At 37.5% G+C, this 72,089-nt stretch overlaps 1 protein-coding gene across 1 annotated transcript; it reads right to left on the bottom strand.

The window, feature by feature from the left end:
* Positions 1–57,638: 57,638 nt before the first annotated feature.
* Positions 57,639–71,427, bottom strand: LOC118838020 (stromelysin-1-like). Its single transcript, XM_036745221.1, has 10 exons — positions 71,326–71,427; positions 70,179–70,423; positions 69,926–70,074; positions 68,824–68,949; positions 66,252–66,416; positions 65,596–65,746; positions 63,555–63,692; positions 62,063–62,218; positions 58,830–58,933; positions 57,639–57,739 (listed from the first exon to the last, which is right to left on the bottom strand). The coding sequence occupies exons 1-10, from the start codon at positions 71,425–71,427 to the stop codon at positions 57,639–57,641; spliced, it is 1,437 nt and encodes a 478-aa protein (XP_036601116.1).
* Between the last annotated feature and the right edge of the window lie 662 nt (positions 71,428–72,089).

The raw sequence follows: 72,089 nt of genomic DNA, 5'->3' as shown, positions 1-72,089 counted from the left end.
CTTAAAGCAGTTCATCTTACTTTTGGATAGCGTGAAGTGTTAGGAAATCTTCATTACATTGAACTGAAATTTGTCTCTTGAGACCAAAAAAAAAAATAATGCATGCATTTGACTAAGGCTATCAAGTATGTCCCAAGGGTTTTCATTTCCGTGACAAACATCTTTTAGTTCCTTTAGCAATAACATAGCCATAGCTTCCAAAGGCATGGCTTCTGGTGCTCTCACCATTCTATTTATCTATTTTTACATTCTGGTTGGTATTCTTCATAAAATGTAATGTCCATAACTGAGCACAATATTGCAGATGTCATCTGACAAGGGTAGGGTATAGCAGGACAATTATTTCATTCATTCTGGACACTCTACTTTTCTGAAAGCAGTCCAATTTACATTAACTTGTTTGGTAGCTCTGTTATGTGATGGGCTCATCTTTAGCTTGTGGTCTACTAAGGGTGGCAAATCTTTTTCGCATAAACTATTTAGCTATACTTTCCCCATCTTGTCACTGTACAATTAATTTTTGGATACCAAGTTTATGACTTCACATTTAAGCTTATTAAATATTACCTTAGTATATTTCAGCCCATCATTCAAGCCTATAAAACTCCTTGGAGATTTTGACTCTTTTCAAATGTTTTAGCTATCCTTCCCACCTTTGTGTCACTCCCAAATTTTAGAAGTATGCCATCCATGCCTCACCCAAATCATTGATAAAAATAACAAATGAGGTGATGGACAAAGTGCCATGGATTACTTTCCTAGTGACCTCATTTTAGGTTAACCTATTTGGGTCTGGCACTTCAACTAAGTCAAAATCCACATAAGAGTACTTTTAGCTAATCCACAATTTTTTATTTTGTCCCCAACAATAGTGTGAGAAACTTTGCTAAGCAAAATTACTGAAATTCAGATATCTAAGACCTTTCCTGGTCTACCAATCTAGTAACTCTGTCAAAAAGAAAATGAGGTCAATTTGTATGGCCTGTTTTCAATGAATTTGGTCATCATTGTCCTTTTCTTTTATAAATAATTTTTAAAAATTTTAATTATGTGTTAAAACAAGCATTTTTATCACATAGTTAATAAAAAAGATTACACATGAAATTATAAATCTATTATGTACAACTTGCTATTCCATTTAAATATATAATAAAGTTATGTAAATTAATTTTTTCTTCCCTTCCCCCACTGCAGAAATGGCTACCATTAGGCAGAAATGCATGTGTATATATATATATATATATATATATATATGTATGTATATATATATACACACACACACACATATATATATACACATATACATGTGTGTGTATGTATATATGTGTATGTAAATCATTCTATACATATTTCTATTTAGCAGTTCTTTCTCTGGATGCAGATAGAATCTTCCTTCATATGTCCTTTGTACTTTGTACTTAATCACTTAATTCACTCAAAGTCATTCTTAAAACAATATTCTGTTACTGTACACAGTGTTCTTTTGGTTCTGAGATCATTGAGCTCATCATTTCTTATAGCATGGTAGTATTCCATCACAATCATGTACTACAACTTGTTCATCACTATCCTTTCAAAATATTTACAAATCATGCCCTTAATAATATATTCTACAATTTTTTGAGGAGCAGATGTCAAGCTCACCACCCTACATCTTGACCTCAGAGGTCATCCAGTCTGATCTGTATTGTGAGTATGAGTGCCATAGACAACAAGCACAAGTCATTATTCTGTCTTCTTTGAAGATTTCCAGAGATTGTGGAACTTACTACCACCCAAGGGAGCCCACTCCATTTGCAAACCATTCTAACTTCTAGGAAGATTTTCCTCATGTTGAGCTAAAAATGCACCCATTCTTCCTAGTTCTGTCCTCTGTGGCCACACAGAACATGCTTCCTCCCTCTTCCGTGTGTTGGACTTTCCCTCCTCTCCTTCTGAATCAGTTCAGCTTACGTAGTTTTTACCAGCAGAGGGCTTCATTGTCAGACTGTGCCCTTGAGCTCCTCCATAGCCAGAAGTCACACAAGGACAGCTCTTCTTCTCAACTCAATCACAAGGCTCTAACTAGACTCAGCCCCTCCTTGCTAATGCCTGAATGCATAAGGTTTCTACCAAAGTGTCTTGTTCCCAGAAGAGTGGAAGAAATGAATTGCAAGATCTCAGAAAATATAAAGGAAATACAAAATTTATAAGATATAGCCCTAGCTCCCACAAAGCCTGCTCTAGGAATTATGTGCATTGCAATTATATGTAATTGTGCCCTTCTTGTAGGATATGTGTCATAACTCACAATGACTGTGACATTACAGAAAAAAGGAGAGGACTGTGAACAAGGAGTAAGTGCCAGGTGGAAGAAAAGATGATAAAATAATATAAAATCATATAAAAGGAGGTGAACAGATTAATTCTGCTTGGCCGTAGAGGGCAGAACTAGGAGCAATGGGTGCAAGCTTCAAAGATTTAAATTTATTCTTGATGTAAGAAAAAACTTATTAGCAATTAGAGCTGTCCCAAAGCACAGTGGAATGCCTCGGGGGAGGTCTCCAAGCAAAGGCTGAATGATACTTTTACAGGCATATCTTACAGAAAGGATTATTATTCAGATATGGGTTGGACCAGATGTGGGTTTCTGAAGCCCCTTCCAATTCTGAGATTGAGTAAATCTGTTAAAAGGAGGATTGGTAGAAATGTAAATTGAGTCACATTATGAGGAAAGTGGTCAAAAGTGTCAGAAACCTGATGGAACAAGGCAAGAGAGAGAGGTGAGAAGCTTCTTCAGACACTGACCTGAGCAAGAGAGATCTACAGAGAGGGACTCACTGAAGGGTTTGGGGCATGGAATCCAGGTACCAGAGCAGGCTATGAATTAGATTTCAAGTAATAACAGAAAATAGCAGAAAAAAAAACAACTAAAAACAAAGTGGAGTCTTAAACTAGAATCCATGAAGAAAGGACAGAAAATCCAAAGGACTAAAACTGAGAAGGAGCCTCCTAGCCTGGGGATAAAGTAGTTCAGAATTTTAATGTCCAGTCTTATGAGTTAAGCCCTGGAAAGACGAATCAATGCCAAAGGTGATTTCCTGAAATTTACTTATCTTTATAAAAATAGAATTTTATAGTTGGGAGGTATGTTACTGATGAGGAACCCCAGAAAAGTAGAGTGGCATATCTATACAAAGTGAAAAATTTAGTTAGTGGAAGAACTGAGTTTTTTTTTCACTTTTCGGGTAGTACCTAAAATCCAATATCGGATTTATTTTTTTAAAATTTTTATTTTGTTTTTCTTTCTTATTCTCTTTAATAGAGATAAAGCCATTTGTCCTGGGACATAAGGCTAGTAAATACCAGAATGGATCTCCCAGTTTCCTGTTAGTCACTTTTTCCACTGCAATATTCTATTTCCCTAATTACTCCTAGATGTTTTTATTTATATAAATATTGCATGATGTACATTCCATGGGGGGAAGTAATGTTGGTCAAAGACTTTTTCCTTATTGCTAGAGTCATGACTGTTAATTAGATAATGTTGCTGAAAGCCTGATTTCCATAGTTTTTCTTTCCTATGTATGTATATATATATATATATATATACATATACATATATATATGTATACTATTATGTGTGTTAATTCTAAGTATGTGAACCTGTGTATTTAAAAGGTACATAGGTATATCCATATGCATGCACCTTTTGTGTTACTTCTCTGGGTATCCTTCCTCCACAGGGACAACCAAAGTCATGCAATGGCCTCTTACCCACAGTGCAATGGGGCTACCCAATCATTGAATGAATCAATCCATTTGGAGGCTGGATATTCGAGCAGAATACTATGTTTTTATATAAAAGGTCATTTCCCCAATATAACTCAATCATTTATTATAACAGTGGGCTTCATTATGCTTTAATGATGGTTTAGAGAATGTGCGTCTCTCACCCTTATTATTGTTTGAAGAGTTTAATTACTGTTTATAATCCATGCTTGATGTTTCTGTGGTGCCTTAATATAGAATAATCTAGGGACAGTATCATATGTGGAGCTATGGACTTGGACAACTTTGATTAAAATAAGATCAACTGGGTTTATACTTTCAAGGAACATTGAAAATCAAACATCTCAAAATGTGCAATCTGGTCATTTTTGTTTCATTTTGTTTTACTTTGCTTCAGAAGTGGAAGTCGATTTCCATCCTTTTACAGGGTGTTCCTAAAGCAATTGATGGCAATGTGGAGTCATTGCATCGAGTTCACATGAATCTTGCAAAGCACATCAGCCTTTGCATCACAAATGATGGAAATCATATTGAAGATGTTATTTATTAATATTCCAATTAAATAAAATGTTGTTGAAAATTTCATTCATTTCATTTCTTGAAAATACACATTTTTGCCTATGTGTCCAGACTTTAGGAATACCCTGTATTTCCTATAGATTGATTTTTTTGGTCCTGAGCAGGAAGGGGCTGAGGGGAGTGACTGATCAAGGGCTGATGAGGTAAAGCAATACTTTGTGTCTGGATGAGATAGGGAGAGCCTGTCTTAAACCCACTTAATTCCCTCTGCTCCTTACTGGGGCTTAGTCCGTGGAGATCAACACTTTTTCCCCCATTGTCCACTCTACTTCACTCCCATTTTCCCTCTGCAAGCACTAGGAGGGGTTGTTGAGTAGGGAGGGAGAGTAAGGAAGCCTTCTCTGACTCACTCCCTTCCCCAGTGTGGCCTGCAATTGGGAGCCTTTTGCTTTAAATGAATAGTAATCTATGTTACTTAATGTTGATAGTAAAGCACAGTTATTTCATCCCTAAATGAAACAAAAGACTCTTCCCTCAGTGGGAGCTGGGGATGAAAGGTAGGGTCTGAACTAAGAGGGATAGTGCATTTGTTAAAACTAATCATTGTCCAGAGTATATATGCTGAAATATACATCCATACATGACTTCCCCTGAACCTTCTTCTTAATTTGTTGTTCAGTTGTTTCCGGCATGTTCAACTCTTTGTAACCCCATTTAGGGTTTTCTTGGCATCTTTGCTGGAGTGATTGGTCGTTTCTCTCTCAACTCATTTTACAGATAAGGAAATGGAGGCAGACAGGGTTAAATGACTTTCCCAGGGTCACATAGTTAGTGTCTGAGGCTGGATTTGAACTCAGGTCTTCCTGACTCCAGTACCAGTGCTCTATCCACCATACCACCTAGCTGCCCATTTACAAAAATTAGGTGTGATAATAACTAGCAAAGGGTAATGACCTGGAAAAAAATTCATAAAGGAGTGTGGGATTGGAGTCAAAGCTGGTGAAGCTGCTGTTAGTTTTGTGGCAGCTGCTGATTGGCTACCATTATAGCCTGAGGGTATCTAGTTTGCCAAAGCTGCACCTTCTGGAGCTGCTGTTGGCCTTGGTGGTTCTAGAGTTCCTTAGCACTTAAGTCTTACAGGCTCTTTCTTCCATATGGGACACTTCTAAATCATTGAGTTGGAACCCAGGTATACTGATGCCCATTCTACTTCCAGCAAATAAAGTCACTGGGTATTAAGTGAAATGGCAAATTGCTAGTGACCTCTATTGGGTGTGATGAAAAACAGAGGTGAACAGTTCTCAAGCTGTGTAATTTTTTATTTTATTTTTTAATTCTAAAATTAAACTCAAAAGAACATTTTATATGTATATATATATGTATGTATGTATATATATGTATATATATGTATGTATGTATATATATGTATATATATATATATAGCACACAAAAAAGATTGTGTACAAAACCATTAATTTCCACTTCATACTATTTGCTTTAAAAAGTATGTAATGAATTCCATACATTATCTTTCTACCCTTCCAATCTTCTTTATACTTTACTCCCCTCCATATGTTTTATGATCTAGTGATACTGCTATTCTTCTCATAAGACACTCCATCTCCCAGCTCTGGGCATTCTCACTGGTTGTCCTCTGTGCCTGGAATGTTCTCCCTGCTCACCTATGATGCCTGGTTTCCCTGACCTTCTTTCAAGCCTCAGCTAAAATCTCAACTTCTTTGAGAAATGTTTACTAGTCTCCCTTAATGCTGGTGCCTTCCCTCTGAGACTGTCACTCATTTTCTCTGTTTATATCTTTTATGTCTAAAATTCCTCAGTTAGAATGTGAGCTCTTTGAGGGTAGTAACTGTTTTGCCTTTCTTTTTATCTTCAGGCTTAGCACAGTGCTGGTGATTGACAACTTTCAAAGCTGTCCTGCTTGTCCGTGCTTCCTTCTGAATTTCCTTCTGTACATTTTTTAAAACGGTCAATGGTGCTCTTTTTTGAAAATCAATATTCCTAACCCTCCATTCTATCTCCCAACTCCCTTATTGAAAAAAATAAAGAAAAATATCTTCATAACAAATAAATATAGTCAAGTAAAGCAAATCCACATGGTGGCCATTTCCAAAAATATATCTTGACTCTACATATTTGAATATATACTTAAAATATACTTTGACTCTATAGCTTGAGTCAAATTCCTTTCAGTTACAAAGTCAGTAGCATGTTTCATCATTGATTCTCCTGGAGGCGTAGATGGTCATTGATCAGAGTTCTTAAATCCTTCAAAGTTGTTTTTCTTTGCAGTGCTATTATACCTGTATAGTTTTGCTCATTCTGCTCTTCATTCATTCTCAGTAATATACTGAGAGAATTCTTTTAAATATTTTCTTTCATCATTTCTAATAGTACAATAATATTCCATTACCACATGTCACAATTTGTTCAGCCATCTCCTAGTTGATAGACATTCTTCTTAAATTCTAGTTCTTTGCTTTTCTTTAGTTTATTTTAGGTAAGAGTAAGATTCACCCGATGACTCCTACTGTCCATCCCTTCCTTCATATTTGTAAATTTTTTTCACACCCCAATTATGAGAAGTAGCTAATTCTACCCCCTCCTTCATTTCTTAACTACTCTATTACTTTTACCGTCCTTTCTCCTTTCCCTCTTAAAACCCTCAGAATAGAATGAATAGAACTAATATAACATGAGGTCTTTTATATTTTTTTTAAAATTTAACTCCCTTACTACTCTTTGAAGTTACAAAGGTTCTCGAAGGATACTTGATTCTTCCATCCTATTATGTGTTCCTGACTGCAATTCCTTAGTACTTTTGGTCTTTACTATGCTTGTAATTTTTGTTCTTTGAAGTGGAAGCTCTGGATTTTGTCTATGATATTTCTGTGATTTTTCCTTTGGGAGTTTGTTTCAGGAAGTTATTGGTGCTCTTTCTGTCTTTACTTTGCCCACTAGTGTGGCAAAGTGAAAATAATTATCTTTACTCTGATCTTTGTGTGCTTTTGGGTAGAGGGACTGATCTTGCTTGGTTTTGCCCTGGGTGACCTGGGTTCCTAAAATGACTTCTACATCTCATGGATCCACTGGATCTTACAGGTTGAGAGAACTGGATCTTCAGGACTCCCTATAATATCTCATAACAGAGTGGAAGGATCTTGGAGCCCTTGGGCACTAGTCCAGTCTGTCCCAGTCTCACTACTGCCTTATTGCATTGATTGTTCTAGATCCCTAGTGTTTTCTAAGGTTCTTACCCTCAGATTTTCTCAGTACCTGGGGCTTTCTTGGGGCAGGGGGCTGCGAAGAAGATGGCTCTTGCTGCCTTCAGACACAGAGCACTGAAGACTACATATGTCTCTGACTCATCTCTGGCTTGTCCTAGGAGGTTACTGTCTTGGATGCCTGCTATGATGCCAGTCTTGCTAGAGGTCCCCTTTCTTATTGTCTGTGGGTAAAAGCTTTTTATGTATATCTGGGGTAGAAAAGGTCACTTACTGTAGTTCCTAATTTTATTTCTTTATTATGATTCAGTCATATTGATTTCATGTTTTGGCTAGAATAGGTGTGTGGGAATTGCATAGTTTGTCTTGCTTCAGGCAGCCATGTTTCCTGGAAATTCTCAAAGCCTTCTAAAGACCAAATAATTCCTAAGTATGAAGAACAAGGTAGAAAAACAGTCCCAGGACTACATTGTGTAAGAATTTTCAAAACTTTACTTGTGAAATTCAGAATCCAAATAATAAATCTCATATCATTGCATTGTCTCATACTGATGATTAGGTGGATTAAAAATGAAACTGTTTCACACCTATAATGTTTGAACTTCAATAGCCTTTGATCTTATTTCCTATATTTATGGCTGTCACAATTTAAAGTAAAGGAATAGTATGCTTTTGTTCAAGGATGGAATGCATATAAGGACCATTAAGAAAACATTTGCCTTGTGCCCTTTTCAAAATATAAGCAATTGATCATTCTTAGAACTTTTAAATTTCTCTTTCCTATGTCTTTGTGGCTCAAAAATTTTACCCAGATCTGATTTTCTCAAAAAGGCATCCCTGAAAGCCATGGATTCTACTAAAAATCGTATTTTGCCCCTACAGATAAATCTACAGTTAAGCTTTGAGGTATCACTTTTTGGGGGGTTTAGTTTTTTTTCTACTTGCTTTAGGAAGCACCATGGCACAGAGGAAAGAATACTGGATTTGAAGTCAAAGAACCTGGTTAAAATTCAAACTCTGCTAATTACTAATTTGTGACCTTGGACATATCACTTCACTAAACTTGAGTTTCCTCATCTTTAAAATAATGGAATGTGATTAAATGGTCTTTTAGATCCCTTCCAACTCCAAATCAATGATCCTATGAGCATATTCATCCTGTATGGTCCTAACTGGAATTTTTTTGTTTCATGATTTGTCTATCCCAGACTGTTTTCTGTATTTTCTTTTTTTTGACATGGAAGTTCTGGACTTTGACAATCACATTTTTGTATTTATTAAATATGGGGTGGATTTTTTTCTTGCTTTGCCCTTGGGTTAAAAAAATTCTGATCACTTTTCTTCTATCATCTCTTAAAAATGTGTTATCCAAGTTTTTTTTTGTTTGTTTCACTATGCTTTTCTCTGAGCCCATGAGTTCTTAGATCATGTCTCCTCATTCTATTTTTCATATTAGTTGTTTTTGGTAGTAATTACATCCTTCCTATTTTTCTGTGTTGACTTTGCTCTAATAATTCTTATTATATTAATGAATTTTATTTATTCTACTCTATTCTTTTAGAGCATCCATTGGTAAGGATTTTCAGCTTCTGTTCCAAGTTTATTCTTCTTCCAAATGTTTCCTCAAGAGCCTTCATTTAACATCTTTAAAAAAGGATGTTATTGATATCCATTGTTTTTACATTGCCTAGATTGTCCCTTGAATCTCTTCCTCCTTCTGGAGAGCCATCTTTTATAATAAAGAAATTTTTTTTTAAAAGTAACAAAGAAAATGGAGGAGAGGAAAAAACTAACCAAATCTGTCAACAAATTTTTTAAAAATCAGACATCAAATACAATATTCCACACCCAAATACCCCTTCTCACCTCTGCAAAAGAGAAGTTGATATCTTCTTGTGCCTCTTCTTTGGGGGCAACCTCTTTCTTTATAATTTCATAATATTAATTTTTTAAAAAATTGTGTTCATTGTTTCCATTTTCATCATTGTAGTCACTGCATATTGTTTTACATAAAAATTTTTGCAGGTACATATTGACTTTAAAAACTGTTGTTGTTGAGTCATGTTTGATTCTTCATGACCCCACTTGGGGTTTTCTTTGCAAAGATACTAGAGTCATTTACTATTTCCTTCTGCAGATCATTTTACAAATTCAGAGACTAAGATGAACAGGGTTAAGGGACTTGCCCAGGGTCACACAGCCAGTAAGTACCTGAGGCTGGATTTGAACTCACTCAGGTCTTCCTGACTCTAGGGCTGGCACTCTCTGCACAGCACCACCTAGCTGCCTAGACTATTGAAATAGCCTACTGCCTTGGGTCCATACTACACATTTCTCCTCACTCTAGTCCATCCTCCACTCAGCTGTCAAAGTGATCTCCCCAAAGCACAGGTCTGACCATGTCACTCCCTACTCAATTAACTCCAGTGGCTCCCTGTACCCTCCAGGATCATATGTTAAATTCTCTGTTGTTTAAAGCCTTTCATAACCTGTTTCTCCCCCATTTTGCAGTCTTCTTATACCTTACAGTCTCCCTTTCCCTTCCATGTACTCTGTAATTCAGTGACACTGGCCTCCTTGTTGTTCCTCAAACAAGACATCCCATTTCCCAACTCTGGGCATTTTCACCTCATGCTTGCAATTCTCTCCCTCCTCATCTTTGCCTCTTGGCTTTCTTGGCTTCTTTCAAACCCCAACTAAATCCTACCTTTTACAGGAAGCATTTCCTAATGCCTCTTAATTCTAGTGCCTTCCCTTTGTTGATTATTTTCAATTTGTCTTGTCTGTACTTTGTTTGTACATAATTCCTTGCATTTTGTCCCCTCCACTAGACTGTGAGCTCTTTGAAAGAAAGGGCTGTCCTTTACCTTTCTTTGTATCTCCAACTCTTAGCACATGCCTGGCACATAATAAATTTATTTATTTATTTAATAAATTGTTAATATTTAATAAATGTTTATTGGCTGACTAACTAGTGACTGATGAACTGATATTTACTTGTGTGACCTTGGGCACGTTACCCCCTCTCAGTTTCCTCATCTATAAAATGATAGCATTGTACCAGATGACCTTTAAGACCCTTTCTGACTCTTAATCTATGATATACATGAATAGCACAATACCATTTCTATCAACTAATCATAAAAACACATTAACTTTTAAAAATGTGAAGAAGATTATATACACCTTGTGATCCCTTTATCAAACTAAAGGGGAATGTCATTGGGATTCAACAATGGAAGAAAAAGATTGTCTGTAACCAAGACCTTTAAGTTACTGTTTTGCCACATGTATTCTCTACTTGTGTGCCTCACTACCCTTTTCCTTCAAGGTTGTGCCCACTTCCCTCACAGGCTGGCCATGTATGGATTTGTGGGGAGAATACGCTTCGGACTTTGGGAGGGATTGTTTTTGTACTAACTATTTTTACTCTATTGTTTTATTGAAATATTTTGTATAAAAGCTGAAAAAATCCGGCTGGCTAAACTGATATTGGGAAGCACACCCTTGGTGGCTTGTTGGTGACAGCAGTAGAAGTAAATCCCTTTGGGATTACCCCAGAAACCTGAGTTGTAGTAGTCAACTAATCTCTGGGAATCAAGTACAAACAACAGTTTGGGGAAGTAGCCCAAAGAACCACCACATACATATGAATTTTATTGCAAACATGAAGCATTTTTGTTAATTTTGATGAATTTCTTTGAAAGCGTAGAGATGTTTATATGAATTTAGAGTTGTATTTGAAATGAATTTCATTAGCCTTGTGAAAGTGACTCCACTGAAGAAATTGTCATTTCAAGACATTCTACATCATCATCCAACCTAACTGGTCAGAACAGAGATTTGGAGTCTGGGGTCAACAAGTATCAGTGGTCTCAGATACTGCATTAGCAGCTCTGGTGAGCTGAACTTGGTTAGAGCAAAACTGTTTGAATTTGTTATCTATTTCCTAGTTAGATAAATTGTGCTCTTGGAGAGATCCATCACATGCACTCTAGCTGTGTTTTTTTTGTTTAACCTAGACAATCAAACACCTATTAAGGCTTTACTGATAATGAGAGCTATATATGAAAACACCTTCTAGATAACTACCTGCCCTTTCATTCCATTAAACTATTCTCTGGGGAAGAAAGGGCAAGTGAAATGATTTTTTTCAAGAGAACCTACTTGTTCCCTTCCATTGAATATTGAACAGACTAAATTGAATTGAAAATATTAAGTAAAGTATATATATATATATATATATATATGTATATATATATATATAATTTCCTCTTTATGACCAAACATGTCAGCACTGTACCCATACATTGCTAGAGCATTCATTTCACTGCCTTATCTGTCTCCTTTCTAACTTTGTTTCACCTCAACCTTTATCTTGGCTGTTCTGTGCTAGGGATACAAAGACAAAAACGAAATTAAAGTGTTCTTGCCTTCAGGATAACATTATAGCTGGGAGGAGGTAATTTAACATGTACAAAAGCAAGCAAATGTATGAGAAAGCACTGACAGTTGGAGGAGGTGGGGAACTCATGGAATAGATGACCCTGAAATTCAGACTTAAGTTGAATATTCCTCCAAGGTTATTAACCTGAGTGACTGAGAGGATGGTAGGGTTATCAGCATAAAGAGGGAAATTTAGAGGAAAGGCAACTTTAGGGGAAAGTTGACAAGTTGCGGCTTGGAAATATTGTTTCTGAAGCTTCTTTACTCTACTTCCATGCTACTACCAAAGTGCGGTGGACATACAGTAGATGTTTTTTGATTGAATGATTGAATGAAAGGCAGCATCTTGCAGTAGATAGGATGGTGGATTTAGAACTAGAAGGCCCCAAGTTCAAACCCCAACTCTGCCATGTACCGTGTGTAATCACAAGTAGTTACCTCACCACTCTAGCCCTTTGTTTGCATCTTTAGTAGGGAGGTTGAACTAGATCCAGGGTGGGGAACCTGCAGACTTGAGGCCACATGTGGTCCTCTAGGTCCTCAAGTGCAGCCCTTTGACTGAATTATTCTGTAAAGTTTGGATTTGGTCAAAGGGCCACACTTGAGGACTAGAGGGACACATGTAGCCTCGAGGACACAGGTTCCCCACCCCAGACTAGATGATTTCCAAAATCCCTGCCACATCCAGATTTATGATCCTATGAATGACAGGCATGCTGTTTGCCTGCTGCTTAAATATCTGGTATATCCCTGAAGTGAGTACTTTATATCTTGCTGCCTTTTTGCCACTTAGCAGACTAGCCATGGGGTATAGACTGGAGCTAGAATGAGATTCAAGGGGATGCTCTGAACTGGAGAAGCAACATCTATAAAATCAGGATAGGACTTCGCTAAGACTCTACTGATCTCTTCCCTTCTGGGAGAGTTTACCAACCTGGTTGACGATAAAGATAGGTTGAAGGAAGAATGTTATGCAGGGGAAAGCACCTCCAATGTCTCAAGGAAAAATTAAAAAACAAAATGGCTCCACTGTTTTTTCAATTAATTACCCTCTTTTACCTTTGGTGTCATGTTTGACTTTTCCCTCATCTTTACTTCCCACATTCATCAGTTATGAAGTATTGTCAATGTTGTCTTCATTGTTGTTCACATCTATCCCTTCCTTTCCATTTCTCTGGCCATCAACTTAGTCCGTACTTTCATTACGTATCATGAACCTATCATAGTTATTACTACAATAACTTCTTAAAACATTATAACGCATAAAAGTCTCACTTCACTTAAATCCATTCTACATACAGATACCATTTTCTAGTGCATAGATCTGGTTCTGTTGTTTCTTTGCTCAGAAATCTTCAATAGTTCATTTTTGCCCCCCAAGTCCAAACACCTTACCCTATCATTAAGTGCTTTCCATAATGTGGATACATCTTCCTTTACCCCCTTATTTCATACCACTTATCTTCAGATATGATACATTTCAATCAATCTTGACTTTGTTGTTATTCTATAAATGGGTCATACTTTCTTACCCTTTTGTCTCAGTTTACGCTGTTCCTTATTCTTCAAAAGTCCTTTTTCCGTTTCCGTCTGTTGATATCCTATATCTCATTTGATATCCATCTCTGATTCCATCTTCTCTATGAAGACATCATTGACTTCTCTGTCCAAAATTCCTTTTTTGATTATTAATTCTTATCCCCATTGTATACTTCTCCTATGCATTTATTATTGTATTGTATATCTATGTCTTATTCCTACTATATTATAAATTCCTTGAGGGTAAATCTTTTTTATTAGCATCTCCCTCAGAATCTGGCACAATCCTTCCCAATTACTAGTCATTTAATAAATGTGAATTTGAAAACAGCAAAAGATACTAGAGGATTACAATCTGGAAAATATTAAGAGATACATACAATAAGAGATATGAAGTAATGAGGAAAGTGAGGATCCTTTTTTCTTTTCTCTTTCCTGAACTGACAGCATGCACCTAGAAAGTGAGACCTTTGGTAAAATGGAGGAACACCTTGGATAGGAGTTGATAGAAGGAAATATGAACAGAATGTAAAAAATATCCCTGAATAGCATGTCCTGAACATCTGCAGCAATCCACAGGCACCCTAGAAAGGTATAATGTTCTTCTCTCTGTATATTTTCTTTGTTTTGGTTGTAAGGATTTTGTATTTCAGCCAAATTTCCTAGGTGCCTATACATACTTATTGAATATATTAGCTTCCTCTTTGTACTTTGGCCTTGGGTTTACAACCTTGCCCCTTAATCTCTTTAATATCCTTTAATACAAAATTATCAGCAATAGCATACTCAGTCAGCCCTTTCAAGTACACGAAACTACTTTATGACAAAGGGCTTAATCTCAGGAACAAATAGATCAGAAAGTATCAGGTACATGACCTACTTAGGAAAACCTTTTCCCCATCTCAACCTGAGATTCTTTTCATTCATTTATTTATTTCTATATTTCCTTCCTTCCTTCCTACTTTTAAAGAATGAAGTAGCTTGCAAAATATTTCTAAAAAAAATAAAATGGAACACATAAGAATAAAAAATCTAACAGAAACCTACAAAGTTGGTGCAATTCAACAAACATTTGTCACCTATCTTCTATATACCAGGCATTCTTCTAGGTGCTAGGGATACAAAGAGAAAAAAGGAACAATCCTTATTCTTAAAGAACTTCTACTGTACTCTTATGAGTTGACTACCATTTTTGGCCACATAATTCAACTTTGGGTGCCCTGGTGGAGAAACATATTGAGTTAAGTAGCTTTCATTAAGAACCAAAGGTCTATTGTAGTAGATGACCACATTAATCTATTGTATGATAAACCCGAAGATCCAAGATTTTGGGACAAACACTCCTTATTTGACAAAAACTACTGGGAAAACTAGAAAACAGTATGGCAGAAATTAGATATAGACCTCCATCCCACAATGTATACCAAAATAAGGTCAAATGGGTACATGATTTACAGATAAAGGATGACACCATAAGCAAATTAGGAGAATATGGAATAATTTACCTGTCATATCTATCCATAAGTGAAAATTTTAGAACCAAAAAAGACAAGGAGAACATTTTGAAATGTAAATGTAATTTTGAAATGTAAAATAGATAATTTGATTATGTAAAGTTAAAAAGACTGCACAAACAAAACCAATGCAACTGAAATCAGAAGGAAAGCAGAAAAATGAGGGAAATTTTTTCAACAAGTATCTCCAATAAAAGCCTCATTTCTTAAATATATAGAAAACCGAGCCAGATTTATAAGAATACAAGTCATTCCCCAATTGATAAATGGCCAAAGCATATGAACAGGTAGTTTTCAGACAAAGAAATCAAAGCTATCTATAGACATATGAAAATGTACTCTAAATCACTATTGATTAGAGAAATGCAAATTAAAATAACTCTGAGGTACCATCTCACACCTATCAGATTGGCTAATACAACAACAGTGGAAAATGATAAATATTAGAGAAGATGTGGGAAAACTGGGACTCTAATGCATTGGTGGAGTTGGGAACTGATCCAACCATTCTGGAGAGTAATTTGGAGAGATGCCCAAAAGGCTATAAAACTGTGTGTACCTTTTGATCCAGCAATATCACTGCTAGGTCTATATCCCAAAGAGATAAAAGAGGGGTACTTGTACAAAAATATTTATAAAAGATCTTTTTGTGGTGGCAAAGAATTGGGTGGTTCACCAATTGGGTAGTAGCTGAACAAGTTACAGTATATGATTGTAAGAGAATATTATTATGCCATAAGAAATGGCAAGTGGGATGATTTCAGGAAAAAAAAATCTGGAAAGACTTATATGAACTGATACAAAGTGAAATGAGCAGAACCAGGAGAACACTGTACACAGTAACAGCAATGTTGTATGATAAAGAACTGTGAGTGACTTAGCTATTCATAACAATGCAATGATCTAAGCCAATCCCAAAGAACTCAAATGAAAAATGCTATCTGCCTCCAAAGAAAGAACTAATGGAGTCTGAATATAAACTGAAGCATATTATTTTTTAACTTCCTTCCCTTCTTTCTTCTTTTCTCCTTTCATTTTTTTGCATCTTCTTATACAAAGTGACCAATATGGAAATGTTTTACATGATTGCACATGTATAACCTTTATCAGATCATTTATTACTTCAAGGACGGGGGAGAGAAGGGAGGGAGAGACAGGATTTGGAACTCAAAACTTTAAAAATGTTTTTAAAATTTTTATATGTAATTGGGGGAAGTAAAATATTCTTATTTAATATTTTACTTTTTCAACTACATGTAAAAATGATTTTAACATTCTTTTATTTTTTTCAAATTTTGAGTTACAAATTTTCTCTGTCCCTCCCCACTTCTTTATTCTGCCTTTAGTCTGCCATCTTGGCTCCACTTCCAACAGCTTGCCAAGAATAAAATATTATTAAAAAAAATTAAATGTGATCTCAAGAACTTGGTGTAATTCCTGGCTCTGCCACTGACCTCATGATATTGTTATTGGACAAATCTCTGAGCTTCATTTGTCTTATTTAGAAAATGCATCTAATAATACCTACTTCACAGAATTATTGTGAGGAAAGCATTTTATAATCTGTAAAGTACAATATAGGGCAGCTATGTGGCACAGAATAGGGCACCAGGCCTGGAGTCAGGAATACCTGAGTTCAAGTCTGGCCTCAGATGCTCACTAGTTGTGTTACCCTGGGCAAAGTCACTTAACTCGATTTGCTTCAGTTTCCTTATCTGTAAAATGAACTGGAGAAGGAAATGGCAAACCACTCCAGTATCTTTGCCAAGAAAACCCAAATGGGATCAAAGAGTCAGAAATGATTCAACAGCAATGACAGCAAAGTACTATATAAACACAATGGTTGTTATTTTTATTGTCTGACTAAAGAAAATTTACAAAATTTGTCTTCCAATACATTTTTCTAAAACAAAACTCGAGGGGAAATTTGTCACATGGATCTATATTTAAGGGGAATTGGGTAATGTCACCAACGATAGTTTTGCAAAGGACATAGAAATTTGGTTTCAACTGATCATTCTTTGTTGAGTAGAAAGTTTTATAGGCACAATAGACTGCTTAATTTACAATTTGGGGATAAGTGATTTCTCTATAAAGACAACGTTGGCCACACTTCATGTTCGTTCTGAAATAAGTACTTATACTGTACTTCAATGCTTCCATGTATGTGTGATCTCATTGTTGTGGGTATTCCACTCAATGATGCCATTTGCAACCCATTCCTGCCCACCCATCCCATGATACTCTTGTCCACATCCTCCCATAAGCTTCTCGAAAGGAGCCCACCCCACATGCTGCAGGCCTTTCTCCAGATTGCTTCACCTTGCATGAATGCTGCTGGATAGATCACAAGGGCTCTTCTGCATGGTATATAGAGAACTAGGCTCAGAGTTAGGAAGACCTGGAGTCAATTCTCATTTCAAACACTTAACTAGCTGCATGGCCCTGGGAAAGTCATGAACCTCTTTGGGTCCCAGTTTCCTTATCCATAAAATGGTGGAGTGGGACTTGTTAACTTCTAAGGTCCCTTCTGGCTTTAAATCTATGATGCCTAGGTAATCTCTCACTACTACTAAATGACCACAGAATGACCCTTTCCCTCCTTGGTTATACATCTCTCATACCATCCCTTATGCCACTTATCCTAGTTTTTCTTTTTTGTTGAAGCCTACTCCAACCCACCAAGACTCTTAGCACCACCCTTGAGGTAAACCACAACTTTTAGTCCTCAGAAATAGTAAAGGGCCTTCCATGACTTATAGTCACTCAGCTTCATCAAGAGTATATTTTTGCTTTAAAAATGAACTTTTCAGGAATAAGATGTATCCGTGTGTGTGTGGGGGGGAGTGTCATTAAAAGCATTGTGCACTTTTTCAAAGGCCAATTAATAAAGGTAAAATCTTTGTAAAGGACAAAATCACAACACTTAGGACATGATCTAAATAATCCTAATGGCAAAGGGTTTTTTCTTGGGCCTTTTTTCATTTTTAAATGCTTGGTCAGAGATTTTAGGATAAATGAAGTTGTTGGTTTCCGAACTCTACTACTTACAAACGGAGAGATTGGTGCTTGATTATAAGATTTAGATCTACAAGGGAATTTAGAGGTCATTTAGTCCAATTCCACTGTTTTACAGATTAGGAAACTGAGGATCAAAAAGGTTAAATGATTTTCCAAAGGTCACTTAGGTATCATGTGACAGGGCCAGAATTCAAACTGAGACCTATTAACACTAAATCTATCACACAGCTGAACAAAGTCACTTGTCTGGTCATCAGTGGAGATTCATGCTTCTAGAATTCTTTCGAAAGCTACAGTGTGAGCAAGGTTCTTGTGGTTTCTGACAATTGAGACTGAAGCCCTCTGCTAAGATCTACTGTGATTCAATTATTTTTGTTGAGGAGACAAATAAGTTGTTTAGGAAGTGGTATAAGCTTGTTTTTCTGACTCTTCCTTTCTCCTGGTTATAAGAGATCTTTTCTAACTTAGAGTTCTCATGGCTAACTCTTTGTTTAGGCATTTCCTTTAAACTTACCCCATTTTGCTTTGTATCCTATTTACTCGTGTATGTGTCCTTTCCCTACCATTAGTCTGTAAGTACTAAGAGGGTAGAAACTTTGGGGAGTGAGTGGAAGGAGGGGTCATTTTTCCCCTAGTATTTCATCTAAGCCTTGGCACATAGCAGATATTGAACAAATGTATATTGAGTTTTCAGATGGCCTTTGACAGATCCCAGCTGATTTCTTTTTGTACGATGGCATTAATAATTTTGATGGCTTTTCTTTTTTCTTTTCTTCAACCAAGAATAAAGATGGCTAATTCTATGGTTTCTCCAAGCAAAGAGAAGCCATACCTAGTTTCTATGATCTGCTGGTAATAATAATAGTTAACATTTACATAGCACTTTACATAGCTGATTCCTCACAACAACCCTGTGAAGTAAGTAGCACAAGTATTACGATCATTTCCATTTTGCAAATGAAGAAATTGAGGACCAGGCAAGTAAAGTGCTTTGCCCAAAAGTTACATGTATGGTAAGTGGCAGATCTGAGACTTAGTGGAAAACGCATTGCTCTTTCCTCTACACCAGACTTCATTGCTGACATCATTTTGCTAACTGATTTAGTTGATGCTTCATCAAAAATTATCCTACTAATGATAATACTTCTATGTTTTTGTTTTTGTTGTTTCTGTTGGGAGTCGAAGCAGTTAGAACAGTTGTTCCTTTGGGGTTTGGGCTTAAGTTTTCAGTTTCATTCAAGTCCATGCTCAAAATGCAAAAATCTGCCTTGCCTGTATACAGATCTTTTCCATTTTTCAAAGCATATTCCCATTCATAATGCCATTTATTTCAATAACAACCTTGAGGTGGGGGCAAGATACAAATAAAAGAAAAATTCATCCCAGAGAGTAGTGCTGTTCAATCCTTAGACCTTAAGGGCCTCGATAAGGAATTTGAAATTCTCAACCCCCCTCAACCTCCTTCACAACGTAATTGTGTGTATGGAGATTCAGGCACATTAACATGGGGGGAGGGGATATCTCTAGGAAGGAGATAAGCAATGAAGGACAGGTTATCAAATAGCGGTAACAGCTGAACCTTTGCCAAGAGAGACTAGTAATAAGAATAATAATGATTAATAATGATACTGAACACTGACATTTACATAATTATGTTAAAGTTTCCAAAGATGTAAAGGATCTCTTATTTGAGCCTCATTAGCTACCTGAAACACAGTTAATTCAAGAGTTTTATTTTATAGGAGACATTGAGGCTTAAAGAGATTAGAAGAGAATCATGGAAAGTCCGTTGGCCTTGGAGTGAGACCTGAGTTTCAATCCTCTCTGATAATTTATAGCTGTGTGATCCTGAACAAGTCATTTTGATATACCTGAAAGAAAATCTCCAAGACAGTTGCTAGTCAAAAGTTTTAATTTGCAATGCAAAGGAGAGGCATACAAAGAGATGATATTGCTGAGTAAAAACTCAGATTTTTCAATACAACTTCTTCTATATAAAAAAAAACCAACAAAATCAAAGGAAATGCTCACTCTATTCTGAATGGCTACATTAATCAAGTGCAGGAATAAATGGAAATACAGAAAAGCAAATTAATTGTTAAGAACTCGTACTTCAAAAAGATACAAATGATACAAGGTGTAGAAAATTACAAGTAGCTGAGGAGAAGTTGCAAAAACAGAATGCAGGTGATATGCAGCATGATTACCAGTAGTGTGTGAAAAGCCACTCAGAAAGGATACAAGGAACGGAATGTTTCTTCAGATATACATTGCATTTACTCCTCAAACTACAACAATCTTGTAATTATATAAAACTGAGAAGTTACTTAGTTCTCCTGATTTAGATTATAATCTCCTTGAGGGCAGGGGCTGTCTTTTGCCTATTTTTATATTTCCAGTGCTTAGCACAGTGCCTGGCACATAGTATGTGCTTAGTAAATGTATATCAACTAATGGACTTAGATTCATAGTTAGGTAAACTCTGTTTCAGTCACCAAACTTAAATCAAGCTTTTGTATTTGTAAATGGGAAGAATAATGCCATATATATATATATATATATATATATATGTATATGTATATATATAGACCCATATACGTGGACACAGAAACTATATAGGCAAATACACACATACACAAACATGCATACCGACCACCACCACCACCCTCCTCCTACAATAGTAATGTTAATAAGAGTGCACTCTTGGAGAAGTTGCATTCCCGGAAATATTAAATGGCCCTTCTGGTCTGGTTCATGATCAACAAAAAGGCACCTCTCTTGATTTGGACTATGATATAAGGGACACTTTTTTTAGTTACCAAATGGACAGTGCCTCTATCTAATCAATGATTCTGATCTCTTTGAGAAACTAAAGACACACTTTATCTTAGAGAGTCAAGGGAAGTTAAGAATAGCAGATCAAAGTCACAGGTACAGAATTAATTCTTTTTAATCCAATGAGGCCTTAATGCTATATGCTTCCATGTTATGGTCTGCTATGTTATTTTTAAGGTCTTATTAATGCCTTTTTATACACTAGGGTTTTCTGTTATCTATCCTCCACTGGACAGAAAGATCTTATATGTACCAAAGTGGTCATGAGTCCTTTTTTGACAGCAAAAATAATGGGGAGGGGGTTTTCCATCATTTGGGAAAATGTCTGAACAAACTATATGAATGATAGGATCTAATGACACTGAATGATGAATATGAGGAATTCAGAGAAACTGGTAGAGATATATTGACTTTGTGTAGAGAGAAGTCAGGAGAAAGTATACATGACTAAATAAAATAATATAAAAACATTGCGAAAACAGATTAATTGCAAAAGTCAGTTTTGGTCTGGGAAAAAGTGATGATGAAACATACTTCTCACCTCTTCTTGGTAAAGGAATGGGAAACTATAGATGGAAATGCTGATATATGCTTTTGGATATGGTAGTTTCATCAATCCATTTTGCACATTTTTTATTAAAAGGGAAGGTTGGGGGATAGGTGAGGAAATGTCTGGCATGAGAGAAAGGTATTAATAAAACTTTAAAAATAAATAACAGATTCTAAAGCAAGTAGAAATTCACATGTATCTGGAAGACAACTATGATTAACATTCCGAAATATCACTGGATTTGAAGTCAAGACAAAATCAAAATTTCAAAACAGAAGCAAGATAACAAGAGAGACAGCAAGACAGAGAGAGAGAGAGAGAGAGAGAGAGAGAGAGAGAGAGACAGAGAGAGAGAGAGAGAGACAGAGAGAGAGAGAGAGAGAGAGAGAAGAGATCCCTACCTTTCACCCAAGGAAAAACTCCCTGAAAGATTTAAAAATCTGAAAATAGGGACATGCTTGAAGTGCCACCTCCTCTATAAATCCACTTCTTTCCAGGGAATGATACTTTCAGGGACCTGAAGAGACTGTGAAACTTGTCTTCCTTCCCAAAGCTGGAAACCTGAGAAAACCAGGTTCTCTCTTCTGTTAAACTCTTGCCAACTCTGCCCCTCATACAAGCTCAGAACACGAATAACCAATCTCCTCCAGTGAAAAGGGTTTTGTGCAAATAGACTTTGAGCCTAGGGTTACACTATGGTTCAGTCTGACAAAGCAAAAACCCCAAACTTATAAAAATATGTACTAGTGTATTTTTTTTATGTTTCCTATCAAATGTAAGTTGGAATTTCCTGGAGGAGAGTGGGTATTCTGATGAGAAGAAGGAATCCTAACCATTTGAACTTTTTTCCATACAGAAATAATTGCATATTAATACATTATCTCTAAGAGATGTTAGCCTAAAACAGAGTATAGTTTGTTTTTTTTTCATACTAGGATGAGCTTAGGGAAAATTTTCATATCACATTGAATTAAAATCATATCTTGTTCTGGTCCCTCCTGAGCAACCCACTTATAGTCAGTATAATAAGTTTATAAGTAATCAGTATAAAGGAGCAATAACAGGAAATAAGATTGCAAAAGGGAACCTGGAAGTCACGTACTAACCGTCCCAAAGATCAAAGCAGAATAATTCACAAGTTGTATCATATACTAATCAAAAGTTACATCTCGGTAATATGTGATGAATCAGTAAAAACCAGCCAGTTTGTCAAAAGCTTGTCAAAGTTTCTGGTCCTCCGATAAATAAATTCCAGACAAATTCCAGATCCCTATAATTCCAGATCAGCAAAACATCGAAAGGTGCTGATAACTTTGAGATAATGAGTTGGCTATGTTAATAAACTAACCACAAGGTGGCACAGATAGGAGTTGGTCTGTTTCTTAGAAATATCCTATAAAAATGAGACTTCAAACTCCTGCACCCAGAATACTCTTCCATCTCCATGGGGTCCATGGTGCCTAGTACTCCCAACTCTGATCTATGGCTATATGAGTGATATTCTCTGTCTCTCCACCTCCCTATCTGCTTCCCCACACAGCCTGCCTTCCTTCACCACCCCATCCCTTATCCCCATGCCATTTCCCTCTGTTGCTGCTTGTCTCCATACCCTCTGTGGTTATTAAAGTATGATTGCTGCCACATTTCTTGCTGTCAATCATGGTCTTTTCCAGTGAATACCCAAAGAACCAGGCATGTCTGCCCCCATTTCATAATTTCATGAATTAGTTATCAGTTCACTCAGGAAGCTTGGGTATAGGTGAGATATAGTTTGTGGGAGTCTGGGGGTGTGATGGGGGAGGGCTTCTATGTCATGTTAGAAGGTTATGGTGATCAAATCGCTTACTTGTTTTGTTCTGTCCACTCAAGACTCCCAGGCTACTTCCAGCCTGGGCAATAGACTTCCCAATGAAGGTTTCTTACAGAATAAGCCTTGTTTGAATCTTTGATAATTATGGTGTTCTTATTTCATCAAATTGTTAAGTCAGCTAATGGTTACTGATGGAACAGAAAGTTCAAAAGACTATTAGAAATTCCTGTCATTATCGTGCAATATATACACATTAAGACAAACTTATCATGACATTAGATGAGGATTGGGAGGAAAACATTATTATATAACTAGGTAGCTCAGAGGTTGACCCCTGATCTTAAGTGAACTCAGAATTATCTGCCCCCCATTGCCAAGGAGAACCTTAAAAAGGGGATGGGGATAGGTACTAGATCTATGATTTCATTGGTATAGAGAACTCTCAGATAAGGAAACTCCCCTTACCAAGGTAGGCCAGCACTTTTTCTGTGACCTACAGCATCAGAGAGTCATCTAGAGTATTGTTCAGTCAAGGGACCTACCAAGGGTAACACAGCCAGTATATGTCTAAGACGGGACACCATTTGGGGTTTTCTTGGCAGAGATACTGGAGTGGTTTGCCATTTCCTTCTCCAGATCATTTTATAGATAAGGAAACTGAGGCAAACAGGGTTAAGTGACTTGCCCAGGGTCACACAGCTAGTAAGTGTCTGAGGCCAGATTTGAACTTAGGAAGATAAGTCTTCCTGATTTCAGGCATAGTGTCATATCTACTATGCAACCTAGCTGCCTGCTTAAGGCAAGAAAGAAAAGGCAAAATATAGGACAATACTAGCAAGACTACTATGATCTAGTGAAGTCTTTTTTTTCTAGGATAGGAGAGATAGATGTATTTATCAGCCACAAGAAAGGAACCAAGAGCTAGGAAGAGACTGAAAATTAGTGAGAAATGGGATGAGCGTGGGAAGGATCTGCTAAGAAAAGGTGGGAAATAATGGGATCAAAGCTGCCTGCTTAATTTTTCAACATGTTCATGATTTTTTAAACACAATCATTCCTTCTCAACTTACTGTTTTCCCTTCTACCTTTTTAGACAGGCAGCTTAGTGTAGTAGAGTTAGCTCCAAAGTCAGAGGACCCAGGTTCAGGTCTTCCTCTCTGCTTACTACATGCTGTGATTACTGATAGACTGTTTAGCCTCTCTGAGTCTAAGTGTCTTCAGCTGGAGAGTAAGAGCAGCTGTGATCTAAATAACCTCTTGAAAGCAATCTAAATAACCTCTTAAGGCCTCTGCCAACTCAAAATCCTGGAATTTCCTTATAAGTATTCTCTGAGGCAGATACAAGGTTTTTTGGGATTTCCAGTGAGGAAACTCAGGTTCATCAATACCCAAAGTCCCACAACTAGTACGTATCTGAGCTAAGATTTGAACCCAGGTCTGAGTCTAATGACCTTTCTATTTTGGCATCAGTGTGTGGGATATCAGAGAGAACAGATCCTTTAGGGCAATGTGCCCAGAAGGTCCTGGGACTCTATGGGGAGGAGGCAAGGAGATGAAAGGCTCAGACTTGCCTAGAGCTGGGCCCAGATGCCATGGAGAGTTATTTGAAGGATTTCCTCCCTCAAGTCTTGGATCTTCTTATGTTTTCCCACATTGTTGCCATCTTCCTTATTTGCATATTATAAGAGGATAGGAAACAAGTCTGTCCCCAAATGTTTTCTGTAATTGACTCAGGAAGATTTTTGTCTGAACAATTGTGATTGTACAGAATAGCTGTCCTTAGGCCAAGTGTTCATGACGCACTTAGAAATCTTTGGTGAATCATGGAGTTACTGATATTAGTGAAGAACTTATAAGAAGGATGGCTATTTCATTCACCTCAGGGATAAAAGGTAACATGTCAGGGCTGGATAAGAAGAAAAACAAAGAAACCCATTCATGCAACATTATTCTTGAGAGAAATATTAAATGATCATACTGTCATTTTTATATTTTTTTTTTGGAGGGGAGAAGGCAGGGCAATTGGGGTTAAGTGACTTGCCCAAGGTCACACAGCTAGTAAGTGTGTCAAGTGTCTGAGGCCAGATTTGAACTGAGGTCCTCCTGACTCCAGGGCTGGTGCTCTACTCACTGCACCACCTAGCTGCCCCTAATACTGTCATTTTTAAACATAGAATTTGATGATGTTTTTTTTACATCATGTCCCGTTAAGAGTGACCATACAATGATTTTGTCACTAAAAAGTCTCCATTTCCTGGGCCGTCTGTCGAGGTTCGTGCCAGAATTGTAGGAATGATCAGCAAGGCTATTTTATGAATCACCAATTACATTTCTGGTCAAAACAAGACTTGTGCTAATCCCCTATGGAATTAGCCCAATTTAGTTTTAGTTGAATTCAATTAATGTTTTTAAGTGTCTATTATCTGCAGAGCACTATGCATATAAGAGCAGGAGAGGTGGAGAGAGAGGCATTATGAAGATAATCTAGAAGTGGTTCCTGCCCTCAAAGTGGCTAAAATCTAGCAGGGGAACTAAACCATTCATATAAATAGACATAATACAAAATAAAGCAAAGACAAACGCATAGGACAGGTAGGAACATATTGTTCTGTGAAATCTGTGGAGAGATAAATCACTTGCAGCTTGAGAGTCCATGGAACAGCTTCAGAAATGATAACATGTGAGCTGGGTGGGCCTTAAAGGATCGATGTGATTTCAGCAGGTTTAGGGAAATGAGTTGAAAGGTATTCCAAGTATCAGAAAAGTCCCAAGTCAGAGAAAAGAGGCAGGAACAGGATAGAGGAATTAGCATATCAAAGGGTAGCTCAGCTATGTTGGAGCCAGATTGTAGAGGGAAGTAGGGAGAAAAGGGAGAAATGAAGGAAAGAACAGAAGAAGGAAGGGAGGGAGGAAGAAAAGAAAGAAAGAAAGAAAGAAGAAGGAAAGGAAAGAAGGAAGAAGAAGGAAGGAAGGAAGGAAGGAAGGAAGGAAGGAAGGAAGGAAGGAAGGAAGGAAGGAAGGAAGCATTTATATAGTACCTACTATGTGTCAGGAAGGCCTGGAGTGCCACTCTAAGTCTCTTAAGGTTTCTGAACAGAACGGTGACAAGATTAGATCTATACATTGGGGGCGATGAATCGAGTAATGACATGTAGGATGAATTGGAAGGGACAGAAACTAGTCCTAAGTGAACCAATAAAAGGTTACTATAAGATTCTGGGTAAGTTGCAGTAAGGACTTGAACTAAGATAGTTATTGTGTTATTCAGTTGGGTTAGCCATATCTGGCTCTTCATGACTCTATTTGGGGTTTTCTTGGCAAGGATGCCATTGTACATACATTGCATGTTCTACCCAGATGAAAAGTACACACAAGGGGGTACTTCATGAGGACTCTACAGAGAAAGAAAGGAATTTCCAGTATGGGATTTGTGAGTTACCCTTTACAATGTATAGAGAGTGAATTTGCTTCACTGTCATCTTATTCTAAGTAGGATCCCATTCTTCCTCTGAACACTGTGTCTAATTATAAGAGAATATACCCAGGTTTGGGGAGACAGGGGTGTTTTGTGCCAACTATTTTTTCTATATCATCTTAGTTAACTCCTTTTAAAAACTCTAAGTCTACTGAATGATTATTAATGGGAAACACCAGTAGAGGCTCATTAGTAGCCACCACAGGACTACTTTTAGAATCCAAGATAGCTGCCACCCTCTGGGGATCCAACCTAGGAATGCAAGTTAGTGGAGCACTCCATTGGCAGTGTCACATATAAATTCCTTCTAAAGTATAGTGCTCATATATAGATACAATAATTCATTTGTGATCTGACAAGGAAACAATTTCCATGCTTGTTCTGAATGTTTTATATGGATACTTTACAGAATCTCTGATTTCTTCATTGAGAATTTCCTCCCTACATTCAGATCACAATACAAGACCCCATAATTCTATTAATACAATCTAAGGTTAGGTTTGAGGGCTGCCATATCTCACTGCTGACACACTGAGCTTGCAAGCCAAACTTCCACATATGTTGCACGTAACATCTGTCTCTCCTCATCCTCTTTATCCTGTATTTCTGTGATGGTATTTTTGAACCCAGATGTAGATCTTGACATTTATATCTATTAAGTTCTACTTTGTAGTATCCAGCATACCATTCTATTCCATCCAGATCTTTTAAGATACTATTGTTAGGTATTCCTCACAGATTTGTATTTTCTTCAGATCAAGAAGTATTTTATCTGTGCCTTCATCAAAGTCATTGAAAAAAAATCATAAATGGAAAAAGGCCAAGGATGATTTCTAGGGAACTCCACTAGAAACCTCACCTCAGAATGACACAGATTTAATAACCAATACTTTTTTGAGTCCATTAACTCATCCAGCCTCAAAACTACCTAACTAAACTATCATTGAGCACATAGCTTGCCTAGTAGGATGTCATCATAGACTTCACCCAGTGCTGTGCAGAAATTCAGGTGGAATAATGGAAAGAGCACTGGACTCAGCATCAGGAGACAGGAGCTTAAATCTTAGCTCTATTGTTATGATCCTGGGTAAGTCCCTTATCTCTCTGAGCCTCTATTTCCCTATTTGTAAATGGGGATGATATTTTTACAGTTTACTTTACAGGGTAGTTGGGAGGGAAGTACTTTGTAAATCTGAGGCCACCACATGAACAAAGATTATTATGTTCCTTTAATATATTAGTCTGACAATCTAACCCAAAAAAGTAGGTGAGGATGATCTGGCCTGGCTTATTGAAAATGAAACCATCTTATTCCATTTTTAACTGATCATCCTTGTGGGTGTGCCCCCAAGGCTGTCTTTGTTTACCTTTGATAAAGTTTTATTATATCATGGATTCCTTGAAGCAAACTGGGACTCTTAGCTGACAGAGGTATTTTTATATCAGACAACCAGTCCTCTGTATAGCTACTTAATATAATTAATAAATATATATTTCTAATAAATCTGATCAGTAAATACAATACTAAGAAGTTCAGTTTATTTGCCCCTAACATACACATACGTGTACGTACATATGGAGAGAGAGAGACAGAGAAAGAGAAAGAGGCAAAATCAGGGTTAAGTAAGTTGCCCAGGGTCACATAGCCAGATTTAAACTCAAGTTCTCTTGATTCCAGGACCAGTGCTCTATCCGTTGTGCCACCTAGCTGCTCCTGCAGATTATGTGTGTGTGTATATGTATAATGCATGCATGCATGCATGTATGTATGTATGTATATATATATATATATTTATGTATGTAAATAAAATGTTTACTAAATATAATATAGATATAACCAATTGTACAATCAGCACAATACCCATATTGGTTTCGAAAACCAGAATGTTAAAGTCATTCCAGTGGAAGAATTATCTGGGAACTGAAAGAGCTTACACTGTCCCTAAAATTATAAAAACAAAAAGAAAGTCATCTGACTAGGAGAATAAAGAAATAGCAGCAGTCATTCAGAAATGCATAGCCACTGTTCTCTAGTCATTGACCCCTTAGGTGTTGTGAGGTGAAGAGAATAGTAAATATTCAAAGAGACAATCTTAGAATGGGTTGCTTTGTAGTAAGATATGACAAGTAGAAAGTATGTGAAATGATACATTTTAACTGCTTTTTGGGCCATGAATGAATAATATGAGCCATGGAGAGAACAAAGATAGATCAGAGATAGAAAAAGATACTAAACAGGATTCTTTGGGAGGATCTGACAGCTTGCCGTCTAACCACTGATGTTTCTTATGCTAATGCCCACCAAAAATGTCCCACCATTGAAGAGCAGCACAACAGATTTATATGATTTGTTAAAAGAAAAAAAGCAAATTGAATGATCCTATAGCTTCTGGACAATGAGCTATTGATCAGATTTTATCTAAGGAAAAGAAAGGGAAAGAGGGAAAGAAAGAGAGGTCATTTTATAGACCTATATATCACACACACACACACACACACACACACACATATATATATATAGTTTTGGTATATATACATATATATAGCTTTGTATATATATTATATATAGTTTTTGTATATATACTATATATACTTTTCTTATCTATCTATATCTAAATATGTATGTGCATATGAATATATATTCTACATATATGTATATATACCTATATGTCCATCTACATAGGTATATATACACATATGTAAACATACGTAAACACATGCAAACATATGTATATATGAGAAAGACAGAGAGGCAGTTCTCTCTCTTTTCAGTTTAATGTCTTTTTAATTAGATTTACAAGATAAAAGATAAATATATTCTTTATGGTCCTTATTACATAAACTCCATTCCTAGCCTGGAATTTGTCTTTCTTCTATTTTAAACTGTGGTCAAGCTCACCCTGGGATATACTACCTTTAAGTGTTTTAAGGTCTGAGAACTTTTAAGGTACAATCTCACTTCATAGTGGCATCAAAGTCCCCATCAGTGGTCCTGATATATTCTGGTCCTAGTTTCTGGTTCCTAGAGATTCTGACTGATTCTTGACTTTTCCTCGCCCATTGTACTTAGGGTGTTTGCCTCGTAATTTGACTAGTCATTATGCAAAACAAACAATAGCTATAAATATAGGAAATAAGATCACAATCTATTGAAGTTCAAACATTACTGATATGAAACAGTTCCATTTTTAATCAACCACAAAGGTTGAATAACTAGCATGAGGCAATACAATTGAATAAGTTCCATTGTCAGCAGTCTGAATTTCCCATGTGAATTTTGAAAATTCTTACATAAGGCAGTTGAAGAATGTTTTTCTCTTTCTTCATATTTAGGCATTCTGGGATATCTAAAAGGGCTTGAGAACCATTCACCTCTTCCATTTCCCTCTGTGGAGATTTCCTTGGACCATCGTCCATTCCTTAAAACATGCCTATTTATTTCCTATTTCACTTCCTGCACGATGAACCTTATTTACTTCACTGAAAAACAAGTCAGAAGACCTAGGCTGTAGAAGCAAAATGTAGAATTTTAGAACTGAAAGTGATCATAGAAATCAAATCCAATCCCTATATTTTACAAATAAGAACATAGAGGTCTGGAGAGCCCAAGAAAATTGTGCAGGGTTACCTAGCTAGCTAGTAGCAGAGCTGTGAGCAATGCTGTTAAAACAGCACCATCCATTCACCACCGCATTGATTCTATGATTACTCTCCTTGTTACTTTCTTTTGTGTGTTCAGTCATATCCAACGCTTCACGACCCCATGGAGCACAGCTTGCCAGGACCATCCATCCTCCACTATCTCTCAAAGTCTGTCCAAGTTCACATTCACTGTTTCTATGACACTTATCTGTCTCACCCTCTACAATCCTCTTCTTCTTTTGCCTTCAATCTTTCCCAACATCATATCTTTTCCAATAAGTCTTGTCTTCTCATTATGTGGCCAAAGTATTTAAGCTTCGGTATTTGACCTTCCAGTGAATAATCTGAGTTGATTTCTTTAAATATTGACTAATTTGATCTCCTTGCTGTCCAAGAGACTCTCAAAACACCACAATTTGAAAGTGTCGATTGTACAGCATTCAGCTTTCCTTATGGATACTCTTTTATTGATATGTGTTCCAAGAGGCCAAACCCAGAATTACACAGAATACTCCAAATGTGGTATAGTCAGAGCAGAATATAGCTGAATCATCATATAATTTTGTAATTTCTATCTCTATAATTTCTCTTGAATATATCCCCTCCTTTCTACCAACAAAGCTACCACTCTACTTCAGACTCCCTTCACCTCTCGCTGAAACTATTTCGATAGATTTTCCTCTGACTCAGTTGTCTCCTTAATCCTATCTATCCTCCACTCAGGAACCATAGGTCTCACCATGCTACTACCATACTCAATAAACTCTACTAGCTCCCTCTTACTCCTAGGATCAAATATGTACTCCTGTGTTTGGCCATTAAAGCTCTTCACAATTCCATCTGACCTTTCCCATTTCCTTACATACTGCTTTCCTTCGTGTATTCTTTAGATCAGCCAAACTATCCTAATTGTTCTTCCTTATATATAAGGCTTGGCTCAAATGCCACCTTCTAAGGGAAACTTTTCTTGATCCCTTCTCCTACCTCCTTCCCTAAACTACCTTCTCTTCATTACACACATACACACACACACACACACACACACATTGTGTGTGTGTGTGTGTGCCTGCTTCTCCTGTTAGAACATAAGCTCCCTGAGGTCAGACATTATTTCACTTTTCTCTTTGTATCCCCACCATTTAGCACAGTGCCTGGCATGTAGTACAAGTTTAATAAATATTTATTGATTGCCTTCCCCAGGAAACTGTGCCTCTTCCAAGAAAAGCTAACATTGTTTTTTGGTTTGTTTTTTTTTTTGCTACAATGTCGCACAGCCTCATTTGTATTTCCCTTAAAACCCCTGGGCCTTATTTCACAAAAATTATTGTCTAGCCACATCTTCACCATCCTTTACTTTCGCAACTGATTTTTGAACTCCCTGGCTGTTATTCTGCTATGTAACCACGTTGGTATGCCTTTTTTTCTTAATGGCTGCATATCTTTATTGATGCCTAATTCACTAGTTATGCACTATTTCTACAGTCTATTTAAAAATTATAATGACCAAATTGCACATTTTGAGATGTTTCAGTTTCATTATTCTTTGAGAATACAAATCTAGATGAATTTGTTTTAATGAAAAAAATGTCTGAAATGTATATAGTCCTCCAGTTGTGATACAGTCCCTGGAATATTCTATATCAGGACATCACAGAAAAGTCAAGGGTATGTCTGAATTTTACGCATACATTAAAGTCTTCAAATAATAATAACAGTGAGAGAAGCACATTTTCTAAATCATGGTTAGGGCATAATAAGTTGCTCTATTGTTAAAACAAATGATAGAGTTAGATTTGGGAAATGATCTTGTATATAACATACAGTATTGTGTTGGAATATGGATTTCAACATTCCAAATGGATTGATTTATTCAAAGCCCTGGAGAGAAGGGGCCATAACGTGACTTTGGTTGTCCATGGATGTCTGGCATATGGAGTCACAGCTACTAGAAGCTCCTTCATTAAAGATGTTGTCCTCCTTGTTAGCAACAATATTCCCTGTTTTCTCTTTTGAGTATCTTTTTGAGTACCTTAATGCCCTTATGGAGTTTAGGGTCTAAATTAGGAGGAAGGACATAGAGGGAGCTAGGTGACTCAGTGGATAGAGTGCTAGGCCTGGGGCCAGTTCCAGTTGGGCAACTCAGCTCCTCCTCTCCTCTACTCTCTTCTTCTCTCCTTGGAGAATGAAGGACAACCCACAAGCTAGGCCCGGAGTCAGGAGGACCTGAGTTCAAATCTGGCCTCAGACACATACTTACTAGCTGTATGACCCTGAACGATTCACTCAACCTCTGTTTACCTTCGTCCATTGGAGGAGGAGATGGCAAACTCTCCAGTATTTTTGCTGAGAAAACCCCATGGACAGCATGAGAGTGCTATGGTCCATGGGATCACAAGCTGGACACAACTGAACAACGACAAAAAAGATACATGTTTAAGGATTTAGATATTTATTTCTAAGTACATAGGTACACAAGTGTAGTATCAATACACATATGACCCAGGAAATGTACATGAAGAAATCCCTTTAGAAATCAGACTTTCAATAACCTCATCTAACCAACAGCCATGACTCCGGCAACAATGGCAGGGTCTTTGAATAAAATAACTTCCCTAAAACCCAGGCTCTTCATCTTGCCATAGTCTTGGACATATGATTAGGCCAAAGGGAAATCAAGAATTTAGTGGAAGTCACCTCCTTCATTTAGCAAGCTTAGAACAACTTAGTGCTTAGGAGCACTAGGGCAGCAGTGAGAAGCTGAAACACAAGCCAGCTCACAGCCGTGAGAAGACACTAGGTACACTGAGTCACTCACTCACACATCTCAGTCATCCTTGAATTCATCACTGAATCATAGTACAACACAAGAAGGGGGGGGGGGCAGTTGTAAAGGATAAACCTGAGGAATGAGAAATGGTTAGATTATATTCAATGTACTCCGTTTAAGAGGGCGGGTAAATGTGTCACACATTTGAAGATTTTCATCGAAAAAAAATTTTAAGTATGATGCTTAAAAGGATAAACTTCAATAATCGGGAAAATTTATTTTGGATAAATCTCACATTCTCCAGCATTGCCAGATGAATAAAATGTTAAAGGATACTCATGTCAGAAGAGGTGATGTTGAGATTGTTGGTCTATAGACAATGCTCTGGAGAGCACTTTAGGAGGTTGATGGATGAGTAAAAGAGGGGCTCATGAAAGCAAAAAAGCAGATGAAATTAGATGGACAAGGTGGTAGGCTTCAAAAAATTAACTGCACAACGACAAGATGGAGAAGGTATAACTAGACATTTGATTTGAAAAAGAAATGGTGACCCTGAGCAGTCTACAAGTTAACTATGAGTCAGCTGTGGGAAAGAACTAGTCAACAAGTGAATGTGACTTGGGCTTCATTAAGAGAAGTAGGAGGTCCAGAAAGAAGGTGTCAGTCAGTCTGTTAACATGCACTAAGTATGGGCGAGGTATAGTGCTAGGACAGACCAGATAGCTTTGGTTAAGTAATGGAATGGCATTCTTGTTGAAAAGGGATGAGATTTATTCTTCCTGGTCCTGGAGATCAAGTTTCAGATCAGTGTAATGAAGGGCTTCCTAACGATTAGCACCAGCCAAACGTAGAATGAATGAACTTCCTCAAGAAACAGCATTTCCTTGAGCCCGGAGGTCCTCGAGGGAAGGCTGGATGACCAAATGCAGGCAACTGATGACAGGGAGCTCTTTTATGGTTTGGTCTGGGCTGGATGATTTCTGGGGTCTTTCCCAACCACGAGAATCTGGAAAGCAAGTTTAGCTTAGGTTCAAAACTGTATTTCTAAGATGTCAGCTAATATCAATAAATGTTAGTTCATCAGGATGATGAATGATGAACTAATAGGTCACAAAAACTTTCAATAGTTCTTGCCTGAGGAAATGGGGGTGGGAGGGCGGGGGGGGGGGCGGGAAACCCCATTGTAATATTGCTGAGTCAGCAAAAGTTTCCTGATGTTCCAGAGGGTAGCTATTTCTGTGATCCCAACATGCCTATTCGCATTATACTTGAAGCAAGATTTGGGATGAAAGCTATGCTTCCTCATACACATAAATCCAAATTTGTCCTAAATAATTGTGATATTTGCCTGTATAATTAATTAGTAGAATGGAAAAGAGGAAAAATAACTTCCATTCAAGAATATCGTTGCAGTTACTTTGCTTTCCCTATTAATTTAATTAGCTGACATTTATAAGGGGTTTACAACTGTTATATTTTAATAATGAGCCTCAGGACAATCCTCTGAGGATGTCATCTTTATCTCCATTTAACAGAGGAGGAAATTGCTGCTCAGACAGATTAAGAGAAGTTAGGCCCAGCAATTATCTAAGAACCCAAGGTCATGTGGAAGTCAAGAAGAAACAAATTTGGACAGAGGATAATTAGCCTGAGACCTGATTCATAGGCTAGAGATATAAAATGATCAGTAATGATTAATAATAATAATAGTGATTATTCACATAACTTAATTATTTCAATTGAGCCTCACAACCACTCTTTGAGGTAGGTGCCACTATTATCCCTACTTTACAGATGAGAAAATTGGGGATGAGGGAGGTTAATTGACTTGCCCAGGGTCACATAGCTAGTAAGTGTCAGAGGCAGGATTTGAACCCTTGCAATGACACCATACTATCTATCATTTGTACATATTAAGGAGTCCAAAAACAATTACTGGATACCAGTTAGAGACTAGGGCCTGAATGATTATTTAAGATCACATAAGGATATCCTAAGTATCCTTACAGGCTTTTGTACTCCATCTCATAACTCAAAGAGAGTGAAAGATCCAGGGGAGAATTGATTTAAAACAAACAAGCAAATTAAATTAAATTAAATTTTAAATTAAATTAAAACAAACAAGCAATTTATTTAAAACAAAACAAATTGATATTAAAACAACAGCATTTATTATGAGCCTACTATGTGTTGGGAACTATGGCGGGTACTAATAATGGAAAGACAAAAAAGAAAATGTTCCTGCCTTCAGGGTATTTACATTTATTGGATGGAAATGAGAAATACATAAATAAGTCCATGCACATAGACATAAAAAATATAAAGTAAATGTAAAGTAATTTTTTGGGAGGAAGGGAGAACATTGGTTGTTGTCCTTCGTTCTGGAAGAGGACCAAAATGACATCACTATGTTGGAGTCAAGTTTCAGTGTGTCCAGCTGTGGCTGATCAGAACAATACAAACTCAGAATGCTCTACCACAAGTTGGGCACAAATAGTCCATGTGAACATTTGGGATCAGTTCTCTAAATTTGCGTATCTTGTTTCAATTCTGCTTTGCTCATACAGCACAGCACCTTCTCCAATGTGGGCAAGTCATCCTGAACAGTCCTGCACCGGTGTCTCAAAATTCCAAAGTTAAGAGAGACCTTGAGAATGTCCTTGTATCACTTCTTCTGACCACCATGTGAACACTTGCCCTGTGTGAGTTCTCCATAAAATAGTCTTTTTGGCAAGAGTATGTTTTGCATTTGAACAATGTGAAGAACTAGGAGAATCATAAAAGGCTTTTTAGGAGATTATACATGACCTGAGCCTTGAAGGAAATTAAAGATTCTAAGAGGTAATGATGAGGGCGAAGGACACTCTGAATATGGGGGAACAGCCTATGCAAAAGCATGGTGGCTGGAGATTGAATGTTGCATATAAAGAACAATGAATTGGTCAGTTTGACCAGCATGTGAGGATAAATGATGTGAAATCAGGGTAGAAGCATATATTGTGAAGTGCTTCTACGCAATTCACTTCAATTGATTGCAATCACCAAGTCTGTTTCCCTGAGAGAACCTGGAACATGTGTCTCTTTCCCCTTCTATGTACCCAAAATTGACAGAGAAGCAGGGAGAGGAGGGAAGGGGAAGGGAGAGGAGGGGAGGAAAGGGAGAAGAGAGAAGAGGAGAGGAGAGAAAGGGTGAGGAGAGGGGCAGGGCAGGGCGGTGATATGAGATTGAAGCTGATAAGAAACTAGGGAAGGATATGAATCTGAATCATTTGCATAGAAATGATCATTGAACCCATGGGAAATGAGATTAATAAGAAAATAGGCATAGAGAGAGAAAAGAGGACTCAAAATAGAGACTTTGGAGTTTCATCCATGGTTAGAAACCAAACTCTAAGGATCATGAGCCCACAAATGCAGACTGAAGAAGAGCAGCTAGACAAATAGAAGAACTAGAAGCAAAAGGAATCATGAAAACCCAGGGAAATTACCCCATCCTACATTCTACAGAGAAATCAAAAACGATGAAGATGAAGAAAAAGTCATTGGATTTAACAATTAATAGATTATTGAGTAACATTGTAGGCAGAAGCTAGAATGAAGAAGTGAGAAGCCATATTGGAACAGGATAAAAAAAATTAATAAAAGGGGAAAAAAAGAGATAATGTGTTAGCTGATTTCCCTAGTTCTGGTCTAAACAAATAAATTTCTTCTTCACTTTAGCTCACTAAGGACAAAGGTGATGTTATTTTCCAAAATTTGTTAATTTGTTAATATTGTATTCATTGAGCTCCACAAACATCAGTCTTCTCAGTTCTTCGGATGATCTGAGGATTTTGAGAAGCTGCCTCAAGTTAGACTCTGGTTGGAAGTGTGGGTAGGGAAAACATCAGTTCTGAAGTTGTAAAAGAAGTTAGGTTTTAAGAGCTGGTTGCATGGGGCTGTGCCTAGGGACCTTTCCAGAAATCACTGCTGCTGGCTTGAGTTGGGAGGCAAAGCCTTGACGTAACTAAGGATGAAGGTCAGTTGCCTGGTGGGCTGTGCCAGACATATGTGTTAATATTTTTTTTAGGTATTTCACCCACAACAGTCCAGAATATGGTGCACTGGGAAGATGGCTGGATTTGGAGTATGAAGTCATCTCTGATCGTTGGACTTAATCACATCCACACAAAAGTTTGAAGGAGATACCTTCAGTCCTAAATGGCCATGAAGAGACCTACAGCTGTTTATGTTAAAATATTTAATTCTGGTAATGTTTTCAAGAATCAACTTATGACAGTAGAACAGAGTTATTCTTGGGTCTAGAGAAGCAAACTCTCTGATCCAAGTGGGGCCTTTATATTCCATCATCATCCTATCAAGCTCTGTGATCCCTTAGTGGGTGGCGAGGGAGCAGAACCTAATAGATGCATCCAGTACATAGACAGTACTCAATGAGCTCTTAAACATTAAATGAAGTTAAGGTGGGGATACCTATAAATCTTACAGAATCTGAGCATGTAATAGCTAATCCGCACCTGACTCCAGGCCTACAAGTGAATTATGGGAAGACAGAGAGCCCACAGAGAAAAAAAAACAACAACCAAACTTTGGAAAGAATATGATTTTGCAGTGTGTTTTGAAATTCATTCAAACTATGTTAATTTATGGGATTCATGGGATTTGGGTGGAGTTGTTCATCCATTGTTGCATTCCAGGTTTCTTCATTTCTTTTCCTTCAGAGTTAAAATAGCCCAGATATTCTATACGTTACGACGTCAGACAACAGACAGCTCCATCTCTGCCAGATCTGCAGAAGGCAAGGAGCCCCTCAGGACATCCATATTCTCATGAATGAAAGGCCTGGGGTTACCAGCCAGGGAATACTGGAGTCAGTTTCTTCCTTTGTGGTGAAGACAGGAGCAAAGGAAAGGAGAGAGGATAGGGAAACCATGTGTATCCCCTTTCCTCTCAATTAGGCAGACTGTTAGTTCCTTGAGAGAAGGAATCATCCCTTACAATTTTGCTAATACCACAAGCAATCTAGAGTAGTGGAAAGAGTATAGCAGCACCAGGTTCCAGTTTCACCTCAGTCACTTGTCCTTGGCAGGCACTGTGCCTCAGTTTCATCTCCTGTAAAAATGAGGCCAGACTAGATGCTCTCTAAGAACTCTTCCAGCTCCAAAATTTTATGATCTTAACCTTGAAGGGAATGAGGTACAAAACCATACTCCATACCAACCCCAGGAGGTCCTAATAGTGATCCCTTAGACGAACAAGTAAAGACAGGTTCTATGTGACTATACATGTTGGGATAACTTGTCATCCTTTTTGACAGAAAACTTCAGCTGGGCTGTGGAGCTAGCCTCTTCCTACTGTGAATATTTCCCCCACAAAGTTGGATAGTGATATGGTAGCTTAGTAATGAGCCACATATACACAGCAGAAACTGGGGCACAGCTGAACCCCAGGGACCACTACTGAGAATCTTCACGCAGTGTAATGGGGGCTCTATCACAAATCTGTTGGAGGGTGGGAGGCTGACTCTTGTCTTTGTATTGCCCCTCTTTGGCATCCTTGTAGGATGTGCTGATTTCCCTAGTTCTGGTCTAAACAAATAAATTTCTTCTTCACTTTAGCTCACTAAGGACAAAGGTGATGTTATTTTCCAAAAGTTTTTTTCCTCTGGCTTTTAAGGGAAATGTGAAATGAAATACAGGCCAGAGAAATTATGAATTTACCAAGCATGAAAATGGTAACTATTCAAAATATAGCACTGACTGTCTGGCCCAGCCTGCCAGGCAACTGACCTTCATCCTTAATTACATCAAGGCTTTGTCTCCCAACTCAAGCCAGCAGCAGTGATTTCTGGAAAGGTCCCTAGGTACAGCCCCATGCAACCAGCTCTTAAACCCGAACTTCTTTTACAACTTCAGAACTGACATTCTCCCTATCCAAACTTCCAACCAGAGTCTAACTTGAGGCAGCTTCTCAAAATCCTCGGGTCATCTGAAGAACTGAGAAGACTGATGTTTGTAGAGCTCAATGAACATTTCAGTCCTGTCAGCCAACAGCAGACATTTTTATTTTAAACATATAGTGACATTAATACAGTATCTTTAAAGATGTTGAAATGGAGTTTAACTAACTTTGAAGCTTAGTAACTCCATCTTGGTTTTAAGCAATCACAGGACTGCTTTAGTTTTCTGGGAAGGCAAAAACTATAATAATGCTTATCTGAGAAAATCCCCCTATGCCCTATTGGCTATTTAAACAGATGTTTATTAGCTATAGTTAATTGTCTGAACTATATATTATTGATATACTTTATTTGTACCTTTTTGAAGTAGGAGTTTCCTAATGGTTAAAAAGTTTTTATTCCCATGAATTTCTGTATCTTGCCAGTAAAAAATGTTATTATCAAATATGTTATTAGTATAGCCAATCAGAAGAAAGTAAGCATTTCTTTTGATTTTGTTATTTTTCTTTATAAAAGAAGTCCTATTGGAAAAGCTATTTGAGTTTTTATTGAGCTCTCTCTCTCTCTCTCTCTCTCTGAAAATAACTATGGCTTTCATTGACTCTAACAATATCCAACTTTCTAAGGATGATATTAATGTCGTTCAAACCATCCTTGGTAAGTAGAAAGAAATGTATCACAAAAAATTAATATTGATCATTATAAAGGTTTCTCATAGACTAATTACTGATTTCATATTTAAAGAAATATGCTTTCAGTCTAAGTATTTTCTCATCATGCAACATACCAAGTTCCCATTAAGTTCTCTGTTGTCTTTTAGGAGCTGCTAAGATCTCATCCAGTCCCAGAGGACCAACAATGCCACAAGGCTGTGGCATTTTTAAATTTTTAATGCTGTCACCACAATCCAAGAAGAAAATGTTTTCTTCAAAGATAGATAAAAGCCATCTGCAACTTTTCCTTCAGGCCTTTAATTTTCTTATTGTTAATATTGACAGCAATAATGCTGTCACTAAAAATGGTGAAGAGATTTTGCATTGCTCAGCATTGTCTGTTTTTAAAATTAATTTTACATTCTTATTCTCTTTGAGCCTCAAACAACCCGATGAGGCAGATAGACAAGTATTACCCACTTTCCCCCCTCCGCCCCCCCCCCCTCCGCCTTTTTCACAGCTAAAGAAAGTGGAGAGAGTTGAACTGGTGTGCCCAAATTCAGATCAGGGCTATTTGATGATTGAAGAGACCTTTAACTCAGGTTTCTTGATTCCATGTCCAGAGTTCTTTCTTTTGTTTGCTTTATTATAATAATGACTTCATTGTTTTGTAAGTAGAGTAGAGTCAGTTGATAGAGAGTAGGCCCCAGAGCCTAGAAGACCTGGGTTCAAGGTCTGCCTTAGCTGCCTACTTTCTGCATGTCCAGGCTAAGTACCCACCTCTAAATCCTCAAGGTAGCTCTATAAGACTATAAATTGCAGAGGAGGTAGCAACCTGCATTTGTAAAAGAAGTTTCCTCTCCCAAAAGTTCCATATACAAATAAAATCATTGACCTGGTCTTATTACAAAATCATTGCCGTTTTTAAAAATTTCTAGTAAAATGTAATAAAATCTTCATTTTCCACTGGGGAACATGAATGCTAGAAATCCCCTAGGACCCCAGAAATTGAGCGGCCATATGTAGTACCGGCCAATTCCAGAAAGAGCATCCTAGAACTCTGCTCCCCGTGGATTTGTTCCACCCAGTGTCCAACCTAGAAAACAAAACAATTGGATATTTTTAAGTTACCCAGTGGCAAGGATGAGCAAAAAGGCTCCTGAAGGATATTTTGTGAAACCAAATCAAATAGTTTCTCAAAGAATGAAAACAAGAAAAGACTTACATATAAATATACCCACAGTGCTGCCCACATACCCCCAAAACATACAAATCCTTTGGGACCCAGGACAAGAGCATTTAACATGGAGAGAGGATTTTAGGAACATGATCATAGAGCTAGAGGTAGAAGGGACCCAAAAGGTCATCTAGTCCACGAATCTTTAACTGTTTTCATGTCATGGACCTATTTGGCAGTCTGGTGATGCTCTGCCATGTTCTCTCTCAGTTTTGTTTTTAATAAAATAAAATACATGGAGTTATAAAGGAAACCAATTATAGTGAAATACAATTATCTAAAAAATTTTTAAAAAAGTTCATGGGACCTCAGGCTAAGAACTCCCAATCTAGTGCAATTGCCACATATTTTAAATGAAGTCCAGAGAGGTTAAATATCCTACAGTTAATAAGTGTCAGAGAGGAAAAGAAAATCTGGATTCAGGAAATGGTGGTGTTTCACAAGGCCATATTGTTTTCTGGACATCTCCCAATGTAACAGTCATCCTTCTCATCCCAAATTTCCCTAAAGCATTTTGTCTGACTCTCTCCTATGTTCCTGACACCATCTCCCTTGTATTATACTTACAAATATACTTAAACCTGCCTGCTGATTCCTACCCCATGCTCAGGACAGCATAAGGTCCTTGAGGTAGAGCCTGTGTTTTTCATCATTATGGCTCCAGCATATAACATAGTACTCTGTTCATGCTGTTGTTGTGTCTGACTCTTTGTGACGCCATCTGAGATTTTCTTGGCAAAGATACTGAAGTGATTTGCCATTTCTTTCTCCAGGTTACTGTACAGAGGGTCACACAGCTAGTGAGTATCTAAGATCAGACTTGAATTCAGGTCTTCCTGACTCCAGGTTCTACGCTTTAAACACTGCACTACTTAGCTGTCCCAAGCTCTTAGTTCTTAGTAAAACATTTAATAAATATTTGTTAAATTGAATTATATAACCAAAATTTAGATCTGGAAGTGACCCTACGTATCTGCAAGCACCTTCACCCACCCAGGATGGCTTGCTAGCACAGGTTCTTTGATCTGCTTTTATAAAAGACAGACGGACTTTAATTAAACAATGCAGACCATTCTATCTAACCTTCTCACGAGGATTGCTGAGCACCAACTCTTACAGCATTCTCAAATCACCCTTCTCACAGGGGCTGGAGAGAAGTAGGGGGCAACTTCCTACTTCTCACAGGCTGATCAAGGCACACACAGCATCCTAGCTTGTGCATTTCAACCCTAACGGTTCCTCACTCACTGACCAATGCCCACCTGCTTTGTACTTACACTCCACCCCTCCAGGGTGACCTTTATACTCTAAACAGGTGACACCTGGGTCATGCAGGAGATGTTTTGAAGCAGAGAATTCATGTGACAACAGGGAACAAGAGATCGTTATGGCCATGGATCCTGGAAAACAAAACTCCTTACACTTACACCCTAGAGATTATCTTGTTTAATATCCTCATTTTTATTACAGATGAGGAGACCGATACTCAAAGGGGTTGACTTGGGACTTGCTCAGCAAGTCCCTTCCTTAGCAGAATTAGGATTTGAAATCCAGTCCTCTGATTACAAATGCAGACTAATTGATTCAAAAATGCTTTAAACTCCCCTCCACATTTTGTTGAGTGTTAAAGATAAAGCAGGATGTGATCTTGTTCGGAGGGAGAGGGAGGAAAGAATGGTGCATTGAAAACCTTGAATTTTTTATTGTTTTCCATAATATCTTCTCAATAGGCAAGTAGGTAATGCAACATCTAACAGGGCAGAATTTACTGGAAACAACTGTCTTTTTAAATCTTTCAAAATGCAAAAAAAAAAAAATTCCCAGAGAGTGACAGAATGGCACAACTAGAAGGGAACTAAGAATCTATCTAATCAATTTCCTCCTTTTACAGGTGAGGAGACCTAGGTCCAGAGACTTTTAATAAATTTCCTAAGGTCATTTGGCTAGTTAGTGGCAGAGCCAGTCTTTTAGTCAACAAGAATTTATTGAGTTCTTGCTACATTCCAGAGACTTGGGAAAGCAATTAGAAGACCAATAAAGGTGAAAACACAATCCTCATCCTCAAAGAGCCCTCATTCTAGTTGGTGGAGGTGGGAGGGAAGACTTGGTATATAAAAAGTAGGTGGAACATAATCTCAGAGGGAAGGTGCTTGCAGCAGTTAGGGAGGACAGAAAAGAACAGCCTCTACAAAAGGTAGGATTTGCATTTAGTACTGGAGAAAGCTGGTGGAGCTAAGAGGTAGAGAGGCAGTGAGGCAGAGTATTCCAGGCATGGGAGACAGCCAGTGGAGTATCACAGTCGAGCAGCAAGAGGTCAGTATTGCTGGATGTTAAACAGAGTAAAATGATGAAGCCTGGAAATGTAGGAAGGAGACAGGTTATAAAAGGTTATAAATGTCAAAGAAGACTCTAACCTGGAGTCCACTGGAATTTATTGGTTGGGTTTAGAGGAGGTGACATGGTCAGAAGTAAGCTTTAGGAAAGCCACTTTGGTAGCTGATGGAGGATGGAGTAGAGTGGGGAGAGACCTGAGGCATCAGAAGGTTATTGCAATAGCCCAGGAAAGAGATGATTAAAGCCTATACTAGAGTGACTGTGGTATGAGGGAAGAGATGAGAATTGATAGGATATTTTCAAGATAAAAATTATAAGATTTAGCAAATTACTGAACATATGTTATGAGTACAAGTTAGGAGTAGAGGATGTCTCCAAGGTGGATGGCCCAAGTAGCTAGGAAGATAGTGGTTCATTTGATAGTTATAGAGAAGTTAAGATGAGGTGAGGGTTTGGGAGGGAAAGATAATGTGTTCTGTGTGATCATGCTGCGTTTGAGATGTCCAAAAATCAGTTGGTAATCTAGGACTCTAGCTCAGGAGATGAACTAGGAAAGAATATATACATCTGGAAATCATCTGCATAGAGGTAATTATTGGACCCAGGGAACTAATGAGATCACTGGGGAACACAATATGGAGGGAGAAGAGAAGGGGGCCCAGAACAAGAATCCAGTTTAGCTTCTTACAAAAATAAGTGAATCTTTAGTGTAGAGAAACTTTTCTAGTTTTGGTAGATGTTTGAGCTCTCTATTAATCCAATAAAAAAAATTAAGTAGAGTTTATAATCCCAGGAACTGTGAGTTTTTCAACTTAGAAATAGGTAACACACCAGGATACAAATGTTAGAGGTAAAAAATAGCAAATGAAGAAAAATATAATAGGAGAGGGGAGAAGAAGAAGACAGCAAGTTGAATCCCTACAACTGCTTCATGTGGTGATAAAGGTAGATGATCCAGTCAAGACACAGATTTCATGGTAGTAAACCTTTTCTGACCCTTAGTCCGTTGCTAAAGTTCTGATTTCAAATCAACTATAACCAATGGAAAAGGGTAAAAAGGGAAATATATAGAAGAACACTGGCTAATTTATTTCTTCTCAAGAAGTTTAGCAATGAGCAAATCAGGACATTTGATTGATAAGAGAAAGGGCAAAACCAAGTTATATTCTAGAATATCGAAAAGAACTAGATATCTGTTCATGATTGTTTGCAATATTTTGTTTTCTTACCTCTTTCTCAAATCAGGTTCTATATCCTCATAAGCCCTGCTTCCCCACCACCAGGTAGAAATCATTTTTCTATCTTTTGGGCAAACCTGACAAGTGGGAATGAAGCTGCATGTGAAATCACAAAAGTTGATGTAGTTAAGTTTTCAAAGAAAATGTTTCTGACTTCCCCCTCAATGATACTATCGGTAACTTGGGCCATGGAGGCAGGATGATTTGATTCCTTTTCCTCTATGGGATTTCCCCAAAGGTCTAATCCAGACCACCAGAATCATTCTGAGTTAACAGTCACAAATGAAATGGCGCGAGGTGTTTCTGACTCATCCAAATTAAGTGGTTACGTGAGCAGCTTTCCTATTTATGTCACCGGAATTGTGAAACATGAATTTTCATGCTTCAACAGCTTTATTGAAATACATCCCAGACTTTCAGGCAGAAGCTCTAGAGACTAGAGCCAGATTGACAGGGCATGGAAGAGAAAGATCGAGTCTGTCTCATCCCTTGATACAACCTTAATGGTAGAGACTGGAGTCTTTCTCATACATATCTAAAAATAGAGACTGGAGAGAGATTGATAAGACATGGAATAGTGCTATTCTCTAGTAACAACTTTAGTGGCAATTCTTGTGTTCCCTCCCAAACCCACACTCAACAGCATAAAATTAGGAAATGAGCTGCCAGGAATTGGATGGCACCACATATTTTGCTTCTATCTGACTCAACCACAGTCACATATGTTCCACTCTAGGCAGTGATACATCATGCCAAACATCTGGCTGCTAACAGATATCCCAATGTTTTGCATATGTAGAAAAAGATAATAAGATGCTTGGGTATCTTATGGACCTGAAATATATATATATATATATATATAGTATATGCCTATAGCTTTCAATTGCTTTATTTTCATAATGAGGTGAAATTTGTTGCATTTTATATTCTATATTTGTATTTTACATTATTTTTTGCATCTTGCTATATTATGAAGGCAGAATTTATAATTTCAAAGAGAATCATATATATGTCTGAAAGGTTTGGAACCACAGGATATAAGGAATTCTCAAGGTAGGAGGCACAAGAATTAAAGCATGTATTTAAGCTCCAGAGTAACAGACCCACAAACCAGCATCCCCATTTTGATATTTGGATCAAAAGCCTCCAGGCCCAATAAGTCTGCCTCAGAAGAGTAACCAGGAGGCCACAGAGAAGCATGATGGTATAAAGCAAAATCATATACATGCTTCCCTTCTATGGTAAAAAGATTACCCACTGGCCTCAAGTCCTTGCTCAGCACTCCTCAATCCACACATAGGTCAGCTCTGCTACCGGCAGCTCCTTCTTCAGCTTCGGCTGTAGCTGCCTCTGGCTCCAACGGAAGCTGTTTTTAACCATCCAGCTAGATCCACCCACAGTTTCTGCCAGCATGCCAGGAAAGCACAGGTTCTTTTGATCTACTTAAGCAAGGTGAAGGGGTTGACTGGGAAAGCACAGGTTCTTTCGATCTGCTTAACCAAGGGAAGCAAGGTGAAGGGGTTGACCAGGAAAGCACAGGTTCTTTTGATCCGCTTAACCAAGGGAAGCAAGGTGAAGGGGTTGACCAGGAAAGCACAGGTTCTTTTGATCCGCTTAACCAAGGGAAGCAAGGTGAAGGGGTTGACAAACTTACTTTAATCCAACATAGGCCCTCCCTGGAGTTAGCCCTACCCCATCAAGCACCCAGCAAGGCTCAATGAGATAAACTGAGTCACTCAAAGAAAACAAAAGCCATTCTGCTTACACTTGCATCAACACAGACATGCCCTGGCTTTACATTGTGAAGTCAGCTATTATAATCCAACTTTGTTATTTCGAGGCTGTTAGGTCAGCAGATACTTTGAGTTTGTGTGTGAACAGCTAGAGCACAATGCTAACTGCTCTTCAGAATTCAACCTCTATCCATTGCAATACCATAGAGTAGCAGGTAGATCAGAGGCCTGATGGAGATGTGGTTTTCCTAGACTTGATCAAAGCATCTGTCTCTTAGCAAATCCTCTTATAAGAACCTTGTGGAAAAGATAGAGAGGTATGGGCTGGATAGTAGTACCATTAGATGGATTTGGAACTGGTAGAATGATCAGACTGAGAAAGCAGTTCTTAATAGGACTCAAAATCAACCTGGAGAGATATCCTTCGTGGAGCATTTGAAAGATGTGTCCTTTGTCCTGTGCTCTTCAACATTTTTGTTCATGAGATAGATGGAACCATAGAAGGCATGCTTATCAAATTTGTAAATAAACCAAAACTGTGAGAGATAGCTACTCCATCGAATAGCAGAACAAGAAATAAAAAAAAGTGACAGACTACAACAATGGGCCAAACATTATGAGGAAATTGACTAAAGATAAATGTAAAGTCCTATGATTGTGTTCTCAAAAAAGCAAATTCACATAAACAAAAGAAAAAGGTACAGCTAATTAATATTTTGTTTCAGAATTATCTTGGTGTTTTAATAGATTGCAAATTTAGTGGACTATGGATTCTTGCTTTCTAGGTAACAAGTGGGGGGTCTACTGGAGACAGATGAGCTGATGAGCCGCTAGGCTATCCTAAGGACATCTACAATACTTTTGGTTTTCCTACAACTGTGAAGAACTTTGATGCTACTGTTTTTGATTATGATAGTAGAAAAACATGCTTCTTTGTAGTTGATAAGGATTGGTAAAATTATTAATTATTTCAACTAACTTTAGTTACTTTGGGATTCTTCCAAGTATATCATCATATCACCTACAAAAAGATATAGTTTAATTACCTCATTCCCTATTCCAATTCCTTCTATTTCTTTTTCTTCTCTTATTGCTATTGCTAGGATTTCCAGTACAATACTGAGCAATATTGGTGACAGTGGGCATCCTTGTTTCACACCTTATCTTACTGGGAAGGCTTCTAGTTTATCCCCATTACAAATGATGCTTTGGAAAGGGGAAGGGAGGCAGGCATAGAAGGGAGGGATTTACAGGAACTAATACTATTTGGCAATGATGTATTCTCAAACTTAAATGATTATTAAAATGTGCATTTTTAGGGGAGAGAACAGCCTGCTGCAGCCTTTATGGGCCAAATGTGGGCACAGGGCTCTTTGGAAGCCAATCACTTCATAGATGCCAATAAAGTGCTTCACTTAAAAAATTAATGCTTGATAATGGTTTTAGATAAATGCTTTTTATCGATTTAAAGAAAAATCCATTTATACCAATAATTTCAAGTGTTTTAATAGAAATGAGTGTTGTAGTTTATCAAAAACTTTTTCTGCATCTATTAATGTAATCATATTTTTTATGTTTACTATTGATGTAATCAATTATGTTTATAGTTTCCCTTATGTTGAACCAACACTGCATTCCTGGTATAAATCCCATTTGGTCATAATATATAATCTTTGTAATATATTGTTGTAATCTTTTAGCTAGTGTTTTATTTAGGATTTTTAAACCCATATTCATTAACAAAATTGGTCTATAATTTTCTTTTTCTGTTTTTACTCTTCCTGATTTTGGTATCAATATCATATTTGTTTCATAAAAGGAGTTTGGAAGGATCTTTTCTTGCCTATTATTTCAAACAATTTATTTAATATTGGAATTAGTTGATCTTTAAATGTTTGATAGAATTCACTTGCAAATCAATCTGGTTCTGGTAGTTTTCTCTTAGGAAGCTCATTTGTAACCTGTTTAATTTATCTTTCTAAAATAAGTCTACTTAAATATTCTATTTCCTCTTTGCCTAATCTGGGCAATTTATAGTTTTGTAAATATTCTTCCATTTCACTTAAATTGTTTGATTTGTTGGCATATAACTAGGCAAATTCTTGTAATTGCTTTAATTTCATCTTCATTAGTGGTATATTCACCCGTTTCATTTTTGATGTTAATGATTTGGCTTTCTTTTCTTTTTTCTTAATCAAATTATCTATTTTATTTTTTCCCATAAAATCAACTAGTTTTATTTATTAATTCAATGATTTTTTTAAACTCTCAATTTCATTACTATCACCTTTAATTTTTAGAATTTCCAATTTAGTGTTTAATTGGGGATTTTTAATTTGTTCTCTTTCTAGCTTTTTTAAAATTGCATACTCAATTCATTAGTCTATTTTATTGATGAAAGAATTTAGAAATATAAATTTTCTTCTAATCACTGCTTTTGCTGTATCCCATAGGTTTTGATATGTTGTTTCACTACAGTCATTGTCTTTAGTGAAATGATTGATTGTTTCTATGATTTGTTCTTTAACCCACTCATTCTTTAAGATTAGGTTGTTTAATCTCTAATTAGTTTTTAATCTTTATTCCCTTGGTTCCTTATTAAATATAATTTTTATTGCATTATGATCTGAAAAGGATAGTTTTAATATTTCTGCTTCTCTGCTTTTAACTATAAAATTTTTACATACTAATATATGGTCAGTCTTTGTAAATGTACCATGAACCTCTGAGGAAAAGGTGTGTTCCTTTCTATTTCCATTCAATTCTCTCCAGATATCTATCACATGTAGCTTATCTAAAATTCTATTCACTTCTTTTTAATTTATTTTTTGGTTGGATTTATCTACCTCTGAGAGGGGAGAATTAAAGTCCCCTACTATTATAGTACAACTATCTAGCACCACTTGTAATTCATTTAACTTTTAAAAATTTAGATGCTATAGTATTTGGTGCATATAGGTTCAGCATTGATATTGCTTCATTGCCCGTGGTACCTTTTAGCAAAATACAGGTATCCTGTTTACCTTTTTAAATTAAATCTACCTTAGCCATAACTTTGAGATCATAACTACCACCACATCCTCTTTATATCAGCTGAAGCACAATAAATTCTACTCCAGCCCTCCACTTTAACTTTGTGTACATCCCTCACTGTTAAATATGTTTCTTGTAAGCAAGATATAGTTGGACTTTGATTTTTAATCCATTCTGCTACCTGTTTCTGTTTTATGGGTTGAGTTCACCCCCATTCACATTCAAAGGTATAATTACTAGTTGTGAATTGCCCTCCATCTCATTTTTACTCACTATTTTCCTTCTCAGCCTTCTTTTTACCCTATCCCTATAACATTATCTTCGTCCCTTACCCTCTTATTGCTTATTTTACCCATCTATCTGAAAATCCCTGCCTTATTTTCTCCCTTGCCCTCCTAATCTTAATCTATACACCTTCTAAAAGTCCCTCCCCCAGCCTGTCCCCCAGTTTTCTCACCTCTCTAGAAGTTTAGAAGATTTCTAATCCCTCTTCAGATGTATACTCTGTTTCTTCTTCAACCCAGATGAGAGTAAGGTTCTAACATTACCAGCTCTCCACCCCTACTGGCTTCTTCTGTACTAGTTCTTCCTTTCATGCCCTATTTTTATGAGATAATTGCTCTTTTTTACCTTTTCCTACCCAATTTTGTTTTTTTTTTAAATCATCCCATCATACACAACTCAGCCCCAACCTTTCTTTCAAATTACCTTAGTAATAATGACAGTCTTAAGAATACTGATAACATTTTTATATATCCTAAGTAAACAGTTTGACTTTAATGAGTGCCTTATAACTAGTTTTTAATGTTCTTATGTTTCTTCTTGATCTTTTAAATCAAATTTTCCGTTAAGTTATGGTCTTTTTCTTACAATTACCTTAAAGTATTTCAGTTCAACAAATGTCCATTTTTTCCCCATTCAAGATTATATTTAATTTTGCTGGGTAAGTTATTCTTAGATGCAATTCCAGGTCCTTTGCTCTTTGAAATACGATGTAGAAGCTGCTAGGTCTTGTGAAATCCCGACTCTTTTCCTGCAGTATTTAAATTTTTTCTTGTGGTTTGCAATATTTTCTCCTTAAGCTGAAAATTTTGAAATTTGGCTATGCCATTCCGGTGTTGTTTTTTTTCTTTCTGGGATCTCTTTCAGGTGAGGAACAGTAGATTTTTTGTATTTCTTCTTTACCCTCTTGTTCTATAACTTCAGGACAATTTCCATTAATAATTTCTTATAATATTATATCCAGATTCTTTTTTTAATCATAACTTTCAGGTAGTCCAACAAATTTTATGTTATCTTTCCTTGAGCTGTTCTCGAGATCCGTTGTTTTTCTAATGAAATGTTTCAGATTCTCCTCTATTTTTTATTACTTCTTAATGTCGTATACTGTCACTCAATTCTACTTGCTCAATTCTAGTTTTCAAGGATTTTTTTCTTAGGACTTTGTATCTCTTTTTCTGATTGTTTAACTTTCTTTTCATAATCTTCTTTAATTGCTTTTATTTTTTTCCCAATTTTTTCTTGTTCTGTCTTATTTGATTTTAAAATTCCTTTTTAAGTTCTTCCAAGGGTTCTTTTTGGGCTTGTGACCATTTGATGTTACTCTTTGGGGTAGGTGTAGCTTTTTTTTTAACTTCACTATCTTCCTCTGAATATGAACCCAGATCTTCTTTTACAGTAAAGTAAAAAAAAAATCAATGATTGGGTTCTTTTTCCTTTGGTTACTCATTTTCATTTTTAATTTCCCTTATTTTACTTTTAGCAGCTTAATATTATTATTAAGTGTTAATCCTGAGTTGTAGGTAATGTTGCCGTAGGCCTCAACCCCTCCTTCCTGTTCTGTTCTGGGGCTCAACCTCAGAGACTCCTCTCTTCCTCCCTTAACCACAGTTAGGGCTCCAGCCACACTGTCCCAAAAATGTTCTTGTTGCCTGTGGAGCATTCACCAGATTTGTGCTCACACTTCCTTGTCCACAGCCACAGCCCAGGATCACTTCAGGTGGGCACCACTATGAATGGCTTCTTGAAACAATCTTCTCTCACTCAGCAGTCTGCTATTTCCTTGATGAAAGTTTGTGAGGTAAAGTTCCTGAGGTGAAATTTCTTGAGGACTAATCTGCTTCCCTAAGGGACTATTGTTTGTTGAGTGGAAATTTTGTCTGTTTCTGGAGGAAACCTTTAAATTTCTGACCTACACCATCTTCCCAGAATGCCAGCATTCTATATGTCAACATTCCTATATGTCACAAACAAAACTGTGCAAGAAGAGATAATAAAAGATTCCCCATTTAAAATAACTCTAGACAGTATAAAGTACCTGGCAGAATACTGCCAAAGCAAACCCAGAAACTATATAAATAAAATTATTTTTTTAAAAAAACCTTTTTATACAAATAAAATCAGATTGAAATAATTGGAGAAATATTAATTGTTTATGGGTTGTAAGGGCCAATATAATAAAAAATGGCAATTTTACCTAAACTAATTTATATATTCAGTGCCATCTCAAATAAATTACCAAATTTTTTTTTTTACTGAATTAGAAAAATAATAACAAAATTCATTTGGAAGAACAAAAAGTCAAGAATATCAAAGGAGATAATGGGGGGGGGAAATGTAAAGGAAGGAGGGTTAACAATACTAGATCTTAAACTATATTATAAGGCAATAATTAACAAAACTATCTGCTACTGAGTAAGAAATAGAAAGGTAGATCAATGGAATAGGGTAGACATACAATTTACAGCAACAAATAAACATAATAACCTTGTATTTGACAAGGGTGAAGACAATATTTTGGGATAAGAATTCATTATTTGGTAAAAATTGTTGGAAAAACTGGAAAAAAAAAGTATGACAGAAACTGGGCATAGACCAATATTTTACATCATTTACCAAGATAAGGATAAAATGGATACAGGTAAGGTCAATCAGTAAGTGAAAGATCTTTCCTGCCCATTGAATAGGCCTCAGGTGGGGCCAACAAAGGGAGGCCAGATGAGAGGCAGGCTCACACCTTTGTGATGTAGACCAAGGATTAAAGACTCTTCCACCCACTCAATAGACCTCAGGTGGGAGGCCTGATTAGAAGCAGTCCCACACCCTTTCACTATCTAGGTATGAGGCCCCAGGCCCACACCATTTTGCTAGTTAGGCCTCAAGAGGTGTGAAGCCCTCAAGGCCCTAAGGGAAGTTGCTAAAACCAGAGCCAATGGTATGTGCACTGAGTCAATCAGATGCTGGCTAGGGGGGGACAAGGGGGAGGAGGGGGATCCTCTGGTGTCTAAATAGATGTTATACAGTATTTCCCCATGTATAATATGCATTTGGGGTCTAAAAACTGGGTGGTTGTAGATTTTTTTACTTGCATTTCCCAGTTTTTCATGCTTGTTTTCTTTGCGCTCATTGTTTCACATTTGTTACCAGTATATTAGGTTATGTTTTGCCATGTTCTGCCCAGAAATGACTCAGAAAAGATTTTCATACAGCTGCCATGACAGATGAATGGAACCAATGAATGAGGTCTTCTGGGGAAAATTTGACACCAGCAGGAAGAGTGAAGAAACCAACTATAGAAGAAGTTTGTACCTGGGTGAAAAGATCCTGGGATAATATCAGGATTGAGATCCTTGTCAAGTCATTTAAGAAGTGTAGCATTTCAAATGCCATCGATGGAACTGAGGATGAGGCAATATATGAAGACAGTGATTCGTCATCAAACACAGATGAGGACAAGTTAATGAATGGGACTTTTGACAGTGATGAGGAGTTATATGAATTTTATAATGAATAAAACTTGAGTTCAATAACTTTATGTAATATATTTTTTTTCAGATTTCAGGCCCCAAAATTAAGGTGTGTCTTATACATGGGGAAATACGGTACTTCCTTTGCCTTCTACCTAGACAATCTCTTATACTTTGCGATTCTGAACTATACAGGCATGTTCATGGTTGTCTTCAAGGTCATGAATCTTGCCTTACTGATACAGTCCTTTAGTTTTGTTACTACTAAAAGCAAAATTATCGTCCCTATGCTAGGCAAAGGACAGAAGAAAACATGTTAACAAAAAGTTGTTTTGTTGTCGTTTAATAGAATCATACATACAGTGTCACTACTGGAAGGAATTTCAGTTATATTGAAGTCCAGCTGAGGAAACTGATGGTCACAGAGGTTTAATGACTTGTCCAAGGTTAGACCTGGGCAGCTAGGTGGCACAGTGGATAGAGTGCCAGACCGAGAGTTAGGAAGACTCATCTTCCTGAGTTCAAATCTGGCCTCAGACACTTACTAGTTGTGTGACCCTGCGCAAGTCACTTAGCCCTATTTGCCTCAGTTTCTTCATCTATAATAAGCTGAAGAAGGAAATTGCAAACCACTCCAGAATCTCCATAACCCTGTACGTTGGCCCTGATTCAGTTTCATTTTATTGGAATTGATATATTATGGTAGCTTTTCTTCCATTTCTATTAGTCGTAGTCATCTGTGTGGCTTCCACAAAAGCCTGCCTGGCTGCCCTATAGGCACTTCCCCTTCCCCTGCCCTCCCTCCCAAAGAGAAAGGAAACAGAGACAGACAAACAAACAGAGAGCAGGCTAGAGGTTTTTTGACCCCTCCCCTTTCTGGTTGGGAGAAGGAGATGTTAGGCAGGTATAGACTTCAAACTGTTGTAGAAACATATTAAGGGCTATCTATAGACAGTGCCCCTAAGTGTGTGTGCAAGTCAAAATATTAATAACTTTAATCCTATAGAGATAAATCTGTAAAATGCTAAAGATAGATAATTTATTAGTTTTATAAAGTTTAATTTTAGGGTCATTAAGTTTCAACATGTTCATAGTCATTACATGTACAAAGGATCATATAGTTTTCTAGTTCCATGAACAAATTCTGCAGCTGTGTTAAGGCACTGACTAGCATGAAGTTCATTCAGTGAGCGATGTTTCGAGAACAAATGTCCACTACTCAAATTAATGTACATTATTAATGTATAAAATTTTGTTCTAAAAGCTGTTGTAGACTTAACTAAAATAACCAAAATACACTTCATCTTCTATTAAAGTAATTTAGCCTACTAGGGTGCATTATATGGAAAGAAACAAAATATTAGAATAAATTGATTTCTTTGTTCATTAAAAATTTGTATAAATTACCTCTCTATTGCATTATATAGATTTTTTTGTCTTTGAAAGAACTGGTTATTAAATATTTTAATTGCAGTTGGATTTTACAGAAAGATTTTAGATGTACACACATGAACTTTTTATCTGAGAATTAGATTTTTAGACAAGACTTAAAATAAAGGATTACTATGTTCTTGATCAGGGATGGAATATATCAAACAAGGGCAACTAAAGCATATGTTTGTCTAGAAATTTGCAGATCTACTCAAAAGGGCTTTAAAATGAAAATAAAGAGGAAAAAATACAGTTGCCCACATGTATCTACTAACGCAGACGTCAGAGAAAGAAGCAGTTATAACAGAAAAAAGAATATAAGTAGAGGAATAGTCATTCACAGTACCCAGGAAGAGAGGCAATAATTAAACTTAGGGACTCAGAAGCCTATAAAATACACAAAATGAAGATCATAAAGAGAATTAGAAATCTTTAAGTAAGTCATTGGTGTCACTGGGTGTGTTGGTAACCAAAAATGGGCTCCTTAGCACTTAGTTCAAAAAGTGCCCTTGAATAGTTTGACTTTTGTTCCCTTTGAGTAATTCATTGAGTCTTACTAGGTGCTAAGCCCCAGGCCCAAACCCCTATTAGATATAAAACCTTAGTGGGTGTGGATTGGCAACTAAGGTGGGGCCCAAGTTGGGGCTAACTCCAAAGTCCCCCTCTTTGTGACGATTCTAGGTCACGTGGGTGAGTCGCATGTGTGACTCACCCCTGACGCTGAAAGAGATATAAAAACCAGGGGTTGGCTGTTTTTTGGAGCTCTTTGCTGCAGCAGTGGTGGTGCATGTGACTCTGGGCCAGCCCTTGTTCTGAGCTCCCGGGCTGAGCCTAGATGTTGTTAACTATGAATCTGTATTGGGTCTGTCTGTTGATGTTTGTAATTTGTTTGTATTTTGCTCTGAAGTTCAGGGTGCTGGTTTTTTCCCCTGAACTAAGTGAATGATATTTGTATGCTTAATTAAAGTAAGCTTGTCAACCCCTTCACCTTGCTTTCCTTAGTTAAGCAGATCAAAAGAATCTGTGCTATTGGCAGCTTTCTGGGTGCTGGGTGAATCTTACACCCCCACAGAAGCTGCTAGCCGGATTGTTGAAACACTGGGCTAAGAAGAATGCAACTCATGATGGTAATATGACAATGGAAGGCTCTGTTATATTTCAAAAAGAAGCAATTAAGAAAAAAAGAATGGCAGAGTCACATTATATATCATATACTTATGTGACAAAGAACAGTGAGTTATGATGGAGAAAAAGGGAGTGAAGATCAAGGGAAGTAGAAACAACAAAGATTCTTTGGTGTGTGTAGACTAGACACCACCTAGACAAAAGGAAAAAACAAAATAATGCCTATCTGGAGGGATATCTCTAGAAGAGGATCTGGGTGATTTGCCCTTGGTCCTGCACTGTATGTTAAATGGTGACTTGGATGAAAATTAATTGAATGATTATTAGATTTGTGGATGATGTAAACCTGGGAAAATAAGGATCCAAATTCCTGAACTGGCTACTATAATGTAGTAATTCTAATAAAATAAAATTTAATCAAGGCCAATGCACAAGGCTACTTTTAAAATCAACTGCTTAAGTATAGCATGGAGAATGGGTTGGAAATAGAATACCCTTTATGTGTTAAAGACCAAGCAGTATTCGTGAATTATAAATTCAACATATTGCCTTCTAACCAATGAACTTAATTTTAGTCTTATCAAAAGAGCAATAGGGTCTAGAATAAAGATAAAATGATAGATCATTATACATCTGTGGTAATGTTCAGTTCTAAGGGCACATTTTGGGAACAACATTGATAAATCAGAGTGGATCTAGGGGAGGGTGAGCAAAATGGCAAAGGCATTCTTGGAGGAGAATCTATCTAAGGAACTGTTTAACCTGAGGGAGAGAAGATTGAAGAAGGCAAAGAATCCTTGATTCCTCACTCACTCTTACTCCATATTTCCAGTCAATTGTCAAATCTTGTAGCAGCTGAGTGCTTTACAAAAACTATCTCTTTTTGTCCTCACACTACTCTGGGAGGTAGCTGCTATCATTATCCCATTTTACAGAGGCCCCTAGGCTATATGGCACAGTAGAGAGAGGACTGGCCCTGGAAGCAGCAAGATCTGAGTTTAAATTCAGCCTTAGACACTTATTAGCTGTGTGAACCTGGGCAAGTCACTTAACCTGTTTGCCTCATTTACTTCATTTGTGAAACAGAGATCATAATAATACCCACTTCCAGTGTTGTTGGGAAGATCAGATGAGATAACACATGTAATTGTTGTTGGTTGTTTCGTCATTGTTCAATCATGTTTAACTCTTCATGATCCCATTTGGGGTTTTCTTGGCAAAGATACCAGAGTGGTTTGCCATCTCCTTCTCCAGCTCATTTTATAGATGAGGAAACTGAGATAGACAGAGTTAAGTGACTTGCCCATGGTCACACAGCTAGTGTCTGAAACCAGATTTGAACTCAAGAAGATGTCTTCCTGACTCTAGGCCTGGCACTCTACCCAATGTGGCACCTATCTGCCCAACATATGTAAAGTGCTTTGCAAATCTTAAACCATCATATACATATTAAATATAATCAGCTATTGTCTTCTACCTTCATAATATCCTATCAGTTAGTACTATCCAAAAATGGAATGGGCTTCTTTGGAAGGTAGTAGGCTCACTGACTAGAGGTCTATAGGCAAAGGCTTGGTGGCTGTTTGAAGATATCTTGTAGACCAGGATCACTTTCTAGGTATGTTTTGGCCTAAAAAGCCTCTGAGGTCCCTTCCAAATCTGAAGTTTCGCAGTTCTGTGAAATGATTGATTTTTGAACCAATGAAAGTAAATTATATGCACAAATCTTTATTGAATAATAAATAATAACTTATTAAGGTACATTCTCCTGTCTATTGCACATGAGTGTTTTCCTCTGCATCAGCAGAAACTTAGTAAAGGAACAAAAGAGGGAGATATGTGGCCTGATTTGATGGGACACAATAAATTAACACACTTTTAAGGCACACATATCAGGCGTGTATTCTCCCCTGTCCTTGCACATTCATCAGAAAATGAACCATTTTCATTCTCAATGGTTTTAGTGAAGAATTTAGTCCATTTGCTTTGACAATGCCCCCATCTGATGACTCTCTCTCTTAACAGTTAAACCAGCTGTTGCTCTTCAGGGTTCTGGTCACCATCTTAGCATTAGGATCAAATTCAATCTGGGAGGATCCACTGAAGAAATAGAAGAACCCTGGAAGTAAAAGCAAGGGAAACAATTAGTTTTTTTCTAACAAACAAAAACTAAGAGAATATACATAACCCAGAATCAGACATTATTTTCTCAAAATTTAAACTGGAATTTTTCTCTCTTTGCTTCCCTTTCTCCTAATGCTCAAAGAGGATATCTGTCTCAGTCCTTCTGATAACTTTGTGTTGAATTGAATTATTAAACCAGAAATTAGAGCTAGAACAGATTTTAGAAATAATCTAATCTAGTATCTTCTCTCATGGTACAAATGAGGAGACAAAAATCCAGAGACATTAAGTCTCTTGTTCAAGATCACACGATTGCTAAGCATCAGGACTGTATTTAAACTCAAATTTCCTGATTCCAAGTCCATTTTGCTCTTCTCTTGGAAAATTCCATGCAAGGGAAGGGAATAAGCATCTTTAAGTACCTACTATGTGCTAGTCACTGTGCCAAGCACTTTACAAATATTATTTCATTTAATCCTCACCACAACCATGTGAGACAGGTACTGCTAATATTCTCATTTTAAAGATGAAGAAACTAAGACAAACAAAAGTTCAGTGACTTGCTCAGAGTCACCCAGGCAGTGTGTATCTAAGACTGGTTTTGAATTCAGGTCTCCCCGATTCCAGGCCCAGTACGCTATCCACTACACCACCTAGTTGATCTTTCAGGGTTCCTTTTTTGTTTTCAAAGAGTCACTATAATGAAGACTTTCCTGTATTTGTATACTCACAAAAGAATTAAAAATATAGCAATTCAGCATGTGAGTTAGTGAGAATGCAATATATTTTTTGTCTGCATGCAAAATGAAGTTTAAAACTGTTACAATTATCAGCATAATTAAGACTATACCATACCCCCACTACTACTGTCTCAAGTAGAAACTTAACTGCGTCAAAGTTGTTGGGAGGAGATGGGGAGAAAAGTTGGAGAAAAGGGTCTGAATTATTATCTAATTGCTTTAATTTTCTACCACATCTTAAATTTGCAGAAAGTGCCAGAAGTTGAATCAGGTAGGAAATACTTAAAATCCTCCCCTTGTAATAATACACATGCTTTGTTTTTGTTGAAATCTATAATATCTTACCAAATGATTCAAAAACAGCATCGATCTTCTGGTCAACTCCTGGAAAGTCGGTTGCTATCTGTCTGGGAAAACCATGGTCCATGGAGTGGCTCTTTTCATCATACCTAATCAAAACAAAATGAACAAAGCTTAGAATGTAAGGTCCTCAAAGGCAGGGGATGGTTCGATCTGGTTTCTGTATCCCTTACTAATCAATATCTATTGACTGATTGATTGATCATCCTATTGAGGCTGAAGACACATCCTAGTAGTGTAGGCCAGTGCATTCTGCTGCATTTATTTACATTACCGGGTAAGAAGTCAAACATTTGAAGCTTTTTCCAGGTCTGTTTCTAGCAGTCTTTTACTGTATGCTTCAGTTTTAATTTTTCCTGAATAGGTATCCAATGTAGCCTCTGAAGACAGACTCTTTTCTTTTAATGTTCAGTTCACAAATGACTGGGTTGACATTTTAGCCCTGCCAATGGCTTGGTGGGTCATCCTTGCTAAATGTTTAACAGTCTTGAAAAGAAATGTCAAATATTTTTAGACTCCAAAATATTTTATTTGTCCTATGTGACTTTCTTAGATTTGCAAGTTTATCCCTGAAAATGGTATTTACACAGTACACTTAAGGTTTCTAAATGGATATTTAAAGCAATTGTTGCATCCTGCCTATGGGTCTCTACCCAAAGCCCTAACAAATACCATCATCTCCCCACCTTCAGTCAACCTTCCCCAACTGCTAGAAACAACAGGCAGTTCCGGATTGGCGGTGGGGTGGTGGGGGAAAAACAATTTTAAGAGAAAGAAACAAAAGTATAGTCCTGGACTGGATCATGATTATACAGCTTCTTTTAAGGAAGATGTGATAAGTATGCTGTTAAAAATGAGCATTTCAGGGCATTGCCCCATTCAGGGATTTTCGAGTTGCCCTTGGGAGTACTCAGTTCTCTCTACCTTTCCCCATCAACATAAATCTGCCAGGTGAAGAGTGTGGCAGTCTGAGAAGAGTTGTATCTCCTCTTGCCAGGGAATTTCTGGGGATAGCAAGACATATTTTACAAACTTAGACTGTTGCCTAGAATGTGTGTGTGTGTGTGTGTGTGTGTGTGTGTGTGTGTTTGGAATCATCAGAGAGAGGGAGAAGGAAGACAAATGTATTATTCTTTTGCACCCCTTTGTCTGTTCAGTTACTAGCTGAGCTGTCAATCGACAATTCTTGTACCAAACAATAAATATACGGATGGCACCAGCCTGGGCCAGGGATATTGTATATCAGCAAAATTGCTGGTAGGTAACAGTCTAGACATTAATTCCTACTCTGGGCCAAGAAAGGGCACTTGTCTCAAATAAATCTACATGGCAATTCTACCACATCCTCATACAATGTGAAGCAAAGAATGGAGGAAACCATCTTCATTATAAAAGGGAAATAAATCTACTTATAATAATTGGTGATGTATCAGGAGAAAATGTATGATTTACCTCTGCTATCCACTTACCTTTCTATGTATTTCCTATGAAAGTCATAGACCAAAATAAAAAGGGCTTGGGTTAAGTGCTGGGGAAGCAGTGCTAGCCGGGGAGGATAAGCACAGTAAATGCACCTTGGGCCCATTGACTAATCCTTAATAGGTCTGCCACGATGTCTTTTAAGTGAACAAAACAGTTATTTAGCCACTGGCCCCCATTACCTTCCTCAGCTTTCTTCATTGTGGAATAAGGCCCATTATTTCCTGTCTTTCTCAGAGGCTGTCAATGATGATAAATATAAATGTTTATGTAAAGCACTTTATTTACTTTGGCTTTGTCCCTTCAATTAATCAGATTTTGAAAAGAGTATTCACTGAGCAGTGGCTATGTGCTCAGCCCTGGGGTAGACAGCTTCAGATACAGATGGATAAGACATATTTCTTTCCCTCTAGGACACTATTGTCTAATTGGGGAGAGAAACACATACACATTAAGTGTGGGCAGTAAAAATCAGTATAGAATCAAGTGCTAAATTGAGTGGTGGGGACTATCAGTACAGTAGTAGTTTAAAGGAGAGGGAGATCTATCACGATCTAGAAAGGCATGGTGGGGATTGTGGAGGCAGACTTGAAGAAGGAGCATAGTTTTGAAAGGAAAGAAGAAAAAAGGAGGGAATTCCAGGCTAGGCACAAGTAGGCATGTGTGAAATATATCTATTCCATACAGAAGCTAGACAAGAACAGTGCATCACGGAAGCATAAGAATTTTTGATGATGAATTCAAGGTTTTACTTATAAAGTAAAAGCTTACACTTGATTGGCTAGATCCCCTGTTTTCCTGTTTAGTCATTTCAGTCATGACCGACTCTTTGTGACTCCATTCGGGGTTTCCTTGGCAAAGATACTGGAATGGTTTACCATTTCCTTCTCTAGCTCATTTCACAGAGGAGAAAACTGAGGCAAATAGGGTTAAGTGACTTGCCCAGGGTCACATAGCTAACAGGTGTCTAAGGCCAGATTTGCACTCACCACTATGCCTCCTAGCTACCCTTTTAGATCTCCAAGGAGATTCTATGCTTTTTACCATTTTTTCTGCATACAGTTTGTTTTGTATACATTTGTTTGAATGCTGTCTGCCTTCCTCCTCCATACAATTGTAAGATTCTTGAGGGCATGGCCTGTCTTTTACCTCTTTTTGTATCCCCAACACTTAGCACAATGCCTGGCACATTGATTGATTGATTAGGTAAAGAAAAATTTCTTGGAGTACCTTAGGATTCCAATATGTCACTTTAAAAATAACTCTTCAGTAATTCAAGGATTTGTAATTTCATTGGTGAAGGAATCTCTCCTTGCCTTTGTAATACTACCTGGTAGACTACCTTTGAAAGCTGTTGTAAGATAAATAGACAGACAGACAGACAGACAGATAGATAGATAGACAGACAGATAGATAGATAGGTAGATAGATAGATAGATAGATAGATAGATAGATAGATAGATAGATAGATGAATGAAAATCATCACTCAATGGCCAAATTGGATATGAATCTCTCTAACTTAGCTATGCTGGTACTCGGAGAGTGTACAGGTTCATAATGGAGGCCGCTGTTCACTAAGATATTCCAGAGTTCAGCTTCACTGTCGCAACCTTTGGGAACCTAGAACCATTTCTACACCATAATGAGGTATCAGGATAGGACTTCATTGAAGGACTGGGGGAAAAATAATAGTGTACCTTTTTAAACTTGATAGAAATGGCTTCAAGTTGTGTCTTACCTCCAGTAAATGTCATTCACAAAGAAATAAGTTTTCTGTTTTTCTTTGTGGAAGAATGCTGCATCAATCTTCTTTACGGTTCGTGGAAAACCCAGAGTATAGATATCTCTTGGATAACCTGGCTGGATGTCATTTCCTCTGACAGCCCAGAACTTGCTTTCTATGAAGAAAAATCAATAGGAACTTTGAGTGAGAGAGGTCAAAGTTCTTTATTATTATTTCATTTTAGAAGTACATTCTGATGAAGAAATATCATAGAGAAGCAAAAAAAAATTGATTCAGGAGACCTGTGGGTTAATCCTCGGTCTGCCCCTGAGTGGCTGGGTAATTTTGTTTGAGTCATTTTGATCTCTACATATCTCAGTTTCCTCATCTGTGAAATAGGGATGGTCATACTTATCCCTATTCTTGTTTTGGAGATCAAATAAAATCATGTATGTGAAAGCCTGACAAGCCTTAAGTGTCATGAAATGTTATGGTTTTACAGTGGCTAAAAAAAACCCCAAGCCTTTGTATGAAATTTGAAAATAATATTTAACACTAATAATAATAGCTAACGTTTATACGAACGAAGTCTACTGTATATGCAGGGCTTAGAGTGCTGGGCCTGAAGTCAGGATGACTCATCTCTGTGAATTTAAATCCAGCCTCAGATACTTACTAGCTGTGTGAACCTGGACAAATCATTTAACCCTGTTTGCCTCAGTTTCCTCATCTGTAAAATGGCCTGGAGAAGGACATGGGAAACCACTCCAGTATCTTTGCCAAGAAAACCCCAAGTGGGGTCACAGAGAGTTGGATACAACTGAACAACAGCAAAATATACCAGACCCAGTGCTTAGTACTTTACAAATCAATCCTCCTCACCACCACTCACCAGGTATTATTATTACTATCTCCATTCTATAGTTGAGGAAATGGAGGGGAACAGAAGTTAGGTGACTTGCCCAAGGTCACATGACTAATAAGCAGTTCCAGAGGCCAGCTCTGAATTTGGGTCTTCTCGACTCCAAGCATAGCACTCTATCTACTACACTACATACCTGCCTTAGTGGGTATTTTATTAAATGAATTTGTAATCAATTATGTCACATGCTTAAGCAAAGAAGGGCAATTTTGAGATTTAAAGTGAGAAGGGATTCTTTAAAAAAATAACAACTTCAAGAAGTGATATTTAAATCATGTTCTGGCAGATATTGTGTTTCCCTTTAATTCTCAGGAAAGAATGTTTTTCATAGAGAAGCAAAAGGCATTCAGAGGACCTGGAGTAGGGCAAGTCACTTACCGTGCCCAGGCCTCAGTTTTCAGAAAAGTGGAGTTTGATTTAAGATCCTTTCCACTCCTCAATCCTATAATTTGTGATCTTCCACATCATTTAGGCATTAGAACTGCTATGTTATGTACCAATGGATAAAAATGATTTGATAAAGTAAGAAAAATCCAAGTCTTGTTAGGTTTACCCCAATTAGTTAAAGAAATGATTGTCCAATACTTACCTTTAAAAACAAAAACCATATCCTGGGTAGTGAGTTCATAGGCAGCATCAAAACCCGATGGAAGAGAGGGCCAAAAGGCAGATAGCAAATAGAGAGTCGGCTCTATACTGTTGATAGACTTACGCCAAAAGTACCTGAAACCAGTTTTAAAAGAATTCCATACATCAAGTGTCCCGTTAGTGTTAGATATTTGAGAGATCATCAGCTACCTTCTCTGGGAGAGGGGAGGTGGAGAGTGAGGGTATGGAGAGGGAGGGCTCTCCTATTGGATGGTCAGAAGAAGAGCCTTCATACACTGACCAGTCCTCACACTATCTGTGCTGTGCCTACAGTAGTTTGGAGAAGTGTTGATCAACAGTGGCAACAGCTCGTCTAGGACAACCCTCGGAAACATATGCGGCCCTGTGTTCCAGGAGAAACGTGGAGGCCAAACAACTGTGTGGAGTCTCTCTATCCAGCCTCTCTGTAATCCACTCTTAATCTACTTTAAGAACCTGCAGTGGGCTGCCCTCCGTAGGGTTATGGGCTGTGCACACCTTGTATCTGACCTGTGGAAGGTAAATATGGCTACATGTTGATTTATTGGCAGGATGTGTTTTAAAATGTCAGCCACAGAGCAATCCTTTGGACAGTTTTACAAGTGTCACTACCTGTCTCTAGATTACTCAGAAAAAATCAACGTCTCTGAATAAAACTCTAGTGGCAAGACAGCTGTGCTGTTCTTGGGGCCAGAGGACATAGGTTCAAATTCCAGCTCTGCTATTTAGGATCATGGGATTTAGAACCGGGAGAATCCTTTGGGATCAGTTAGTATGACGCCAACAAGGGCAAAGACTGAGGCCCAGACTGTTGAAGGTCAAACAAATAGTCTTAGAGCCCAGAGCTAGGCCCAGGCCTTCTGATTCCCAATGCAAAACCCGATAAGTTTTCTACTGTGGCACACTCTACCTTCACTATTCTTTAAGAATCTTCAATGGCTAACAAATGACATTGCCCCCCATTTTGCAGGAGCAGAACCGTCACCCAAGTGCTTCATAGAGGTGTGGAGGTGACCCTCCAAGTGTCATGAATCCTAAGATTCATAAGATTGAGAGCTAGAAGCAACTTAGATATCATCTAATAAAATGCCTTCATTTTCCAGATGAAGAAACCGAGGCCAAGGAATAAACTGACTCTCCCAAAGTCACAATGATAATAAATAGCAGAGCTGGCATTTGAACCCAGATCTTCCGACTCCAAATCCAGTGCTCTTCTGCTAGACCAGAAGTACCAACCTCACATGAATGTGGCAGGCAACATTCCTGAATGGGGCCTGAACCAGATTAAAATGTAATCAGGAAATGTTTAACAAAATACATAAAAATACAATAAGACATAGCTAGTATTGATTTGTGGTTTTCTAAGTCAACAAGCTATCCTTGGGGATCTGTTTCTATTTGAGTTTAACACTACTGTAGACCACAGATTCCTTGTGGTCTTCTGATTCTGGGGCTAGGGCTTATTACACTACATTATGTTGCCTTCTAGGACAGTGTTACTGGGTTGGACAACAGGGGAGAATTTTTCATAAGTGATTCATTTGAGATTTTTTAAAAAATAAAATCATAAGCAGCAGAGCTGGGATCCTATATCCTTTGAGTCATAAAATGGTACTCTTGATTGCACCATACTGCTTCTCAAGGATCCTGGGACCTCAGACAAGTCACTTGACATCTATAAAATGAAGGGTTTTGACAAAACAGGCCTCTAGGGTTCCTTCCTCTTCTAATTCCTATCAGTTCTCTGATTCATGACCCTGGAGGCAGCTATCTTGAGCCAACATCCATCACGTTCAAGTCTGCAAACATGAATTTCATCATTTAGAAAGACAAAGACTGTCTAGGGAATGTAGACCAGATCTGGATTTGTTGACAGCCTAAAGGAAAATTTCTGGTACTGAATGTTTAGAAATTAGGGTTCAGATTTGGTTTTGTTTTTCTTTTCTTAGTTCAACAATTCTAAGAACTAGGGGGAGGGAAAAGTTTCATCTGCTCTTACTTGTCTTTGAAGAACAACATTTCTCCCCGAAGAGTGCTCACTGCATCAAAGGACATGTTTGGGTCACAAGTTGCTGGGTTCTTTTCAGGCTTCTCTTGTTCTGTAGATTTGGTGGGTGGTACCGGATCATCAGGAGAACTTGGTGGGTATCCTAGAGGGAAAATTTGGGGGGAAAAGGAAGTGAATGGGGGTGCTAAAATGCAGAGACATTCAGTGCTTCCTTGAAGGTTCATACTTTCAATACATTTGCAGTGTGTTTAGCTTACACACATTTCATCACAGTTACATTTTCCCCAGGATTCCTTATCTCTACTTCTTAGAATATATAGCTTCCTTTAAGATTCAACTCATGCGTTCTCACCTCCTCTAGGTGGTCTTTGCTGGTCCCCACAGCTTATAGTGCTTTCCCCTCTAAGACTACCATGTATGTTATATTTTTCTTGTATGTACTGATTCATATATGCTGTCTTCCCTGTTAGAATGTAAACTCCTTGAGGGCAGGGACTATTTTTTTTCTTTGTAATTCCAGCACTTAGTGTAGTGCCTGGCACATAGTAAGACTATAATAAATGCTTGTTGATAGACAGGCAGACAGACAAACAGAGAGTTAAATTTAAGAACCCCTTAGAAAGAACTGAACTCATTTTTGCACTCACCATAGAGAGATTGAATGCCATCAATATCATCCTGAGAAAGGTGGAACTTGGTGAGGTCTGTATTTGTGTTGTAGAGTGGGTACATCAGAGCTTTGGTATCACTAGAATGAACGAGACCCAGGGAATGGCCAAATTCATGAGCAGCAGCAAGGAATAAGTTGACTCCTGGTGAGAAATCATCAGTTTTCAGTGACCAAGTCTTCGAATTATCCAAACAGTAAACATGTATACTGTAACTATCATCAAACTGAGCAGAGCCCTACCCCTAGGTAGAAATCTAACAAAAAAAATTGTTAGTAGAATCTCCTTAAAGGAAATTGATCAATATATCCAGGGTTAAAGAAAGTATTTCTTATTAACCAAGAAGAATGAGGACCTGTGAAAGAGAAGGACTCAGTATGTCCTCCCAATGATAAATGAAGTTGGAGACTTGTCTTTTTCCTCGGTGGTATTGGGATGCACACTGAACAAACCCTACTCTAGAAAAGTATTTTTATTATTTTTAATTGGTAGAATAATATAGAATTTTAATGATATATCATCACAGGAGCTAAAATTTTAAAAATAGACACTATTTAAAGGTGGCATAAGCCAACCGCAGTTTCAATGCCAATGAATCACAGCTTTTTATTCTACTTTGAGGTTTTTGGGTGGCCAAACTCTTGCTATTTTCTATCCTACCAATAATTTCTTTCTGAGAGCCAGATATGTACAGGGCATTATGCTAGCCTCTGGGAGGCTTGCCTACTTTCCTCTCCATCGCTATTATCAAACACTTGTTCAAAGGCAGCATGGAGGAGTGGATAGAACATTGGACTTGGGATCAGGAAAACCTGGCTTCAGACTCCCCCTCTGACAGTTATCGATTGTGTGATCCTGCTCAAGTGAGTTTACCTTGCAGTGCCTCAGGCCCCAGGGCTTCTCTACTAAGTCATAGAAAATGGGGCTAACAGGAATTCCCAATGCTGAGGAAATCATGATTTATGACTTTACTTGGTATTATTGGGGTTGCAGGTAAAGATTAAAAGCAATACATCATTTTTTTAAAAAGTAAGATAAAATATTCCTAGCATATCTATCAATCATTTCTCAAAAGTAGTTGACTATCGCACAAACATCTTGTTCAGTCTTTCTTTGTAGTCTAAGTAATATATTCAAAATCAACAGATAAAGGATCAGCCTTGGATTCAAGAGAATTGGTTTCAGGCATGTACCTAGCTGTGTGACTCTAAGCAAGGGGGTAGGTGGTGTGGTGGATAGAGTGCTGGGCCTAGAGTCAAAAAGATTCCTCTTCGCAAGTTCAAATCTGGCCTCGGACTCTTACTAGCTGTGTGACCCTGGGCAAGTCACATAGTCCTGTTTGGCTCAGTTTCCTCATCTGTAAAATGAGCTGGAGAAGGTAATGGCAAATCACTCCAGTGTCTTTGCTAAGAAAACCCCAAATGGGGTCTAAAGGAGTCTGACAGGACTGAAAAATGACTCATGACCCTGAGCAAGTCAGCCTCTTAGTGACCCATACAACTTTCTTGGATGTTACTTCAAATAATAAATCAATGTTATATAAGAAACAGTTGTAACTTAAAAAAAACACCAAGCAATAATGTGTTGCAAACAGTAGTAGTGACTTCTACACTGAGATCTTGCTTGGGGTAAAATTTTATTTATGTTCAGCTGTTGAGTTCATGCTATTCATGGCCAAAATGGAAGCTCCAATCTTGATCCAGATGGCCCTTTGCCCTTTCTAGGGGCAGCTGACCCAATCTAGTCTAAAAGTTTTTGTTAAGTATCCACTTCAATGTCATTCTCTCAATAAAATGTATACTTCCATTTTCATTTCTATCACAATAACCATCTGCATTATTAGTGAAGACTTAGCATATGGTTCATTTTTGGCCTTACAAGAGTGCTCTGAGACATATATGAATGAGTAAAAGAATATGAACATTGAAGCATGGATACCATATTTTGGAACTGGAATATCCCAAAGATACCATGAAAGAGTGCCTGAGCTTAGATATAGTGAAATCTCAATTAAACAAAATTCCACTAAGTGGAATTCTCACCAAATCCCTCCAACCAGGCGTTTAGTCAAAAGAATAACCTCCTAGCTATACCTTTAGGTAAGCAAGATTCACTTTATTATATTATACCGTCTACATCTATAATACTCTAGAAATTGCCACTGAAAGTTATAATCTTCAAGTTGATGAGATCATAGATATAGGGCTAGAAAGCATCTAGTCCAATATGCCCAATTTCCAGATGAAGAAACTGAGTCCTAGAGACTTTAAAAAACTTGCCCAAAGTCACATAGAGTCAAATCTTGGATCTAAAACCAGGTTCAGATTCTGAATCATTAGATAAAGTTTTGACTATGCTCACTGTACTGTATTTACTAAAGCAGAAAGGTTGATTAATGCCTTTTAGAAAACTTTTCAACAACTATGATACAAAACAAAAAGGATTTTCTAACCAACTCCTAAAATTCAATTAACAAGGTCGTTCCATTTCCAGTGCATTCCAATTAATCTTCATTTTTATTAAAAGTCACCTTGAGGTGATTTTAACCTACCACTCTTATCTTCTGTCCATGTTTCATCATCATCCAGGTGAACATCTCCGTTAATTTTAGGCCCAGGTGGATAGGCATGACCCAAGACTCCCCCTGGTCCATCAAAGGGTAGGAAATCTCCATGATCTAACAGAAAAAAAAAAACCACATTTTTTTTTTTTGAGAAGTAGTGTTTTTGCCTTCAGAAGCCTTGGAAACAATTATGTCATATTGGTTAGAACACATAGCTACTTGCTTCTTAACTAGCTTACGCTCTTCTGGCAAATCCCTCTGCCCCACCTCCCCACCCCAAATGAAATACACAAAGTTAAGATTCATTTCTACTTGATTTTTTTTTAAGTGGGGCTATTTTTCAGGCTGGCATGGGTTCATAGGATCGTAGATTTAAAGCTAAAAAGGACTTTAAAAGTCCTATCTTCAAAACTCAGTTTACATACCACCTCCAAGAAGAGGCATTTCTAGTTCCCAACCCCAACATAAATGACTTTATATTCCTATTGGATGTATTTTGCATTTACTTATCTGTCTACGTTCCAATCGGTAGTATGGAAGCTATGGAAGTATGGAAGTAAGGGCATACTGTTCTATTTTTGACCTTGCTTCTCCAGTACCTACCCCATTGTGAAGTCCATGGCAGGCATTAAATATAAGTGCTTATTGAATTGATCATAAAATCCTAGATTGTTTCACTAGAAGAGACCTCAGGGACCATCTAGTCCAACCCCTCCCCCACCCTACCATTTTTAATAGATGAAGAAACTGAGACCTAGCAAGGATAAGTAACTTGCCCGAGATCACACAGGAAGCATCAGAGGCAGAATCTGAGCCCTGTTCCCTTTACTCCAGACCTAGTGAGCTTCCCATTTCACTATGCTGTCTACTAGTTGTTGAATTAGGTCTAATCTAACCCCCTCATTTTACAGACGAGGAAACTGATTCCCAGAGAATTGAAGTGACTTGCTTCAGATCATACACATAATAATTGGCAGGTCCAAGAATTTAAATCTAAACCTTCTCCTGTGAAAAGCAGCATTCTTTCCACTGTGGAAAGAGGGCAGAGGAATGGAGGAAAGAGAGAGTGGAGGAGAACTTTGGTTTTTACCTTCGACAGCAAAAGAGATCATTATGTCAGCCTCTCCTTCCCTGAGCCTGGTGAATGTGAGGGGAATAACATCACTCCAGACTTTCAGAGCTCTCTCTATGGCAGCGTCTACATCAGCTTGTTTCATATCATTTGTGTAGTTCACAATCCTTTATTAAAGAATTGAAAGAAAATTAATCCACGATCATTATTTTTCATATCAGAAATAAATGACGAAGTTAAGACTCCAAGAAACCTCTGCATCAAGCATTACCTGTATGTAACCTCATTCTTTCTCCATTTTTGCCTATAGGGGAAGAAACCAAAAGAGGAAACATCAGGAAATCCACATCTGGGCTTCTTCATCATCTCCATAGTGTCATCATCCAAATTCCCAGTCACCTGCAAGCCTAAGAACCTTTGCATCTCTTGGATTTTTGCAACAACAGGGCTACTGTCCTTCCTACGAACAAACTGCTTCACATTTTTTTCAAGATTGTAGAAGTCTTCCAGGTATTTCTAGTGGGATAACAAACATAATTATTTAGTCACTCCTAAGATTTTTTTTTACCTATTATTACTATTAATAATAATCAGAAGAAATGGTATAGCATAGTGGATAGAATGCCAGCCTTGGAGTCAGGAAGACTTGAATTCAAATACTGCCCCTGGCACATACTGGCTGTTTAACCAAGGATAAGCCACTTAATTTCTCAGTGCTTCAGTGCCTCTCTAAAACTATAAATTATAGATGAATTGCCAGTTTATATCAATGAAGATAATTTTCACACTAGAAATTCTTACATGAATGAAGTCACAGGTTTGAACGATAAAAAGATAGTAATAAAATATGTTAGTATGGAAGAAATAATGTTATTCTATTGCTCATGTCTCAGCCCATTTGAAGTATTCCTCTAGCTTTTCAAAAGAAAAGTGAATTGATTATATATACTTTCACTTTATTCTTCAATTAACCATTCATCTTCATAGTTGATTTTTCTTTCATAACTAACTTTTAAACTTCACAGTGAGTGGTGGTAATACACAAAGAAAAGTGTATTATACAGATAAAGAAAAAGAGCACTTTTGATTTAATTGTGTGACTTTCAGGTGAGTTTATCTAGACAACTCCCTCAATTTTCCACATCCCTTTAGTAGTATAGACCTCTCCATGGAGAGTACCAAGATGAACCACTGTCTGCATAAGACTTTTGTCTTTGCCAAGAGTGGCATAAAGAGAATGCTTCCTTCCTATTTATTTTAAACTATAGTCTTTTGAATCTTAAATATGCCTCGATACTGCCCTTCATTCAAATCATTTAAGTTCATTCAAAAATAACAGGAGGCAAAGATCACTTCTCCAACTGCTTGCCTGCCTGCCTGCCTGCCCTGGGGAAGTGAAGCCCAGCTTCCTACATTACCTGGACACGATCCATACTGAGCTTTCCAGCTATGGCTGCTGGGTTCAGAGGGTAGGCTGCAGAAAATGCCAGATATAACAGGAGAACTGGAAGACTCTTCATCGTGATCTTCAATGTTGGTCTATTAGCAAAGCTTGTCAGGTTCTGCCAACTCTCTTTGCTGCATGCCTCGGTGGCTGCACTTATATAATCCTCCCTGGTATTTGGTTGACATGACCCACTGGTTTGAGTCACAGCTGAGCAGCAGCAGAAATCATCCCCCCAAAGTAAATAAAAAAGAGTGACACAGGGTTTTTTCCCCCCTAATTTCTCTCAGCTTTCCAATTTTGCAACTCTGAGGTGTGATTAAGATGCAGGAAATGTTTCCTGTGCTCTTGTGAAGGAAAACTCCAATATCTGTATCTGGAAATAATAATTACGTTAGACTCTCTAGTAGAGAAGTGAGTACGTGTGTGTGTGTGTGTGTGTGTGTGTGTGTGCGTGTGCGTGTGCGTGTGTGCGTGTATGTGTATTTCATGTGGGGAGGACGATGACTTTGTAAAAATTCAAAATGGTCTAGATTTTTTTTTGAAACAAGGCAGTTCATTTTAATTCCTAATGCAAGTATGTACACACAAATAAGTAAAATAAAAGCCCTAGCAGAATGTAGGCTCCTTGAGGGAAGGGATAATTTTATTCTTTTATCTTTTTATGGCAGTTCCTAGCACAGTGCTTGGCATATAACAGAGTATATTAGTAGAAATTAAATTGAATAGAAGAGGAAA

The sequence above is a fragment of the Trichosurus vulpecula genome, chromosome 2, assembly GCF_011100635.1.
Source record: "Trichosurus vulpecula isolate mTriVul1 chromosome 2, mTriVul1.pri, whole genome shotgun sequence".
NCBI classification, from domain to species: domain Eukaryota; kingdom Metazoa; phylum Chordata; class Mammalia; order Diprotodontia; family Phalangeridae; genus Trichosurus; species Trichosurus vulpecula.
The sequence above is the reverse complement of the archived record's forward strand: the minus strand, read 5'-3'. Positions and strand labels throughout refer to the sequence as shown.

Excerpts from the sequence above, each read along its gene's own strand:
- LOC118838020 (XM_036745221.1), bottom strand. The coding sequence starts at position 71,427 with ATGAAGAGTCTTCCAGTTCTCCTGTTATATCTGGCATTTTCTGCAGCC. Across the intron at positions 70,424-71,325 it reads TCAGTATGGATCGTGTCCAG|AAATACCTGGAAGACTTCTA; the intron begins GTAATGTAGGAA and ends TTATCCCACTAG. Across the intron at positions 68,950-69,925 it reads GATCTCTTTTGCTGTCGAAG|ATCATGGAGATTTCCTACCC; the intron begins GTAAAAACCAAA and ends TTTTTCTGTTAG.